The sequence below is a fragment of the Macaca fascicularis genome, chromosome 5 (genome assembly GCF_037993035.2).
Source record: "Macaca fascicularis isolate 582-1 chromosome 5, T2T-MFA8v1.1".
In the NCBI taxonomy this organism is placed as follows: Eukaryota; Metazoa; Chordata; class Mammalia; order Primates; family Cercopithecidae; genus Macaca; species Macaca fascicularis.
The window spans coordinates 65,562,854-65,634,942 of NC_088379.1; the positions used below are offsets into that span (position 1 = coordinate 65,562,854).

General features: G+C 37.5%; 1 protein-coding gene and 1 pseudogene across 2 annotated transcripts; one reads left to right on the forward strand and one right to left on the reverse strand.

Moving 5' to 3' along the window:
* Positions 1 to 2,683: 2,683 nt before the first annotated feature.
* On the reverse strand, positions 2,684 to 37,347 carry LOC123573506 (ferritin light chain pseudogene; annotated as a pseudogene). Its single transcript, XR_012434509.1, has 5 exons — positions 37,257 to 37,347; positions 19,942 to 20,662; positions 19,371 to 19,910; positions 16,998 to 17,121; positions 2,684 to 2,848 (listed from the first exon to the last, which is right to left on the reverse strand). The product of XR_012434509.1 is annotated as a ferritin light chain pseudogene (transcript).
* LOC141410259 (transmembrane protease serine 11B-like protein) lies at positions 5,476 to 18,882 on the forward strand. Its single transcript, XM_074039137.1, is given in 9 exon segments — positions 5,476 to 5,646; positions 5,782 to 5,798; positions 14,306 to 14,466; positions 15,169 to 15,207; positions 15,720 to 15,894; positions 16,648 to 16,907; positions 17,370 to 17,512; positions 18,628 to 18,667; positions 18,670 to 18,882. Coding segments are annotated over 9 exon segments (1,125 nt in total). The 3' UTR covers positions 18,789 to 18,882.
* Positions 37,348 to 72,089: the final 34,742 nt, after the last annotated feature.

The window sequence follows — 72,089 nt, forward strand, 5'->3', positions numbered from 1 at the left end:
AAATTTGTTCATTAACATATCCTTATCCATTATCCATATAGTAAACTAATTACCAAGTTCTTGCATATATTTTACTCCTGTAAACTTTTTTGAATTCCTACTTTCTTTCTAATTATCATCACGCAGAATCCCATCACTCCAGTCCCATGGAATAGAATAGCTTTCTTTGTTGATTTTCTTTTACTTTCTTCCTCCTTTCCACTATTATCACGCATATTACCTGCAATTTCATCTTCCTGAGCACTACAAGCCCTCGTGTTAGTTATTCCACAAGATAAAGTCGAAACTCTTTTGACTAGCTCTGAAGGCTTTGCATAACTTGGGTCCCTCTGATCTTTCCTCCAAAATGTAGTTGCCCTTGATCTCCCTTGCCTTTATTCATTCACTTATTCAACCTTTAATGCTAGGCACTGTGCAATATCCTGGATACAAAAAATAACAAATAATGATATGGTCCCAGATCACAACATGCTTAAAACTAACGGTAAAAAGACTGAAATGTAAACACAAAAAAATACTATGAATGTAGGACATAATATGGTTGACCACAGAAGACGACAATGAAAAGGATATGACAGAGTTGAGTGATAAAGTTTGAGTGCAAGCTCACAGGGTAGACTTGAGGTGAACATTTTAGGTGAAAGAACAGAGTGCAAGGGCATAGAGACAAGCGTCTTATGTGTCCATAGAGCTGTAAATGGTTTGAAATGTCTAGAACATAGGTTATTTGTTGGAGAGTGAGAAGAGATAGTGGAGGGGTTGGCCTAAGACAGGGACACATGCAGTTTATTTATAGAAACTTAAAGAAAAGAGAGTTTGGGGCACAGATGAAGAGAAGTTCAGAAATATGATGATGGAATTGTAAAAATTCTTTAGTGATGTCTTCCATTTTCTCAGTGGAATACTACAGTTATCAACTAGGCGTGAGGATGAGTCAGATGGTGCTGGAAGTTTGAGGAGAAAACTGATATGAAATCATTTTCTAGAAAAATGATAAAACATCAGTAGAGGATGGATTTCAAAAAAGATCTTATATTCCTGAAAGCACCAACCCAATTTATTTTTTCTATGATCCAATGTATCATACACAGTGCACTCAGATGCTACTTTTAATCTGAAAATATATCTGAAAAAAAGCTGACAACATGCCTTCGTAGATTAAAGTCTTTCTATATTTTACCATAAAGATAGTGCATAGTGTAGTGAGAATCTGCATCACCAGGATTATTAAAGTGCAAATTTCCAGGCCCTACTAGGAATTCTATTTCACTTGATCTGGAATAAGATTCCACAATCTGCAGTTTAATCACCTTGGGTGATTCTGATTAAGGCCACTCTCCAATTGCACTTGAAAGAGTCTCAATACAGAAGTCAAAATCTTAACACCCTTGTGTAGTATCAAGGGTAATTCTTGCTCCTACTTCTCTGTTCGTGTCAGGCAGAGTTTTCTAGGAAAACAGAACCAATAGAAGATACAGATATAGAAACACACATATATACAAACATACACACACAGGTTTATTTTAAGGAATTGGTTCATACAACTGTGTGATTTGAAAGTCTGAAATCCATAGAACAGGCTGCCAGGCTGGAACTCAGGAAGGATTTTTATGTTATCATCTCAAGGCAGAATTTTTTCTTCTCCTGGAAACCTTCATTTTTGCTCTTAAGGTCTTCAACTGATTGGATGAGATTCACCCACATTATCAAAGGTAACCTCCTTTACTTAAAGTCAATTGATTATAAATGTTATTACAGCAATGGAATACCTTCACAGCAACATCTAAAGTAGTGTTTGACCAAACAGCTCAGCACCACAGCCTAGCCAAAGGTAACACATAAAATTAGCCATCATACTCTCCAATGTCATCTTTGAATGATTCATGACTCACAGTTTGCCATAACGAAATGGAATTGCTGGTCTTTCTTTAAGCATTGCATGTTGTTCCCTCTTCCTAGATGTCTTCCTATGCCATTTTGTCTAGAAAACTCCCACAGATCCTTATTTCAACTTAGATTGAGGCTCTCAATACCAATTTTTGCCTAAACAAGACATAGTGAAAATACCTGATAGATTCACCACGACATGCTTTTCTACGAAAGAGTTCTTTGAAAGAGAGTAATAAATAAGCTAATAAGATAGGTGGACAGTTCTCTAACACAGTATAGCACTTCATATTTGTGCATGTTCTTTGTATAAAATAAAGACATAATAAATAATATAGGATCATGATCATACTTTAAAAGATTAATATGGGCTTAGACATAAAGAACTTCTAGGACATTTCCCTTCCCTTCCCTACCCCTCTGACCTGACAAGATCTTCACTTACTGATACTCTGTTTCTAATCCTTGATCATGGGAGGGAGCAAGGTGCCAAGTATAGATAACTTGTAACCAACCACTGTACTCCTAAATGTAATCTCATAACAGATTTAGAGAGGTTCAATCAAAAACTTTAACGGAAACTGATTTTTAAAAAAATTTTTGTCTCTTGCTCTCACTCTTCCTCCCTCCCACTCTCCCTTTCTTCCTCCTTTTAAAAATGTCTTTTGTTACTATTGTATCTGAATTATAGAGTTTCTAGGGGCAAGCAGGAGACAAGAAATACAGATTTAAAATGACTGTGGGTTTTTCTAGTAGAGCCTTCAGATTCATATCATCCTTTACTTGCGGACCAGTCATGGCTTCCCGTACATCTGTGTCACTATGGATGATTGCCCTTCTTGTGTTTGGAGTGTTGTTAATCTTTGGAATAACTAATAGTCTCCTGGTTCATTTTCTGGCAATAGGTTGGTAAATAATACATTTTATTTATTTCATTTTATTGTAATCTTTATTTCAATCTCTACAAAAGATAAAAAAATTTGAAACAGTGAATTATCTCCCTTTAAAATGGCACCAGGATCCACAGATTACAGAAATCAGCATTGTTAACATTTGTCAAACACTGTATTGCAGGCATCTTTTTTACTATACACAGGTAAAAGAATGGATATTCATACACAGACATGAATGCACAGATAGGAAGACTTTGGAAAACATAAGAAAAGTTAGAGTCATTTTTTAAAAATGCTATGTTTTAACTTTAGATATTATATCATTTATATCCTACTATGAAAGACAAGAAAATCATGTATTTGTACTTTCATTTTCCTCCTACACTTCTCAGTAGTTTGTTAGCAATGTTATTCTTATTACATTGTGAACATTTGTAACACTTTGTTCTGGTCTGTAATAAATGTTACTACAGTTGTTTGGTTTCGAATATATATTTAGATGGAGCATATACTCACCATCAACACTTTCTTCGTGGTATTGCTACACCTGGGTGTTGTTTTTCTTCCTCCATAGTTGGATATACTCATAAATAATCAAATAGTTACTCAGAGGTTTTTTATGCAAACACAGGCTCTCCTTCACTATCCCTATTTTCCATTTCTCAGACACAAGCACTTTCAATTCTCTGCTTCTTAATACTGCTGTATTCTAATTTTTCAATTGTTGGCATCATCTGTTCACTTTCTACTATGGAAGAATGAAGATTCTGTACACATTAATACTCTGGCGACATAGCAGTCATTTTGGTATTTCCCTTTAGCAGCATTTACCTTCAACTACCTGTTGAGTCTGACACCCTAATACCTGAATTCCATATTTCTTTTTATTACTGTATTCACTCAGTTGTAGTGGAGTATATGCTCCAGGAGCTTTCTGGGAAAGGGTTATGATGGGAAGTGTACATTTTTGACAACTTGTGTGCCTGAAAATGTCTTAAATCTACTATCCCAGCCCGCGGGATAGTCAGAGCAGGCCCTGGAGGAGGGGGTGGGAATTTGGGGAACAAGAGACACGAGAAATGGAGACAAGACAGTGCTCTGATCAAGTCTCGTTTAATGGCGGTAATGCACTGCCTTATATACACTTGGAAGGGAAGAGGTTGGGCTAAGGCGGAAATGATCTCATTGCCGAGGGCGTGGCCAGGTTAGTTTCGGTTTCTCCGGTGGGACGTCATGTTGCGCTTGCGCTATTAAGTAACAATTTTCCCGGGCGCGGGAAAAGTGAGTGAAGAAGAAGCAAGAAGAGCGCCATCTTTAATGAGGTATTAGTACAGGGGAAAAAAGGCAAAGATAGGGAGAAGGTGTGGGGTGGAAATGAATATAGCTCAGGCGTTTAATCCTCAATTATTATTTGCTATGGCCGGGGCGTGCAGCTCCGGACAATCTACCGTTTACCTTAATTAATAATATCGAATTCTAAGTTGAAAACAATTTTTCCTCTTCATTTTGATGCTGATGCTCTGTTGTCTTATTGCCTTCAAAGCTCCTGTCAAGAAGTCTGATTGTGTCTGGAATTGATAGGTTCTTGGTCTTGCTGACTTCAAGAATGAAGCCGCGGATACCCGCAGTGAGTGTTAACAGTTCTTAAAGATGGTATGTCTGGAGTTTGTTCCTTCAGATATTCAGATATGTCTGGAGCTTCTTCCTTCTGGTGGGTTCGTGGTCTCGCTGACAGTGAAGCTGCAGACCTTCGCCATGACTGTTACAGCTCATAAAGGTGGTGTGGACCCAAAGAGTGAGTGGCAGCAAGATTTATTGTAAAGACCAAAAGAACAAAGCTTCCACAGTGGAGAAGGGGACCCGCAGCTTGCTGCTGGCTCAGGCAGCCAGCTTTTATTCCCTTATCTGATCCCTCCCACATCCTACTGTTTGGTCCATTTTACAGAGAGTGGATTTGTCCATTTTACAGAGAGCTGATTGGTCCATTTTGACAGGGTGCTGATTGGTGCATTTACAATCCCTGAGCTAGACACAGAGTGCTGATTGGTGCATTTACAATCATCTAGCTAGACATAAAAGTTCTCCAAGTCCCCACTAGATTAGCTAGACACAGAGCACTGACTGGTGCATTTATAAACCTTGAGCTAGACACAGAGTGCTGATTGGTGTGTTTACAAACCTTGAACTAGACACAGAGAGTGCTGATTGGTGCATTTACAATCCTCTAGCGAGACATAAAAGTTCTCCAAGTCCCCCCCCCACCCAATTCAGGAACCCAGTTGGTTTCCCCTGGTGGGTCCTGCACCAGGGCCTCAGGTGGAGCTGCCCACCAGTCCCGCTGCACAGCCTGCACTCCTCAGTCCTTGGGTGGTCGATGGGACCCGGGACGTGCAGCAGGGGGCGGTGCCTGTCGGGGAGGCTCGGGCAGCACAGGAGCCCACTGTAGGGGAGCTCGGGCATGGGGGTGCTGCAGGTCCCGAGCCCTGTCCTGCAGGGAGGTGGCTGAGGCCCAGCAAGAATTTGAGTACAGCACGGGCAGGCTGGCAGTGCTGGGGGACCCGGTGCCCCCTTCACAGCTGCTGGCCCAGGTGCTAAGCCCCTGACTGCCCGGGGTTGGCAGTGCCGGCTGGCCCCTCCGAGTGTGGGGCCTGTTGAGTCCACGCCCACCTGGAACTCACGCTGGCCTGCGAGCGCCATGCGCAGCTCCGGTTCCCACCTGCACCTCTCCCCCAACACCACCACACAAACAGAGAGAGCCAGCTCTGGCCTCAGTCAGCCCAGAGAGGTGCTCCCACAGTGCAGCAGTGGGCTGAAGGGCTCCTCAAGCACAGCCAGAGAAGACACCGAGGCTGAGGAGGCACTGAGAGTGAGCGAGGGCTGCTAGCACGTTGTAGTCTGTCATGATGGCATTTTGATTCTAGAATTTTTGAGGGAAACTTCTTCTACCCCTGTCCATCATGTTCTGAAACCTCATTGGATTTTTTTTTTTTTCTGTCCACAGTATTTTGAAATTTCATGGTAATGTGACAGAGTGGAGATCTTGTTTTCATCTATTGTGCTGACATTTAGTGGGCTATGACAATCTGAAAATTCATTATACTTCAGTTCCTGGAAATTTTCTTGGATTATGTCTTTGTTGATTTCCTGTCCTTCATGCTCTGTTTCTGAAGCTCCTATTATTTTGACAGTGAGACTCCTAAATGTGACATCTATTTTTTTTAAATCTTTTCCTTTATATTTTCCTTTCTTCATCTTTTTTTTTAAAAAATCACTTTCTTGGCTGGGTGCGGTGGCTCATGCCTGTAATCCTAGCACTTTTGGAGGCCAAGGCGGGTGGATCACGAGGTCAGGAGATCGAGACTATCCTGGCCAACATGATGAAACCCCATCTCTACTAAAAATACAAAAATTAGCTGGGCATGGTAGTGTGTGCCTGTAGTCCCAGCTACTCGGGAGGCTGAGGCAGGAGAGTCACTTGAACCCAGGAGGCAGAGGTTCCAGTGAGCTAAGATCACAACCCTGCACTCCAGACTGGCAACAGAGTGAGACTCAGTCTCAAAAAAAAAAAAAAAAAAAAAAAAAAAAAAAAAATCACTTTCTTGATTTTCTCATTTACTTTCTAAACTTTCTATTGATTTCTTATTTCTGTTATTATATATTTAAATTCCCAGATACTTTTCTAATTATCTAAATGTTCCTTTATATAGCATCTTGATTTTATTTCTTACAAAGACTTTCTCTGAGGATAATAATGTTTAAATTATTTTTTTTGCCTGAATAGTCTTTTTCTTTCAAGGTTTTCTTTGGTTATTTCAGTCATATTTCCTATTACATACTTTTCTCAAATATATGTTGATCCTTTGGTGTCTGCAAATTTTCAAAATTGGGCATCAAAGACCTGACTGAAGGAAGTGCCTATTGGTGATAGTTTTTATTACAGATGTTCTATCTGGTCAGATGTTTTGTTGAGATAATCTAAATTACCAGTATATTTAGGTATTTTCTTTTGAGTTGGTCAGAATTCTTAGATAGGGGAAAATTCCTCCCTTGTTCTGCATGCATATAATATTTGCTGCTACCTTTCTGTAGTCAAGTTGGGAAGAGTCCAGCATAGATGTTTTGAGTGTGGTGCACCTGACCTCAACTGTTTTAATCTCCATGGTATGAAAACCTTAGCAGTTGGGGAAGACACCAGGAGCTAGTTGTTTCAATCAATTTTTCTGGTTTTAATTTCATTTCTTCTATTCCTACTTCCATGAGTACCTGGTACCATTTAAGCTACTCTTTTAAGACAGCACATGCCTTTACTTTTCCCACTACAATATAAGGTTTTAGGTTTCTTAGTCTGTTAGGCGAATTACCACTCACCTGCCTCCAGCTTTCATAATGCTGTTGTTGCCTCCTCTCCCATTATCATTGTCTTTGTGGGTTAACTTCTTTAAAACCCCAAACCACACACTTTTCCTATCATTTTAGCGGGATTTGGGGAAGAAACATGTACAGATGCATTTATTAAATTTATCATCTTTAAGTGAATGTTCTTGATTCTTGAGTTTCTTATTATGACTAATCTCTAGGTTGGTTATCAGTCTTCTTGAAGTCATTCCTTTAAGATTTTGAGCTGCTGAAATTCCTGAGATTTTACATGCATAACAATATATAAGCAAAAACGTATTTGTTTATATTATCTTTTCCTTAGAACTTTGTAAACTATTCCCACTGTATTTTTGTCAATTTAGTGTTGTCAAAGAAAAGATCATGACCATTTCCTATTTGTAAATATAAATGTAAATGATTTTTTGTTGCTTTTTTCTGCCAAATCATCACAAGATTATTTATGCTATAGATTCATCAAATCCAGTCAGTCTTAGTATTGTGTTCATCCTTTAATTTTTCTTTGAACAAATGGGCCCTTTAAAGCTACAGATTTAAATGTCTTTGTTGAGTTCTTTTTTTCAGGGCTGCCAATTTAGCATTTGTTGGACCTCCTTTTCCTTTCATGTTGTTTATTCCTTCAATAATTTTAGTTTCTCTTTTCAATTTTATTTTATTTGTTTTGCTCAAGCCTGTCCTAATGTTACAAGATATTAAAAAATCTGTACCTGTTCTTCTCAATGTGGCTTTTATCTCTGATAGTCTTATTTTCCTCTTCCATTCCTTTACTAAATTCTGCAGCTTACTTGTCTTCTTCACCAAATGGTTGTACATTGTTTAGTTCTTTTGTATACTGCATCTTTGAGACTATTGGAATTAGCTGTTAACACATTTTTGTACCCTTAGTAATTCCTCTTCTAGTTTTTAAAAATATTTTTTCTTCCTTTTGGCTTTTTTCCCTCCAAGATCTACAAAGTTCCTACTGCATTATTTGTAACATTATTTATTCTTTGGGGTTTGGGATAGATGTTTTCTAAAGAATACTGTAAGAAGTGGGCCTAGAGGGTAGATTATAGGCCGAGGGAGTGTTTTTTTTTTTTTTTAATTGACACATAGTAATTGTATGTATTTGTAAGGTTTAGCATGATATTTAGATATATGTATACAATATGTAATGATCAAGTCAGGGTAATTAGCGTATTCATTACCTCAAACATTATCTGTTTATTTTTGTTGAGAACATTCAAAATTTTTTCTTCCAGCTATTTGAAAATATATAATAAATTATTGTTAAATATAGCCATCCTACAGTGCTTTAGAAGAAACGAAATTATTCCTCTTACCTAATAGTAATTTTGTATCTGTTAACACACCTCTTCCTATTCCCCTTCTCCTATACTTTCCAGCTTCTAGTAACCACTATTCTACTCTCTATATCTATGAGATCAAAGTTTTTAGCTTCTACATGTAAGTGTGAACATGTAGTATTTATCTTTCTGTGCCTGCTTGGCTTATTTCATTTAATGTACCCCATTCATGTTGCTGAAAATGACAGGATTCCATTTTTTTTAAATGACAGAATAGTATCTCATGATGTATTTATGCCACATTTTCTTTATCTATTCATCTGTTGATGGACACTTAGGGCTATTGTGAATAGTGCTGCAATAAACATGAGAGCAAAGATTTCTTTTTGACAAACTAATTTTCTTTTCTTTGGATATGTATATACCCAGTAGTAAGATTGCTAGACAATATGGTAGTTCTATTTCTAGCTTTTTGGGAAACTTCATACTGTTTTCCATAATGGCTGTATTAATTAAAAATCTCTACCAATGTTGTGTAAGAGCTCCCTTTTCTCCACATCCTTGCCAGCATTTGTTATTTTTGGTCTTTTTATAATAGCCATTCTAACTGGGGTAAGATTATATTTCATTGTGGTTTTGATATGCATTTCCCTGATGGTTAATGATGTTGAGCATTTTATTTTATTTTATTTCATTTATTTATTTATTTATTTTTTTTTTCTTTTTTTTTTTTTTTTTTTGAGACGGAGTCTCGCTCTGTCACCCAGGCTGGAGTGCTGTGGCCGGATCTCAGCTCACTGCAAGCTCCGCCTCCCGGGTTCACGCCATTCTCCTGCCTCAGCCTCCCGAGTAGCTGGGACTACAGGCGCCCGCCACCTCACCCGGCTAGTTTTTTGTATTTTTTAGTAGAGACGGGGTTTCACCGTGTTAGCCAGGATGGTCTCGATCTCCTGACCTCATGATCCGCCCGTCTCGGCCTCCCAAAGTGCTGAGATTACAGGCTTGAGCCACCGCGCCCGGCCTATTTATTTTTTTTGAGACAAAGTTTCGCTCTTTTGCCCAGGCTGGAGTGAAGTGGCACGATCTTGGCTCACTGCAACCTCCAACCCCCAGATTCAAGTGATTATCCTGCCTCAGCTTCCTGTGTATTTGGGATTATAAGCCCCCATCATCACGCCCAGCTTATTTTTGTATTTTCAGTAGAGACGGGTTTCACCATGTTGGTCAGGTTGGTCTCAAACTCCTGACCTCAGGTAATCCACCCGCCTTGGTCTCCCAAAGTGTGAGGATCACAGGTGTGAGCCACCACACATGGTCAAGCATTTTTAAAAATAGACCTGATGTCCCTTTGTTTGTCTTGTTTTGAAAAATGTCTATTCAGATCAGCTGCCTATTTTTAATTGGATTTCTTTTTCTGTTGAGTTCCTTATATATTCCAGATATTAAATATTAATCCCTTGTTGGATGAATAGTTTCCTTCTATTCTTCAGGTTGTCTGTTTACTCTGTTGATAGTTTCCTTTATTGTGCAGAAGTTTTTTAGTTTGATATAATCCCATTCGTCTATTTTTGTTTTTATTACCTGTGCTTTTGAAGTCTTATTCATAAAACATTTGCCCAGACTAATGTCTTAGGGCATTTTTTCTGTGTTTTCCTCCAGTAATTTTACAGTTCTGTGCCGTACATTTAAGTCTGTATGTCACCCTGATTTGATTTTTATATACGATGTAAGAGAGGGGTCTAGTGTCATTCTTCTGTTTGTGGATATCCAGTTTCCCCAGCACCATTTATTGAAAAGATTGTCCTTTCCCAATGTGTGCTCTTGTTGCTTTTGTCACAAATCAGATAGCTGTAAATATATACCATACTATTAGTGTCACTACAGCTTTGTTGAAGTATATGTTGTATATGTTGAAGTCAGATAGTATGATGCCTCCAGCTTTGTTCTTTGTGCTCAGGATTTCTTTGGCTATTTGGGGTCTTTTGTGGTTCCATATCAATTTTAGGATTGTTTTTTCTATTTCTGTTGAAAAGGTCAATGGTTAAAAAAAGTCATTGGTATTTTGATAGGAGTTGTATTGAATCTGTAGATTGCTATGGATAGTATAGTCATTTTAGCAATATTAATTATTCCATTCCATGAACATGTGATGTCTTTTAATTTTTTTGAGTGTCTTCTATTTCTTTCCTCAGAGTTTTGTAGTTGTGTTTATAGAGATCTTTCACCTCCTTGGTTAAATTCGTTTGTAGCTTTCTCTTTTTCTGTAGCTATTGTAATTGGGATTGTTTTCTTGATTTCTTTTTCAACCAGTTTGTTATTGATGTGTAAAAAGGCTACTGATTTTTATATGTTGAATTTTGATCTTGAAACTTAGTTGAGTTCATTTATCAGTTCTAAGACTGTTTTGGTTACATCTTTAGGTTTTGTTTTAAATAGAAGATTATGTCACCTGTCAACAGGGACAATTTAACTTTCTCCTTTCTAATTATGGATTTTTTCCCCCTTATTGCTCTGTCTCGGACTTCTAGGCTGAAGGAATCTGCAGTTTATATCTTTGTCTATTATCTCAAACATTCTCTTATCTCACTGTTGTTTTCTTTAACCCCAGGGTCCGTTTACTTTCACTTTTTAAGAGTTAAGAAGCTGGGATGGCCCTGAAGAAATCTCTCTAATTATGATATAATAATTTATGACGTCCCTTATTTCTTTTTTTTTTTTTTTTTTTTTTTTTGAGACGGAGTCTCGCTGTGTCGCCCAGGCTGGAGTGCAGTGGCGCGATCTCGGCTCACTGCAAGCTCCACCTCCTGGGTTTACGCCATTCTCCTGCCTCAGCCTCCTGAGTAGCTGGGACTACAGGTGCCCGCCACCGCGCCCGGCTAATTTTTTGTATTTTTAGTAGAGACGGGGTTTCACCGTGGTCTCGATCTCCTGACCTTGTGATCCGCCCGCCTCGGCCTCCCAAAGTGCTGGGATTACAGGCGTGAGCCACCGCGCCCGGCCGACCTCCCTTATTTCTTTTCCCCAGCTTACTTTCAGCAAGTTGCCTTAGCGGGAAGATTGGATCATATACAATAAAAATGTCACAATTGCATGATTTCACTTTTATTATTACTTTTGCCATTATGCAGTGTTAAAATAGGCCTTTACAGAAATCTTCCTGTCTTTTTATAGGCTCTGAAGTCTTTTTTTTTTTTGTTTCTTTTTTTAATTTTAGGGATGGACTCTTACTCTGTTGCCCAGGCTGGAGTGCAGTGGTGTAATCTTGGCTCACTGCAACCTCCCCCTCCTGGGTTGAAGCAATTCTCCTACCTCAGTCTCCCAAGTGGGTGGGATTACAGGCTCCTGCCACTATGCCCAGCTAATTTTTGTATTTTTAGTAGAGACAGGGCTTCATCATGTTGGCCAGGCTGGTCTCCAACTTGCAACCTCAGGTGATCTGCTCACCTCAGCCCCCCAAAGTGTTGAGATAACAGGTGTGAGCCACCACGTCTGGCCAGCTCTCAAGTCTTAATACTCAGTCACTGAGAACTTTTAGAAAAATGTACATCTAGCTTAATTTGTGAGATGTATCTCTGACGTACATAATCTCTCACTTCAGTGTATATTTCACAGTTTGGAGCATATTTGCTTCACATTTTAAAATTTGAAGTTGTAACTGGTAGCTTTATTGTTTGTTTCCTTAGAATGGAGCCCACTATTCTTATCTTTTGTTCTTTTTCTGGGCTTAGGGGTAGGAAAATGTAAAAGTGATTTTGCTCTGTCATCTTTAGATAGAAGTCCTCTCATAATTTATGCTTAAACCTTGATATTGCATCCAGAGCACTCAGGAAAAAAATGTATATGTATATGTGTGTGTTTTAGGTTTTCTTTCTAGAATATGTTTTAATATAATTAAACATACTTAATTATAGGTTTTAAATAATTAAGTAATGGAAAAGTTGTAGAATGATTTCCTTTCTTTTCTGCTCTATTATACATCTTTCTCAATTCATACTGGCATTTAAACTACTTATGTAGATGGAAATGTTAATCGTATGGTACAAGTATGCCTTGTAGACATCCCATTCCTAGAAGTTATTTTCATCTCATTAGGTATCAACTGAGCAGAATGACTGTATTCACAGTGACCTCGGTATAGTTAGTGAGCAATCTCCGTGTCCCATTAAGACTGCTACACAGAATTAAATTAGTAACAGGATATTCAAATGTTGATTTTCTTGTCCTAGGGTATGTTTTCTTTATCCTAATTGCCATAGACATTAAAGATTCAATTTATTCACTCTCTTTGGAAAAGAGCTCCATTCAGTTGTAATCAAACCAATCCATATCCTTCCAATCTTAATTACATTAATTTAATCTTATATTAATTAAGGAATATTCATGGCTGTTGAACATTGTAATAGGTAGAAATAATTAGGAATCCAAATATCTGAATGATGCATTGTGAAAATGGAATTATGAGAGAGAAGTTGCATAGTTTCAAGGTCTAGTTTTTGTTTGCTACTTATAAAAAAAACCTAGTAAACTACTGTTATAAAGCTTTATCAGTTTATCTCTATAGTAAAAGATCTATAACCCACAGAAAAACTAACTGAAATTAACAGTGTTCCTTCATAAATCACTTATAATCAACCCATTTTCAGCATTTTGTTGAGAGCTTTCTGACTTCTTTTTCCATCAACTTTATTATAAAATATTTTCACATTTATAGTTATATTATATTTAATCATATTGTCTCCTTTTCTGCATTCACATAGAACTTGCAATTGAAAAATAAACTTTGCCATTTAATTATATCATATTAATACCACATGTAATGGTTTCATTCATATCATCTCTTCCACAAGATGATCTTCAAAGGCAACAATCATATTGCAAAATAATATTAATATTTATTTAGTTCTTATTATATGCTGGGCACTCTTATGTGGTATCTAGCATATTCCTAAATGTTGAATATGTATCACATTGGAGATAACATGTATCATATGTCAAGTAGCTTAGTATCTATGACAATTTAGGAAGGAAATGTAATAGCTTAAGTATGGGCTTTGGAGTCAGACAAATTGAGTTTTGATCCTTGGCTCTTCTTAGGGGCTATATAATTTTGGGTAAATTACTTAGTCTCTCTGAGACTACACTTCTCCTGAAAGATTAATATATTTCATAAAGTTTTTCTAAAATATCTTCACATAGTAGATGCTTATGTGGTAACTATTTTTATTCATAATCTGACAGTTGATTATTATAGATGAAAATCTCTTTATAGTATATATTCCTGTCTCAACCAATATTTTATTCTGTTTATTTACTTCGTATCTTCATCTACTATCTCAAACATTCTCTTTTCTGTGTTTATGATTGATATATGTATCAGATAAAAATTATATATATAATTTATATATACTATATATTTATATATTTATATGTAGTTATATTTATATTAAATAATATAAATATATAGTATATATTTTATATATATTACAAATTTGCATTTAATAGCCCTAGAATCTTTGGCAATTTACTGTATCACTTTGAGTCGGTTCCTGACCTTGGATGATCTGCCCGCCTCGGCCTCCCAAAGTGTTGGGATTACAGGCGGGAGCCACCACGTCTGGCCTCCCTTTTTTTAGATTTGTGTAACTGCTTGTCCTCCATATTGAATAATACAGTTGCATGCATACTGTCACCAAGCAAATATAAGAGGATGGATAGTCCTGTGCTTAACCTAAAGGTACTCCACAAACCCATAAAGGAGCAGAAGAAACCAAGTTATGAAAGATCAGACAATGAGGAAGAAACTGCTGTTTTCAGCAACATATGAAAACTTTATGTTGTTTCCAGTCCTGATAACAACAGCGTGACAGCACATATACGACTGGTATTCAAGGGTCCCAGATCAATGGAAGAAAACACAGGAAAAGGAATTGAAAGTATCTTCCATTAGATGCTGAAGAACCATTCAGGATCCTTGACTACAGATCTGAATTCTCTGAGGCTTATGGGTAAGCTCATGATGGGAGTGGCGTTACTTTCATCATTTTATCCCTAGCATATATCACAAATATCAGACACAAAACTGACCTTCAGTATTTTTTAATGAACATCATTGTTTTACATCAGAGCAATTATTTGTATTCTTCACTATTAAAAACACAATCAAATCACAATAATACCAAACCTTTGTTTGATTCAGGGGTGAGGGCAGGCTGCTTTTCATTCAAAAGCAGATATTAATACTCTAAACAGTCCTTATAGGTACTGATGTGTCTTGCTAATCTTTTACAAAATCTCCCATAACTTTCAAAAGCAGCATTGGATCCACCACTATAAGACAAGTCACTTTTTAAAAGTTATTTTTTGTATACTGACAGGAATTAGGTTCACTTGTAGGGAATTCCTCTTCTTCTAAGAAAAGACACTCACAGTTTTCCACTTTAGATGATGTGGAATACAATTCTAATTAAATAAGAAAGAAGTCTCGCACGCGGAGCCATGAAGATGGTACCTCCACGTCATACATTCATGTATAGTAAAAGAACAATTCCAATAAGCCAGTGTTCTCTCCTTTGTATTAACACTTTATTTTAAAATTGCAAATTATTTATGGACCCTTCCGCCCTGTTGTACCTATCATCTTAATCCATTGCCCCAAGGTCAGTGGTGCTAGGTTTTAAATTTACTGCGATTTTTTTGTTCTATTTCAGAAATCAGTAAGGTCAATGCTGCGGAAATTATCAACAACCGTAAGTTCAGATACTTTTTAATTAAAGTTTTGAGGTGATCTAAAGCATAGCAGTCATGATTTGTTACTGTTGGTTAGGAACAGTTCTAAGTGTTTCACACATAGAGTAATTAATTTAATCTTTGTAACCATCCTACAGATGGGGATGATTATGATTCCATTTTTGAGACGGGGAAACTGATGCACAAAGAAGTGAAATAATTGCCCAAATTCATCTATCTTGTAAACGATGAGGCCAGAATACAAACTCAGGGAGTCTGATTGCAGAGCATGAACTTAACTATAACTTTATCTGCCTTCCACAGCTCACACATTCTCCAAGTGCTAGTGTCTTGATGACAGTATGCTGGTATGCAGGCAATCCACTGGCTGCTAATGATTCCTGTACAGATTACACTGTAGCTATAAGCACAAGATATTGTCAGATATAACTGTACAAAGCAAACTCAGCTCACTCTCTGCTTTGTAATCGAATGTTATTCTTAATGAAACAAAACTGACTTTTTCTGACAGGCTGTGTGAGATGCGCAAGGATGTCACCTACATTTGTTAGAGTCAGGGTAGGTTCCACTGCTCAGGAAGGAGAATGGCCATGGCAAGCACGCCTTAAAATGAATGGACAACACTACTGTAGGGCATCATTGATCAGTGAAAGATACTTGGTGACTGTGGCTCACTGTTTTAAAGTGTAAGTTCATTATGTTGCCCAAGGCAACAGAAACCAAAGGCTTTGGAGGAAGTTCCAGTTTGTACCTGTTATCCCTGTTTAAATATTAGCAGCACTCCCTTTCATTCTCAAAAGTGTCCTGGTTTGGAAGGAAAAATTATATGGCAAGCCTATCTAAGACTTTCCTACCTTTTCAGTAAAAATGGGAAGAGTCATTCATTCTTGACAGTGCATTTTTTTCTTCACATGATACTTACCTCTCATCACTTTATAATACAGTCATCCTAAACTACTTGTAGTTGCTGAAACACATTCTGTTTCATATGTACCTTCCTCTCCACACATGCCTGCCCCCATCTGCTCATCTTTTAGGCAAATACGACTTAGACCCATAGTCTTATCCAAAATACTATTTTCCCTAAGAAATCTTCCATTCCCTTAAGAATACAGATTTAAGTCTTCCTATTCTGTAGTCTCACTAATTATATACACCACTATTTAACCTATTATAACTGCTAGTGTTTACACCTACCTTTCACTAGATTTAAACTTTTTTATGGCATGGCCACTTATTTTTATTCTATTCCCCCATTGCCTTATATAGTGTATGGTGTAGGAGCTCAAGATTTTTTAAAATGAGTTAAAAATCAGATTATAAATTGCTAATGAACTATAGATCAAGGAAGTATTCATGCCAAGAAGAGTACAGTAGATACAGAATGTATTTCTATTATCTTGAAATAAATACAAAATATATGATTTTTATTTCTTTAGGACAAAAAATCCAAAAAACTATACTGTCAGCTTTGGCATGAAAGTAACTCTACCCTATATGCAACATGATGCTCAACAAATTATTATTCATGAAGACTACATCCAGGATGAACATCATGATGATATTGCACTTATTCTGCTCACTAAAAAGGTTTTATTTAAGAATGATGTACATCGAGTTTTTCTTCCTGAAGCCACATAAATTTTTGCACCTGGTGAAGGAGTTGTTGTTACAGGATGGGGAAGACTTTCATTTAATGGTAAGACCAGGGAAAATGTAACATACCATGTAAGGTACAAAAGCAACAGGAAAATAGTAATCTAGGTGTAGAGTCAAAGGCATCATTTACCTCCAGATGTTGAGTACTCTCAGACAATCTCTTAGGGAATGGTGCATATGGAGTTATGACTTTGCAAACTGCCTGGGTTTCAAACATTCCAAGGAAACCAATTTGGTTGTAGAACCTCCCTAACCTGGAAAAGCCAACTGAGAAAGCTGTGGTCCAAAGATGTAGGAAGAGAGATAAAGAGAGACAGGCAACATTAGAAAGATATTTCAAATTATAATTTGAACATTTCTTTTTTATCAGTTTGAATGAGGAAAGTGAGTGGGCTTTTTCATTCTAAAAGTATGCAACAGTCAAATATGGGTCTTATGTACAGAGGATAAAGCAAGGTCATCCAGTTCTTTCAGCTTGTTTGCGGATATTTAATTCCTTTAGGTAAATATCCAGTGTTCCTTCAGAAAGCATCTGTGAAGATTATTGATACAAACACTTGCAATGCTAAAGAAGCCTATCATGGTATGGTGCAGGATACAATGCTATGTGCTAGGTACATGGAAGGAAATATTGGTGCCTGCCAGGTAATTCTGGCTATTATTTACATTGATCAGTAGTATATAAATAACTGCTCTTACTTTACGAAAATCATCAATATGGAGACAATTCTATACTTCAATTAATTTGCACTTTTCCAATCCTGTCAAAGTTCCTCTCAGCTTTGGCACTAAAGTAATTCTTCCCTACATGCAACATATGTTTTTAAGTGTTTAACAAACATTTATGCTGGACTTATTCTGAGTCAAACACTGTTTTAAGTCCTCTACAAATGTTGATTCATTTAATCTTCATTACACTCTTATGATGTAGATAATACCAGTATTCTCATTTTATGATGAGGAAATAGAGGCAGGTAAATTTTAGTAATTTGCACATCATAGCTGACATACAAGCCTAGGCTGTCTAGCACCACAGTCCAGATTCTTAGCTACATTTCAATAAATAATCATCTCAGAATTTTTTCAATTACTTTCAGCCCATTCTGAAATTCCTCTCACTTTCTTACCCCCTCATGGTTAGAGTTCTGGTATTTTTTCTCAGATATGAAGTCCCGTATTCCAAGTATATTCATATGTCTCCCAAAGCTTTGTCATGGAATTAAAGCTTGTAACTTATTAAATCATACCTTTGGTGCAGTGGCTCATGCCTGAAATCCCAGCACCTTGGGAAACCAAGGCAGGAGGACTGTTTGATATCAGGAGTTCAAGACCAGCCTGGGCATCACAGTGAGACCTCATCTCTACAAAAAACAAAAAAATAGCTAGCTCAGTGTGGTGGCATGCCTGTATTCCTAGCTACTCAGAAAGTTAGGTGGGAGGATTACTTGAGCCCAGGAGTTCCAGGCTGCAGTGAGCTGTGATCATGCCACCGCACTCCAGGCTGGGAGACAGAGTGAGATCCTGTCTTTAAAATATAAATAAATTTAAAAAATAAATCACACCTTTCAGTTTTAGGTAAACTCCAGAGTCCTAGGCAAGGTATTCTGGTCAGTCACAGTTGAAGTTAATGGTGACACAGGGATTTACACTGTAGGTAAAATGCTAATGACTCACAAACTTTATCTGGAGTTATCATTTAGTGTAAATGAAGTATCCGAAAGGAAATTCTCACAACGATATATATTCTTTGTTTTATTCAGGGTGACTCTGGGGGACCATTAGTTCATCCTAATTCTCAAAATAATACCTTGTTGGAGTAGTGAGCTGGCGAAGGAATGAATGTGGTGCAATCAATAGTCCAGGGGTCTACACACGAGTGACCACCTACGACAACTGGATTGCCTCTAAGACTGGTGTCTAACAGAAAATCATCTCCTAGCAACTATTGTAGGTTGATTTTGCCCGTTACTCCTAAGCCTTACTTAACATGCATTTTAAATTAGTGTGTACAATGGCTGTTTTGAAAGAACTGTCATCCCAAGGGAATATCTGTGGACTTCTAAGCTAACTCAATAAAACAAGACATCTCAGGTTTGGTCCAGAAAAACCAAAGCAAAGACAGTGTTCACATCAAAAACAGACTATTATAATACGAATTATTTTTCTGTTTCATATAACTCACATCATGGCTATCTCATCACAGCATAAACTCTTGGTTTTTGTCATTCAGACTTTCTAGAATTGTGAAAGTGTGTCCTTGTCCATGGCAAATTAATCACTGTAACTGGAATCAATACTTTATGCAGACTGGGTTGGAATATGCTATATCTGCCTTCATATCATAGTGTTTGTGGAAGGTGTGTGGTTGTGATCTAAATCTAGTCTGAATGTAGGCACTGAGTTACACTCTTTTATTTGTATGAGGTCTTGATCAATTCTTGCAATCATTGTGAAAGAATTTCACATCAGCAAAACCAGGCAAAACAGCACATTTTAGACTTACAGAGACCAGGCAGAGTAGTAGTTCTTCACTGTTGTTACAAGTTTCTGTGGAAATTCTTTATTTGTAACATATTTTGAAAAGTATGCACCCTGAAAATATGTAATGTATTTTAATTAAAACAAATTTAAAAGCAAACTGTTCAATGACAGTTTTCTTTTTGGTTTTTGTTTGCTTTGAGAATTCGTGCGTGGGTTTTCCTTTCTAACTTCTTTTTCCATAAAAAGAAGGGTTGCCTGTACTTGGACCATGGCTTGCGGGAGGACACAGGGTGGTTAAAAAGTATCTTGAGGGCCGGGCCTGGTGGCTCATGTCTGTAATCCCAGCACTTTGGGAGGCCGAGGCAGGCAGATCACTTGAGGTCTGGAGTTTGGGACCAGCCTGGCCAACATGGTGAAACCTCGTCTAATTAGCTGGGGGGTGGTGGCTGGCGCCAGTAATCTCAGCTACTCGGGAGGCTAAGGTAGGAGAATCACTTGAACCGGGGAGGCGGAGGTTGCAGTGAGGAGAAATCACCACTACACTCCAGGCAGGGAGACTCTTCTAAACAAAACAAAACAAAACAAAACAAAACAAAACAAAACAAAACAAAAACAGTATCTTGAGGCTGAAGGGAGCAGCTCCGGTGGACGCTGCCCCAGGTCTGACAGAGGAATGGGGCCGGCGGGCCTCTTGAAGGCCTCCGGGAGCCGCAGGCTCCTTGTTGCGCCAGAGGAAGAGGCCTGGCCAGCGCGGGTTGGGCCCCTCCAGCCCGCTGAGTCTGGTCAGGTGGTTGCCAATCTTCCGGATGAGTTTTCATTCGCGGCCTAGAAAGTCGTTCTCCAGGAAGCCACAGACGTGAGGGTCTGCATGCTTTGCGCCCAGGGTGTGCAGATTCAGCAGGGCCTGGTTCAGGCTCATCTCCAGGGCCAACGCGGCTTGCAGGGCGCCCAAGCTGCTGTCCTGTTCATCCCAGGACGGCTTCTGGGTGGCATCGCAGAGGGCTCCGCGGTGGTTTTGCGTCTTCCACAGACTCTGGGCGTCCTGTCGCTTCTTCTGGGCCAGCTCTCGGAAGAAGTGGCCCATGCCCTCCAGGGCCACGTCGTCGCGGTGGAAATGGAGGAAGACAGAGAGGTAGGTAACGGACGCCAGCAGCTGCGGGTTGACCAGGCTGCGGTCGGCGGCCTCCACTTCGGCGCAGTAATTCTGGCTCACGGTTCTTTGGAAAGGAGCTAAATAGACACGCGCACAAAAGAAAGGCTGAATCGGTCTTGGGCTGGGGGATGATGGGAAGGCCAAGAAGATGGTTCTGGAAGCTGCAGAGGGAGTGGGGGTCTGGGGAGGAAGTTAAGGAGGAGTCAGAGGCTGGAGGCGGGAAAGAAGGGAGTTCAAGAAGGAGGTAAGCACGGTATGTCTGCAGGTGGGTTTTTTGTGTGACATAAATGTTAATTTCTGGCCATGGTCCCAGTCCCACAGTCCCTAGAAGCTTGCGTAGAGCCCTGTTTTATGAACCACACAATCTCCACGCATTAAGTAACTACAGTCTGTAATACTCACTTTTAAAAAATTAAAATTTTTATTGGTATTTACTGAAAATTTGACTTAGTGTCTTGATAAGTCCTTATACAATATTTAAATTTTACTTGAGCGTCCATGACCTAGATTAGATAGATGAGAAAATCTTTTACTTACTGAGTTTTCTTCTTCCAGAAAGTGTGGATTTTATACTATCTACTGATAACCATTTTGCATTTGCCAAAGATCTCAAATAAGTATATATGTAATAATAGTTGTCCTAAAATTTTATTAAATCACTTTTAAATGGCATTTTTAGTTCCTTTATGTCATACATAAACTCAGTTTCTTAAAACATTGAAATACCAAAGATCTTTTAAAGTAGTCTCAGCGTATTAAATTTCAGTTATTAATGATATTGATATTTAATTCCCTTGGTGGTAATTAACATTACACATTGTATTCATTATCATCATCATAATTGAAGCAGTAATGCTTAACGTTTACTGAGTTCTTACTATGTGTCAGGCACAATTCTAATGACTTTGTATGTATTATCCCAATTGATCCTTCTGTCTATTCCATGAGGAGTACTATTATTATTTTAACTTTATAGATGAATAAACAGATACCAAGAGGTTAACAACCTTGTCCAAGAATGCAGAACAACACCCACTTTACACAATCCTGCCTTTTAGTCATAGAAGTCCAGGATAAGGAAGTGATTTTTTTTTTTTTTTTTTTGAGACAGAGTCTGGCTCTGTGGCCCAGCCTGGAGTGCAGTGAGGCTATCTTGGCTCACTGCAAGCTCTGCCTCCTGGATTCACGCCATTCTCCTGCCTCAGCCTCCCGAGTAGCTGGGGCTACAGGCGTCCACCACCACGCCCGGCTAATTTTTTGTATTTTTTTTTAGTAGAGACGGGGTTTCACCGTCTTAGCCAGGATGGTCTTGATCTCCTGACCTCGTGATCCGCCCGCCCTGGCCTCCCAAAGTGCTGGGATTACAGGCGTGGGCCACCGTGCCCAAAGCTGTTGATAATTTACATTTTTGTGGGAGTTTTTGTTTGTTGGTGTTATGTGTTTGTGTGTTTGCTTGCTTGCTTTTCCTGAAAAAGGTGAAAACTTCTTACAGCTTTGGGTAATACCTAACACAGTAAGAAGTCCATGCTGGGAAATGAAATCAGGATTACTTTCACAAAAGTATTTATATTTATAGGGTATTGTATATTTCTCATTTGAGCCTATATGAAAATGCCCTCTGAATCATGGTCTGGCAAATTTGGCTCCCATTCAGGTGGATCCTGGATGCCGACTCCTCTAGAAGGGGCAGAGGAGATTAAAGGATCTAGTCTTGAGGTGGGGGTAGGAGTAGAGATTATGGAAAGTGATACTAGTGACTGCTAATATTCTAATTAATCTTGTAATTTTATGTTTTTAAGCCTTCAGATGCAACTTGAATACTAGTGTAATTGTTTTATGTGAATCCATGCCAGAACTCTGTCTGGGAGTTGGCATCTTTTTTGCTTCCGTCTGCCTCTGAGAGCCAGAGTTTATTAATTTGTAGCACAAATAAGTTTACCGAAATTCTAATTTTCTTAATAAATCTCATATTTCATAATTAGCAACAGTCACTTTCCTTATAAGAAGCTTACTTTATCAAGAAAATATCTGCCACATGCAGATTCTAAATATATTAAATAATTACTGATTCTGATTCTAATAGGTTTTCAGTCACTCTTAGCAGATAAAATGTTGTTCCATGACAAAAATGATGCGTTCAGCTTGCAAATCATAAAATTACTTCAGTGCTTTTACTCAAGATTGCCATTCAATTCAATTATGCAGCAACCATCTTATGTCTACTTCTCATTTTGTCATTCATAATATAACCAAGATATGTATGCACTCAACTTCAAAATGTAATACAATTTGTAATCTTTAATGTTTCATCCAGAGCATTCTTAAATAAAGTTGGATTTTTTTACTGCAAATGCATGGCAGTGAAAAATACAATGATCCAATAACTCCTGGTATAGTTTGGTGCTTTTACCTTGATTTGCTAAAAGTCCCAGTTTTTTGTCACTAATCTATTTTCACTGTTAGTTTGATTTTACAGACTTCCTGAAAAAGTCTCAGAGACCCTTAGGGGTCTGCAGAAAACACTTTGAAAACTGCTGATCTATTCTAATTGTTTTAATAAGTATTCTAAAGGAAATTTTATATAACCAATATCTACAAAATAATTTCATCAATCCATAAATATCCAAGAACTGTTCATTTATATACTTATGGTGCTACAGAAGCAGGTGGGACAGACAACTAATCCAGAATGAGGGATGGGGGCAATCAAAGGTTTATCAAGTTAATGCCCCTGAGATGAGCCCTGTAGGATGAATAAGAGGAAGCCCAAGAAAAACTTCTTGGTGAAAGGGTGGAGGTGCTTGGGAAGGGCACCCAAAGTAGAGAAAACAACATTGTCAAACACTGTGACTGAATATACTATCATGCATTAGTCAGGATAGGCTAGATGTTATTGTGGTTCCACATACTTAAATCTCCATAGCTTAGCACACCAAAATATACTTCTCACTCATAGGCTATTGACAGTAGGATGACTCTCCTAGGCTGCCAGATTAGCAAACCAGGCTGCTTTCATCTTGTGGCTATGCCGTGTGAACATTGCCTTCACAATCCTAATCACAGAGCAAGAGAATGCTGCTAATAGACCCACTAACAGAATGAAAATATATCCACTAATGCTCCTAGATCATTTGTCAAAACTTATTAAATGGCCCCTTTTAACTTTAAGGGGACTGAGAAACGTGAGACAGGACATATATATTTGGAGACACAGAAATTTCTCTGGTCTAAACTAATTTGTTGAAAAAGACTGCTGGCACTAATTTCTACTGTAGCAAAGAAGAAATAGTTTTCACAGAGTAAACAGTAGAGGGCTCTGGGAATAAACTAGAATGTTGACTAGTAGGCAGCAGTGCAGTTGCAGATCAAAGAGGAGTAGAAGTAGAGCCTGGAAGGCTCTGACAAGCAAGAGATTCTTTCCGGTATAATGATCAAAAGCTCTGTGCTAGTATTGGGGAGCTTTTATCTTTAATTGGGTAGAAAAGGGAAAAGGAAAGAAGTACAATGTTGGGATGAGAATTCTTTAAAATTGCACAGACTTATAAGTCGTAACGCAAAGAAAAAAGTTACATAAAACTACTCTCTAGTTTGTCTCTGCTATATAAAACACGAGTAGAAAAAAAGACTAGAAAAAATACAGGAGACCAGAGGGTTTTTTTTGTTTGTTTAACAGAGTTTATTCTAGTGATTTTATGAATGATTTCTAGAGTCTGTCTTATATTTTCCATAATGAGCATGGTTACTTTATAACCAAAAGGAAAAAAAAATTCATTAACCTTTGTTTAAATAAATTTCAATTTAAATAGTGTATTTTCAATAAATCGTTAGTCATTAAATATTGATGAGATATTTATGAATATGGTGAATATATTTTCCCAGCCTAAATTGGGACATTTGGCTTGATAGAAATGAATTGAAAATTTTGCATTGAACAGTCTTGGAAAATCATATGGTTGCATAGTCACAAATAACTGAAATTCTATAATTATGTTTCTTTAAGCTCAAATGGGACATAACGGCATATGATAGATTTATCATTTATTTTTGTTTTCCATAAATGTGTTAATGAACTTTATGTTAAGCTAGTTTTTATAAACGGAATTGCATTTTAAATTACCAGAATAACTTGGTATTTAAATATATGCACTATTTTGAGTTTTTTTAATGTAAAATAGATATGCACATATATGTTTGATTAAAGGATAAAAAGCCTTTAATTACTGTCTCTGACATCTGAACTTCTATTTTTTTCTTTTGCACAAGAAGACACCGATGTTCTATCACTTTTCCCAGCAGAGGGCACTACAACCCAAGTATCGGGCTTCACATATTTCCCATAAATGTCAAACTTAACATTGTTAACTTGAGAACGCTCATAAATGAGCAAAGTACAATCCCAGCAGGAGGCAGAAGAATAGACAAAGTGAAAACTTACACCCCCCCAATCCCTATTTCTGGCAAATAAAAATATAAACCGTGATTCCATTAAAAAGAAAACTCATTCTTGCATAGGGCAGTAAGAATTTCCATGATAAATAAAGATGTATTTAAGTAATACTTTCTGCTCTAAAAGCCACATAACCTAGTGGAAAGTACCAGTATACAGCAAATACAAATGCAGGATAACTGTAATAACTGCCAGGTTTAGAACACTACACTCTGTTTTATACTTCCAGTTACCTACTTGACCACTCCAAATAATGCAAGACCCCCAAAAGTTAATATGTGCACCCCATTTTATCATTTGACTTACATATATGTTCCTCTTTATGTGTTCACCCATTTATTTAATGGCATTACTGTTCTTGAAAATTTATTATCACCTCTAATCTCTCCTTTTCTGTCATCTTTTCCCGAGTCCTAACTCCTGATGGTTTCCTAACTAGTCTTGCAAGTCTTTGGTGATTTACTAATAGGTGAAGCATAAATTTTTATCTTTTTTTTTTTTGAGGCAGAGTCTCACTCTGTTGCACAGGCTGGAGTGCAATGGTGTGATCTCGGCTCACTGCAACCTCTGCCTCCTGGGTTCAGGCGATTTTCTTGCCTCAGCCTCCCAAGTAGCTGGGACTATAGGCATGCGCCACCACGCCCCGCTAAGAAGCATAACTTTTAAAATTTGATTTTCAAGTCCTTCATAATCTAAATGGTATCTAAATTCCCAGTCCTGCCTATGGGTTCCTCCCTTTAGCAACACAACATGCCAATTAAAACTCTGATTTCCTTCAGAGCTCAGCTCAAATTCCATGTAAAAAAGACTTGCTAGCAAAAATTATTCTCTCCTCTTCTGTTCTCTGATCTCATATCATTTGTATTTTTATTAGAACACCATATTAGTCGTTTTCACACTGTTGATAAAGACATACCTGATTTGGGGCAATTTATAAAACAAAGAGGTTTCATTGGACTTAAAGTTCCATGTGGCTGGGGAAGCCTCACAATCACAGTGGAGAACAAGGAAGAGCAAGTCACATCTTACATGGATGGCAGCTGGCAAAGAGAGTTTGTGCAGAGAAACTTCCCTTTTTTAAAACCGTCAGCTCTTGTGAGACTTACTTGCTATCATGAGAACAGCATGGGAAAGATCTGCCCCTGTGATTCAATTACCTCTTACCAAGTCCCTCCCACAGCACGTGGGGATTCAAGATGAGATTGGGCAAGGACACAATCAAACCATATTCCATGCTGGCCCCTTACAAATCTCATGCCCTTACATTTTAAAACCAATCATGCCTTCCCAACAGTCCCCCAAAGTCTTAACTCATTTCAGCATCAACTCAAACATCCATAGTCCAAAGTCTCATCTGAGACAAAGCAAGCCCCTTCCACCTATGAGCCTGGAAAATCAAAAGCAGGTTAGTTAGATACAAAGGAGGTACAGGCATTGGGTGAATACAGCTGTTCCAAATGGGAGAAATTGATCAAAACAAAGCGGCTACAGGCCCCATGCAAGTCCAAAATCCAATGGGGCAGTCAAATCTTAAAGCTCAAACATGATCTCCTTTGACTCCATGTCTCTCATCCAGGTTATGCTGATATTAAGCGGTGGGTTCCCATGGTCTTGAGCAGCTCCACCTTTGTGGCTTGGTGGGGTACAGCCTCCCTCCCAGCTGCTTTCATGGGCTGGTGTTGAGTGTCTGCAACTTTTCCAGGCACACAGTGCAAGCTGTCAGTGGATGTAACATTCTGGGGTTGGGAGTATGGTGGCCCTCTTCTCACAGCTCCACTAGGTGGTCCCCCAGTAGGGACTCTGTGTGGGAGTTCCAACACCTCATTTCCCTTCTGTCCTGCCCTAGCAGAGGTTCTCCATGAGAGCCCTACCCCTGCAGTAAACTTCTGCCTGGACATCCAGGCATTTCCATGCATTCTCTGACATCTAGGCCAAGGTTCCCAAACTCCAATCCTTGACTTGTGTGTACTTGCAGGCTCAACACCACATGGCAGCTGCCAAGGCTTGAGGCTTGCACCCTCTGAAGCCACAGCCGAGCTCTACATTGCCCTCTTTCAGCCACTGCTAGAGTGGCTGGGATGCAGGGCACCAAGTCTCTAGGTTGCACACAGCATGGGGACCTTGGGCCTGGCCCACAAAACCACTTTTTTCTTCTAGGCCTCTGGACCTGTGATGGGAAGGGCTGCTGAGAAGACCTCTGACATGCCCTAGAGACATTTTCCCCATTATTTTGAAGATTAACATTCAGCTCCTCATTACTTATACAGATTTTTTCAGCCAGCTTGAATTTCTCCTCAGAAGATGGGATTTTTCTTTTCTGTCACATTGTTAGCCTGAACATTTTCTGAACTTTTGCCTCTCTTTTGCCTCTGCTTTGCCTCTCTTATAAAACTGAATTTCTTTAACAGCACCCAAGTCACCTCTTGATTGCTTTGAGGCTTAGAAGTTTCTTCCACCAGATACCCTAAGTCATCATCTCTCTCCAGTTCAAAGTTTCTTTTCTTTTCTTTTTTTTTTTGTGAGATGGAGTTTCACTCTTGTTGCTCAGGCTGGAGTGCACTGGTGCAATCTTGGCTCACTGCAACCTCTGCCTCCTGGGTTCAAGCAATTCGCCTACCTCAGCCTCCCTAGTAGCTGGGAATACAGGTGCCTGTCACAATGCCTGGCTAATTTTTTTGTATTTTTAGTAGAGGTGGGGTTTCACCATGTTGACTAGTCTGTTCTCAAACTCCTGACCTCAAGTGATCCACCCACCTTGGCCTCCCAAAGTTTCACAAATCTCTAGGGCAGGGGCAAGATGCTGCTAGTCTCTTTGCCAAAACATAACAAGGGTCACCTTTGCTCCAGTTCCCAAGAAGTTCCTCATCTCCATCTGAGACCACCTCCACCTGGATTTCATTGTCCGTGTCATCAACATTTTGGTAAAAGTCACTCAACAAGTCTCTGGGGAGTTCCAAATTTTTCCACATTTTCCTGTCTTCTTCTGAGCCCTCCAAACTGTTCCAACCTCTGCCTGTTACCCAGTTCCAAAGTTGCTTCCACATTTTTGGGTATCTTTTCAGCAACACCCCACTCTACAGATGCCGATTTACTGTATTAGTCTGTTTTCATGCTGCTGATAAAGACATACCCTGCATTGGGCAGTTTACAAAAGAAAAAGGCTTAATTGGACTTAAAGTTCCATGTGGCTGGGGAAGCCTCATAATGATGCAGGAAGGCAAGGAGGAGCAAGTCACGTCTTACCTGGATGGCAGCAGGCAAAGAGAGATTGTGCAGGGAAACTCCCCTTTTAAAAACCATCAGATCTCATGAGACTTATTTGCTATCATGAGAACAGCATGGGAAAGAACTGCCCCCATGATTCAGTTGCCTTCTACCCAGTCCCTCCCATAACACATGGAAATTCCGGATGAGATTTGGGTGTGGACACAGCCAAACCATGTCAAACACTAGTCAGAGTCTGTTTAAAATAATGTGCCTATGTATCTTTTCTCTGTGCCATTTTTAAAATTATTATTACTATACTTAAGTTCTAGGGTACATGTGCACAATGTGCAGGTTCGTTACATATGTATACATGTGCCATGTTAGTGTGCTGCACCCATTAACTCGTCATTTACATTAGGTATATCTCCTAATGCTATCCCTCCCCCCTCCCCACTCCCCACAATAGGCCCCGCTGTGTGATGTTCTCCTTCCCGTGTCCAAGTGATCTCATTGTTCAGCTCCCAACTATGGGTGAGAACATGAGGTGTTTGGTTTTCTGTTCTTGCGATAGTTTGCTGAGAATGATGGTTTCCAGCTTCATCCATGTCCATACAAAGGACACAAACTCATCCTTTTTTATGGCTGCAGAGTATTCCATGGTGTATATGTGCCACATTTTCTTAATCCAGTCTGTCACTGATGGACATTTGGGTTGATTCCAAGTCTTTGCTTTAGTGAATAGTGCCGCAATAAACATACATGTGCATGTGTCTTTATAGCAGCATGATTTATAATCCTTTGGGTATATGCCCAGTAATGGGATGGCTGGGTCAAATGGTATTTCTAGTTCTAGATCCTTGAGGAATTGCCACACTGTTTTCCACAATGGTTGAACTAGTTTACAGTCCCACCAACAGTGTAAAAGTGTTCCTATTTCTCCACATCCTCTCCAGCACCTGTTGTTTCCTGACTTTTTAATGATTGCCATTCTAACTGGTGTGGGATGGTATCTCATTGTGGTTTTGATTCGCATTTCTCTGATGGCGAGTGATGATGAGCATTTTTTCATGTGTCTGTTGGCTGTATGGATGTCTTCTTTTGAGAAGTGTCTGTTCATATCCTTTGCCCACTTTTTGATGGGGTTGTTTGTTTTTTTCTTGTAAATTTGTTTGAGTTCTTTATAGGTTCTGGATATTAGCCCTTCGTCAGATGAGTAGATTGCAAAATTTTTCTCCCATTCTGTAGGTTGCCTGTTTACTCTGATGGTAGTTTCTTTTGCTGTGCAGAAGCTCTTTAGTTTAATTAGATCCCATTTGTCAATTTTGGCTTTTGTTGCCGTTACTTTTGGTGTTTTAGACATGAAGTTCTTGCCCATGCTTATGTCCTGAATGGTATTACCTAGGTTTTCTTCTAGGATTTTTATGGTTTTCGGTGTAACATTTAAGTCTCTAATCCATCTTGAATTATTTTTCGTATAAGGAGTAAGGAAAGGATCCAGTTTCAGCTTTCTACTTATGGCTAGCCAATTTTCCCAGCACCATTTATTAAATAGGGAATCCTTTCCCCATTTCTTGTTTTTGTCAGGTTTGTCAAAGATCAGATGGCTGTAGATGTGTGGTATTATTTCTGAGGGCTCTGTTCTGTTCCATTGGTCTATATCTCTGTTTTGGTACCAGTACCATGCTGTTTTGGTTACTGTAGCCTTGTAGTATAGTTTGAAGTCAGGTAGTGTGATGCCTCCAGCTTTGTTCTTTTTGCTTAGGATTGTCTTGGCAATGCAGGCTCTTTTTTGGTTCCATATGAACTTTAAAGCAGTTTTTTTTCCAATTCTGTGAAGAAAGTCATTGGTAGCTTAATGGGGATGGCATTGAATCTTTAAATTACCTTGGGCAGTATGGCCATTTTCACAATATTGGTTCTTCCTATCCATGAGCATGGTATGTTCTTCCATTTGTTTGTGTCCTCTTTTATTTCACTGAGCAGTGGTTTGTAGTTTTCCTTGAAGAGGTCCTTCACATCCCTTGTAAGTTGGACTTCTAGGTATTTTATTCTCTTTGAAGCAATTGTGAATGGGAGTTCATTCGTGATTTGGCTCTCTGTTTGTCTGTTACTGATGTATAAGAATGCTTGTGATTTTTGCACATTAATTTTGTATCCTGAGACTTTGCCGAAGTTGCTTATCAGCTTAAGGAGATTTTGGGCTGAGACGATGGGGTTTTCTAAATATACAATCATGTCATCTGCAAAGAGGGACAATTTGACTTCTTCTTTTCCTAACTGAATACCCTTGATTTCTTTCTCTTGCCTGATTGCCCTAGCCAGAACTTCCAACACTATGTTGAATAGGAGTGGTGAGAGGGGGCATCCCTGTCTTGTGCCAGTTTTCAAAGGGAATTTTTCCAGTTTTTGCCCATTCAAGATGATATTGGCTGTGGGTTTGTCATAAATAGCTCTTATTATTTTGAGATACATTCCATCAATACCGAATTTATTGAGCGTTTTTAGCATGAAGGGCTGTTGAATTTTGTCAAAGGCTTTTTCTTCATCTATTGAGATAATCATGTGGTTTTTGTCTTTGGTTCTGTTTATATGCTGGATTACATTTATTGATATCCGTCTGTTGAAGCAGTCTTGCATCCCAGGGATGAAGCCCACTTGATCATGGTGGATAAGCTTTTTGATGTGCTGCTGGATTCAGTTTGCCAGTATTTTATTGAGAATTTTTGCATCGATATTCATCAGGAATATTGGTCTAAATTTCTCTTTTTTTTGTTGTGTCTCTGCCAGGCTTTGGTATCAGGATGATGTTGGCCTCATAAAATGAGTTAGGGAAGATTCCCTCTTTTTCTATTGATTGGAATAGTTTTAGAAGGAATGGTACCAGCTCCTCCTTGTATCTCTGGTAAAATTCGGCTGTGAATCCATCTGGTCCTGGACTTATTTTGATTGGTAGGCTATTAATTATTGCCTCAATTTCAGAGCCTGCTATTGGTCTATTCTGGGATTCAACTTCTTCCTGGTTTAGTCTTGGGAGAGTGTAAGTGTCCAGGAAATGATCCATTTCTTCTAGGTTTTCTAGTTTATTTGCATAGAGGTGTTTATAGTATTCTCTGATGGTAGTTTGTATTTCTGTGGGGTCGGTGATGATATCTCCTTTATCATTTTTTTTTTTTGCGTCTATTGGATTCTTCTCTCTTTTCTTCTTTTTAGTCTTGCTAGCGGTCTATCAATTTTGTTGATCTTTTCAAAAAAACCAACTCCTGGATTCATTGATTTTTTGGAGGGTTTTTTGTGTCTCTATCTCCTTCACTTCTGCTCTGATCTTAGTTATTTTTTGCCTTCTGCTAGCTTTTGAATGTGTTTGCTCTTGCTTCTCTAGTTCTTTTAATTGTGATATTAGGGTGTCAATTTTAGATCTTTCCTGCTTTCTCTTGTGGGCAATTAGTGCTATAAATTTCCCTCTACACACTGCTTTAAATGTGTCCCAGAGATTCTGGTATGTTGTATCTTTGTTCTCATTGGTTTCAAAGAACATCTTTATTTCTGCCTTCATTTCATTATGTATCCAGTAGTCATTCAGGAGCAGGTTGTTCAGTTTCCATGTAGTTGAGCAGTTTTGATTGAGTTTCTTAGTCCTGAGTTCTAGTTTGATTGCACTGTGGTCTGAGAGACAGTTTGTTATAATTTCTGTTCCTTTACATTTGCTGAGGAGTGCTTTACTTCCAACTATGTGGTCAATTTTGGAATAAGTGCGTTGTGGTGCTGAGAAGAATGTATAGTTTGTTGATTTGTGGTGGAGAGTTCTGTAGATGTCTATTAGGTCTGGTTGGTGCAGAGTTGAGTTCAATTCCTGAATATCCTTGTTAACTTTCTGTCTCGTTGATCTGTCTAATGTTGACAGTGGGGTGTTAAAGTCTCCCATTATTATTGTATAGAAGTCTAAGTCTCTTTGTAAGTCCTCTGTGCCATTTTTATAAAGTTAGGAGACATACAGCCTACTGAACACAGCAGAATCTTAATATTCTGAATCAAGTGGCACACTGATAGTACTATGATTAAATTACCTCCTCCTGGTCCCTCCCACAACACGTGGAAATTCCAGAGAAGTTTTGAGTCAGGACACCAAAGCCATATCAAACGCTAACCAGAGTCTGTTTAAAATAATGTGTCGATGTCTCTTTTCTCTGTGCCATTTTTATAAAATTATGAGACAAACAGCCTACTGAACACAGTAGAAGCTGAATATGCTGAATCAAGTGGTACACTGACAGTACAAGTTGGGGCTCTTTATACTTATATACTTGTTCATTTGTGCTATGCACTACTTATATCCACTTCCTCATGAGAACTGCACTGGAAGAGCTCAGGTTTATATGTTAAAAATATTTAAAGATTTATACAAATCTTAAGGTTTTGTCCAATGATGGGCTTCAGTAAAAGTATTGTCTTCTAATAATATTTGCCAGGATAAGGTTTGTTAAGGAACAATAAAACACATGAGTGAGTGAAATTCTTCTCAGTGAATGCTAATAAAAAGCACTTTTCAAAAATTTTATTGCTTAAAGACTTTTTCTGGATTTCAAAAATAAGATTTTCAGATTATCTCTTCTTTAAAAGTAAAACTGAAGGAATAAAAAAACCCTTCACCTCTAAAAGTAGCTTTTTCTTCTTGGTTCTGTCATATTTTCTCTGACTAAATATTAGCTCTGGACTAATAAAATACTTTCATGGGACATCTTATCTGAAGGGCTCCTGAGCGTTTTATACCACAGAGGAAAATACTAACTGAAATACTGACATAGGGATTAATTACAAAGAGACATTAGTGCTTGTATGTAATATAGTCTTGTAAACAATTCAAAAATACTACCAGGTCATAAAAATTCTACTTAACTTTTTTGTAAGCATATTATATTTATGAACACCTCTAGGATGCTTATGACTCACCCACCTCTTCTTTTTATGGAACCTTGCTGCAAAAGCATAGATATCCAAATCATAGATTTCTACATGTGAGGTCACTAAATCCAACTTCTCACCCAGTTGAGAGAATCACTCTTTCTTTGCTTGAACACCACTGAGAACAGGGATCTCCTCACTTTTGAGGCTGTTCATTTGATTTTGGCTAATAAAAATTATTAAAATGAACCAGCATTTGTATAGCTCTTATTTGTGTAATTTTTAGTGAAATTTCCTAATGTGGTTTTCTTTTAATCAGCAATTCTGATGATAAACATTCTAGGGCAAGATCATACCAAGATAGAATAGTTGTACTAGAATGGTCTAGGAAGGCACACTAGAATAATAATTTAAAATGTGACCATCACAAACATAGAAAGACAAGTATCACTTGTTCTGTCACTCATATGTGGGAACTGAAAAAGTAGATCTCATGAAGATAGAGTAAATTGGTCTTTACCAGGGAAGGGTAAAAGGAAAGGGAGAGATGAAGAGAGGTTGATTAGTGGGTACAGAAAATACACTTTGATAAAATAATTTTTTTAAAATCAATTTTCCATCAAAAAGTAAAGAAAAATTGTAGGCATTCCCTGACATTGCCAAGCTATATGAACTTAAACAGGTTTCTTAAACTCCCCAAGTTTCCATGTCCTTGTCTGCAAAGTAGGAATCACAATAGTTGCTACCTATATTTGTACATAAATATAATAAACATAAAGCATTTTGCATAGCGCCTAGCACATAGTAAATGTTTAAAAAAGTAGTGCTCTATTATTACAGAAGAAAGAATTTGATGGGAAGAGAGAATTTGAATCGGTAGACAGTTGAGAAAAGGCTGGCATTTCAGGTGAGGGGAATAATAGTCAAAGGGCTGAGCATGGCGCAAGTGGAAGCACTAGGAAATAAATGCCCATTAAAGAGAATAGGGATAGGTTGGGCACATGGGATGGATCTAAAGGAGCAGTTCCCTAGGGGCAGTAGTGGGTTGTGGAGTTATCACAAGAAATCCTCAAATCCGTTAGTACGCCAACCCATGCCTTAAACTGAATGTATATTACATACCACTTCCAAATATGAAGACGGGTTGCAATTCTTAAAATACAAATTCATTTAAAAGAGCCAATGAATAAATAGATATTTTGATTTTTTTTCTTTGAGATAGAGTCTCACACTGTCTGCCAGGCTGGAGTTCAGTGGCATGATCTCAGCTCACTGTAATTTCTGCCTCCCGGGTCAAGTGATCCTCACCTCAGCTTCCCAAGTAGTTGGGACCACAGGTATGCACCACCATGCCTGGCTAATTTTTGTATTTTTTGTAGACATGAGGATTCACTATGTTGACCAGCCTGGTTTCAAACTCCTGGGTTCAAGGGATCTGCCTGCCTCAGCCTCCCAAAGTGCTGGGATTAAAGACGTGCACCACCACACCCTGCAATATTTTGATTTTTATCAGTTTTTATCTTCTTCAGGTCTCTACTTGAATCTTACATCTTCAGAGAGGTTTTCTCTGGCTTTACTATCTAATGTAGTCTCCAAGTTCTTTTCACTCTCCAGTCCCTTATTCTGTTTCAGTTTCCTTCACAGCCCTAAAGGCAACCCGACATTGTATTATGTATCTACTTGTTTACTACCTGTCTCTTCTCTTTAAATATAAATGACCACAAAGGCAAGGGCTTTGTTGTATCACCGTCGTCACTCCAGCATCTAGAACACTGCCTACACATGGTGAACCTTCAGTAAATATTTGCTAAGTAAATAAACAGGTTCACAAAATAGTAGTTTCAAATGCGTAGTACAAGGCAAATTAATTAGGTTATATGTAGCCCTTTTCATCTTCTCAGTAAAGAATTCAAATTAAAATAGCATCAGAAGACTCTTTTCTTCTTCTTTATAGTCATCATTGAGTCTTTGCCTGAAATAAGAACTTCTTGTTAATAAATGAAATGCCATAGAATTGGCCCAATTACAATCAGATACCTAAGAGGGAAATGAAAGTCTTTTTTCTAAAAGGCTGCAACTTAAACATATTAAAGAACATTGCTTTTGAGATACAAGTAGAAGACATAAATATTCATTTCATTGCTCAAATGATAAGACATTAACCAAAGCTTCCTGTAACCCCAATCGAGTTAAACCTCTAACGTATTATTTTAAATTAGATAGTGCGTGTTGCCACTTGGATGCCTACTCATCCACTACCAACACATTTTGAACTCGTACAACCTCAACCTCCACAAAAGAACACGTCATGAGATTACTTAATATGTAATCAAAACAAAATCTGTTTCATACGTTCATTAGGTCAACAAAAGATATATTTAACATTTCATAAGACATTAATGTGACCTAAACTATTCACTATATAGTATTCTGTCTGAAGACATCTCAATTTTTACTGTCAGTGTCACATTGTCATGTTTATTGGGTTCCTTGCCTTTTATTCTGACATCTGCAGAACCAAATCGGTTAGATTGCCACTGATTGTAGGACAAATATTCATAGCCCCCAAATTAGATAGAGTTGTTTTCACTTCATTCTCTTCCCTTGAGAGGAGTGGAAACAGTGGTCCTGTTGTGTTCCTTTCTTTCCCCAAATCTGGCTGCAATTCTTTAAACACAATACATTAGCACATTTGCTCTGGATATTTGGTAAAGAATGCATACTATGCATCAATATAAATCCCAATAGTGCGCAAGCAAACAATTACCTGCGGGATAACCTGTTTATATATTCTGCTGTTGCTACATCAGAATTACTTCTGACATGTCTGTCTCTAAAAATTCCTAAGCATCACCTCTTGCAATCAAGATATTTTCAGTGCTAGTGATTTGAATAGTTGCGTGTGTAACTCCCGTCCACCCACCATGCCATCTGTTACCTACGAAGTATAGAAGTTGGAGTCAGGAAATTTAGCACAGTTCTCCAAGTGGGGCAACCTCCTCTACCTTCTTGGAGCCTGGCAAATAAGGTTCCCTCTTCTGTTCCTCTTTCGTCTCTCAATCAAACAATTATAAATAAACCCCTAAATGGTTTTATTAACTATTGAATAATGGTAGTGATCATAGGATGGCAAATTGTTTTTAGTCTGGATTTGTTTTTGGAAGATAGAGCCCAAGGCATTTCTAGGGATATGCAATTCTAGGGAAGAAGGACTGAGGGAAAGGGATCAATGGAGAAAGAAGGGATGGAGATGGAAAGCAAATGTAAGAGGTACATTATCAATTGGGCTAGAGTTTTATATCAAGCTAGTGGGATATCTTTGGAGAGTCTATATGAGCCACTGCGTTTCTGAATGATCTGTCTAGGGACAGGAAGGGAGAAGAATTCACCTTCTTGTATCTACCACTGGAAAAAATTCATCCCATGACACATCAACTGTGATACACTTTTAGGTTGTACCACCTGGCCCTCTAGCAGCTATGAGGAAGCAAGATCACAAAACAGCAGTGACGACATCCACAGTGCCAGCCACACTGCATGAAGTAAGCTAGTGAGTGGAAGCAAGTCAGTGACACTTGCCACTGTCCATGTATAGTTTGCAACGTCACAAACAAAACTGGGCAAATCAGTGTACCTCCACAGTGTCTCAGAGGCAATAGAAGAACCTCACGTGAGAAACAAGAAATGCAGTGTAAACAGTGAGGCAATATGCTGTCAGATTTTGTTTGAGAACCCTAGGAGGGACTGGGAACAGGCAGCTCAATGGAACTGGCTGGCCGAGCAGGTGTAGTACCATGAAAACATGACCCCAATGTGAAAACGTCAACAAACTTTCCTCCAAGAAAGTCTGAAAGCCCTTTTCTATGGTATAATCTACTGTGGTAGATGCCAGACAGTCTTCTGAAGTATCATTAGGAGCATTCTAGAGAAAACTACAATCTGGAATCCAAGAAATTCCAAAACTAGGTTTAGCCAGTAACCCTATAGAGCTGAAAGAGTGAGATAATGATAATGGATTGTAGTTGTAAAAAAGAACTATTTCTGGAAGTTGAGCTTGTAAAAGATACATGAGAATGAATCATTCTTAATTCTGACCTGTTTAAAATAAGTTCTTGAGTTTACAATAAGCTCTTTAGAGGTATCCAACCATTTTACAGTATTCACCAAAGTGAGGAAATTTTGACAAAGCAAATAAATAGTACCTGCCTGCACTGTGATAAGAGGCACTGTGAGGTAATGAAAACTACTTGGAATTAATAAAAACTGGGTTTCAATCTCAATCTTGTTACTCATATTGTGACCTTGTGAGCTGAGAAGTTGATTCAAGCTCCCTGATCTCAGTTTGCTCTCCAGTTTAATGGGAATAAAGTGTGTACTTCATAGCATTTGTAATAATTAAGGAAGTGAAGTATTAAAAAGTGCCCAGTGCAATAATAGGAAATCAGCAAATTTAAATCAGAAACTACTCTTAAATCCTACCTCTTCACTCATTTTTTCTCAGATATTTTATTTCACATGCAAATATGTATGCACATCTCTTCCATCAGCTATGTAACACCAGTTCGATATAAAGTGATTTTGGATGAAGTAGTTAAAAGTTCAACTGAGGTGTTAAAAACATTCTATGAAGAATAATTCTTCTTGAGAATTAATAACTGGTTACTAACTGTAGCTCACTAATAATAGCATTTATTAAGCACTTTCCTATGTGGTGATGAGGTAAGTATAACATTGATTATCTTATTTGTCTATTTATTTATTTATTTATTTATTTATTTATTTATTTATTTATTGAGACGGAGTCTCGCTACTGCCCAGGCTGGAGTGCAGTGGCCGGATCTCAGCTCACTGCAAGCTCCGCCTCCCGGGTTTACGCCATTCTCCTGCCTCAGCCTCCCGAGCAGTTGGGACTACAGGCGCCTGCCACCGCGCCCGGCTAGTTTTTTGTATTTTTTTAGTAGAGACGGGGTTTCACCGTGTTAACCAGGATGGTCTCGATCTCCTGACCTCGTGATCCGCCCGTCTCGGCCTCCCAAAGTGCTGGGACTACAGGCTTGAGCCACCGCGCCCGGCCTGTCTATTTATTATTATAGTAAAGGGACAGGTTCTTTTTATGTTGCCCAGGCTAGACTTCAACTCTTGGGCTCAAGAATCCTATCACCTCAGCTTCCAAGAAGCTCGGACTATAGGCATACATCTCTGCAACTGACTGGGTGCTAAGTAATAATTTTCAAGTGGTAGTGAAAAATGAAAATGCAATGCTCCTTAAACTTTTAACTTCAAAAATATTTTATCACCTATAAAACATAATAGGGATGAAAATGGTATGTGGATAACAATATAAACTAATAAATTGCAAAAATACAATTTTTGGTGTTCTAATTTTAGATCATAAAAGAAATAATACTTTATAATGTGTAATCTTGATTTCTCATAAATTTTTTTCCTGCTTTTCTGGAAACTCATTTGTTAGTTTATCAAAATTTATTCTTTTTAAACTTCAGTTGATATAATTGAAATTAATGCCAGTTGCTCTTGGTAAGATCACAGTTTGTTTTTTTACTTTTTATAAAGATGAACTTTTCATTTTAGAACAGTTTTAGATTTACAAAAAAGTTAAGATGGTAGGGAAAGTTTCTATATATTTCACAGTTTCCCCTGTTGCTGCCATCCAAAGTATGGTACATTCGTTACAATTAATGAACTGATATTGGTACATGATTATTATGAAAACCCATACTGAATTCATATTTCCTTAGTTTTTATTTAATGGCCCCTTTCTGTGCCAGGATCCCATTTAGGATACTACATTACATTTAGCCATCATGTCTCCTTAGGATCCTTTTAGCTATAATAGTTTCTCAGATTTCCTTTGCTTTTGATGATCTTAAGAGTTTTGAGAAATACTTGTCAAGTATTTTATAGAATGCTCCTCAATTAGGATTTCTCTGATGTTATTCACATAATTGGATTTGGAGTCATGGGTTTTTAGGAGAAGATCACAGAGGTAAAGTGCCATTTTAATCATATCGTATCACTGGTTTATACTATCAGTATAACTTATCTCTGTTGATATTACTTTGATCATCTAGCTTAGGTAGTGTTTGTCAGGATTCTCCACCATAAAGTTACATTTCCCCACTTTCCATTTGTACTGTTTGGAAGGAAATCACCGTTTAGAGATGACATGTAATGAGTGGGGAGTTATGACCCACCTCACTGAGGGTGGAATATCTACATAAATTATTTGGAATTTTTCTGCATGGGATATTTGTCTCTTCTCTCTCATTTATTTATTCAATCATGTATTTGTACCACTGTGGACTCTTGGATACTTATTTTATAGTTTAGATTAAAATCCAATACTAGTTCACTAATTTTATTGTTCAAATTGTTCCAGGTTTGGCCATGGTAACAATCTGTGTCTGTATTAAGCTGAGTTTATACTGGTGAGTATGATGATTTCATACTGATGTCTCCAAGTGTAATCTATTGATTACAGAAAGCTTGGTTGCTTTTTCAAAATGTATTTTATTTTGTTGTTGTTGTGTGTGTTCCAATTCCATTATTTTATTTTATTGTTTAACTTTTAGTTTTAGGGATACATGTGCAAGTTTCTTTCTTTCTTTCTTTCTTTCTTTCTTTCTTTCTTTCTTTCTTTCTTTCTTTCTTTCTTTCTTTCTTTCTTTCTCTCTCTCTCTCTCTCTCTCTCTCTCTCTCTTTCTTTCTTTCTTTCTTTCTTTCTTTCTTTCTTTCTTACTTTCTTTCTTTCTTTCTTTCTTTTGAGCTGAAGTCTCGCTCTGTCACCCAGGCTGGAGTGCAATGGCATGATCTCGGCTTACTGCCACCTCTACCTCCCAGTTTTAAGCTATTCTCTGGCTCAGCCTCCTGAGTAGCTGAGACTACAGGTGCACACCACCACACCCGGCTAATTTTTGTATTTTTAGTAGAGACGGGGTTTCACCATGTTGGCCAGGACGGTCTTGATCTCCTGACCTCGTAATCCATCTGCCTTGGCCTCCCAAAGTGCTAGGATTACAGGTATGAGCCACCACACAAGGCAGCAAGTTTCTTATATAAGTAAAGTGCATGTCATGGGGGTTTGGTGTACAGATTATTTCCTCACTTAGATGATATGCATACTACCTCATAGGTAGTTTTTTTGATCCTCCCCTTCCTCCCACCCTGCACCCTCAAGTAGGCCCCTGTGTCTGTTGTTCCTTTCTTTGTGTCCATGTGTACTCAATATTTAGCTCTCATTTACAAGTGAGAACATATGGTATTTGGTTTTCTGTACTTGCCTTAGTTTGCTTAGGATAATGACTTCCAGCTGCATCCATGCTGCTGCAAAAGACATGACCTAATTCTTTTTTATGGCTCTATAGTATTCCACAGTGTACATGTACCACATTTTCTGTATCCAGACTACCACTAATAGGCATCTACATTGATTTCATGTCTTTGCTATTGTGAATAGTGCTGTGATGAACATGCAAGTAATGCAAGTAAATGTGTCTTTCTAGTAGAAGGATTTATATTCTTTGGGGGTATATTCCCAATACTGGGATTGCTGGGTTGAATGGTAATTTTAAGTTCTTTGAGAAATCACAAAACTGCTTTTCATAATAGCTGAACTAATTTACATTCCCACTAGCAGTGTATGTTTCCTTTTTCTGCAACCTTGCCAACGTTATTTTTTGACTTAAAAAAAAAAGCCATTCTGATTGATATGAGCTGGTATCCCATTGTGGTTTTGATTTGCATTTCTCTAATGATTAGTGATGTTGAATGTTTTTTCATATGCCTGCTGGTCACGTGTATATCTTTTGAAAAGTGTCTGTTCATGTACTTTGCCCACTTTTTAATGGTGTTGCTTGTAAATTTAAATTCCTTATGATTCTGGATATAAGACCTTTTTCAGATGCATAGATTGCAAATATTTTCTCCTATTCGGTGGGTTATCTGTTAACTCTATTGGTAGTTTTTTTTTGCTGTGCAGAAACTCTTTAGTTTAATTAGGTCCAATTTGTCAATTTTTGCTATTGTTGCAGTTGCTTTTGGCATATTTGTCGTGAAATATTTGCCATGGCCTGTGTCCAGAATGGTTTTCCTAGGTTTTCTTTCAAGGATTTTCATAATTTCAGGTTTTACAGTTAAGTCTTTAATCCATCTTGAGTAAATTTGTGTATATGGCATAAAAAAAGGGTCAAGTTTCAATCTTCTGGATGTGACTAGCCAGTTATACCAGCACCATTTATTGAATAGCAGGTCTTTTCCTTATTGCTTGTTTTTGTTGACTTTGGTGATTATCAGGTGGTTGCAGGTGTACCACTTTATTTCAGGGCTCTGCATTCTGTTCCATTGGTCTATATGTCTGTTTTTGTACCAGTACCCTGCTGTTTTGGTTACTGTTGCCTTGTAGTAGGTACTGTTTCTTCAGATTCCTTGGATTAGGTTTTCATTTTCTCTTCCATCTTAATGATCTTCATTTCTATCCATATTTTAAGTCATATGTCTGAGATTGTAGCCATTTCAACTTGGTTAAGAAGCATTGCTGGGGAACTAGTGCAGTCATTTGGAGATGAGGACACTTTGGCTTTTTGAGTTGCTAGCATTCTTGTGCTGGTTCTTTTTCATCTGTGTGGGGTGATATTCCATCAGTCTTTGAAGTTGATTTCCTTTTTGCTTTTATCTTCTTTTATGCCCTTGGGGTTTTGATTATGGTATAAAGTGGGTTCTATAGACTGACTTTGATTCTTGGAAGATTTTAGGGTGCCAGCTGCTCGAGTCAGCACTCCTGGGCTGCATATTCTAACTCTGGGACTCTGGTACCCAGCCCCCTTTACTTTGTTCTCTGGCTCCTAAATATTTGGAACTTGCTGTGCTGGAGGGGCTGAGACATTCCTGGGCTGCTGGCCACAACACTCTGATGGGAGGTGCTGGCCAAAGTGCTTCTCATGGCAGTGGGAGTTGAATCCATGTTCGCTCACGTGTGCCAGTAGCCACAGTATCGCAGCAGGGTGCACGTGCATTAGCTGGGATAGGGTGCTGGAGGCAGGTAGCCTTTGCCTTAGTTTCCACAGATTCTGTATAATGGCAAGAATATTTTGATGGTGTATTGTGGGCTGTGATCCAATAGGTGGCGCCTGAGAGCGTTAGCCAGCACTTAGATGGCTAACACTTTCTTTTTTTTTTTTTTTTTTTTTTTTTTTTTTTTTTTTTTTTTGAGACGGAGTCTCACTCTGTCGCCCGGGCTGGAGTGCAGTGGCCAGATCTCAGCTCACTGCAAGCTCCGCCTCCCGGGTTTACGTCATTCTCCTGCCTCAGCCTCCCGAGTAGCTGGGACTACAGGCGCCCGCCACTTGTGCCACCTACTGGATAGGTCTTTTGTATTTTGGCTCAGTTGGCAGCAGTGTTCTGTGATGAGGGGCTGAGATAAGACTCCCTCACCTAATTCACCCCTGGGTCAAAATTTAAATACAACTTTTATGACAACTAATACTGGAACTGTTAAGTGTGTTTTTTAGACTCTGACAACATTGAGATAAATTAATGATAAAGTATTTCAAAACTTAAGTTTCAGTACATCTACAGCTGATAATTTTTACAGAAAAACTTTTCTAAAAACATATAACTCTTCATATAAATCAGTTTTCTGTTAGTCTGAAATCAATTTTACATATATATTTACACAGTGGCGTTTTAATGTTTCTTCTGACATCTCCTGAAACTTATGGAAATAATATAAGAAAATGAAAGAGGCCTCGTGATTTGTATATAATTTAAAGTACCTGTACAATAAAAAAATTAAATTTGAAATTATTTCTCCTTAATAATTGGTTCATCTAAAGCCTCATATGAAAATAGTGTTATTTTCCATTAAATGTGATCATGAGGGAGAACGCTAAGATAGCCAACTAGAGATAGTTAGGAAGAACTTCTCCAACCCAGACAGACCAGAATATTGAGTAAACTGGAATATTCTGAAAAGACCATCTGAGAGAATACACTGAGAGAAGTTAGAGTTGACTAAGATGCCAGACTGAATGAAGAGGAAGCTGAGAACCCTTCATAGGGTTGTTGAGCACTAGGACATGTTCCAGGCCCTGAACAATTCCTAAGGAAGGGGTACCTTCTGCTTCTGGTGCTCCCCACCATCCCCTGTGGAGTGCTTTTCTCAGCTGTCTGAGAGCACCTCAGCCCCTCCAGCCCAGCCAAGGCTTGACCTAAAGGGACCACAGTCCATGAGTGCAGAGCTGAGCCTTCCCCTTAAAAGCATCCAGAAATGAAGATATTCAACTATATCCAACTGGCACCGCTATTAAAACCTCAAGGGCAATAAAGATCTTTAAAAACAAAAAGTCCCATCCAGAGCACAACAACTTCAAAGGAAAAAGGAACCTCAGCCTTCACAGATGAGAAAGAAAGAGCACAAGAACTCTGGTACCTCTAAAATCCAGAATGTCTTCTTATCTCCAAATGATCACAGTAGCTCCCTAGCAATGGATCCTAATCAGATTGAAATGGTTGAGATATCAGACATAGAATTCAGAATCAGGATGGCAAGGAAGCTCATTGAGATACAAGAGAAGGTTGAAACACAATCCAAGGAAAAACCTTAAAATAATCCAAGAGTTGAAAGACAGCATAACGATTTTAAGAAAGAACCCAAATGAACTTCTAGAAGTGAAAAATTCACTATAGGAATTTCAGAATTTGGAATCACTAACAGCAGAATAGACCAAGCTGAGAAAATATCTCAGAACTTAAAGATCACCACTTTGAAGCAACACGGGGAGACAAAAATAAAGAAAAAGATTTTTTAGAACTGAACAAAACCTCTGAAAAAAAGATTTTGTAAAGGGACCAAACCCACGAATTGTTGACATGCCAGAAAGAGGAGAGAGACATCAAGCAACTTAGAAAACATATTCGAGCATATAGTCCATGAAAATTTTCCCAGTCTCACTAGGGAGGTCAACATGCAAATTCAGGAAATTCAGAGAACTCCTGTGAGATACTAATGCAAGATGACCATTCTCATGACACACAGTCATTATATTCTTCAAGGTCAACATGAAAGAAAAAAATATTAAAGGCAGCTAGAGAGAAAGAGTAGGTCACTTGAAAAGGGAATGTTATTGGGCTTAACAATAGACCTTTCAGCAGAAACCATACAAGCCAGAAGAGATTGGGGGCCAAACTTCATTATCCTTTAGTAAAAGAAATTCCAACTGAGAATTTCATACCCTGATGAACTAAAGTTCAGAAGAGAAGGAGAAAGCCTTTTCAGAAAAAGGCTTATTGAATTTATTACCAGATACGTAAGGTCCGTCTTACAAAGGTGCCTACGGGGAGCACTAAACATGGAAATTCAAGAATGATACCTGCCACCATAAAAACACACTTAAGCACATACCTCATAGACATTACAAAGCAACTATACAATCAAATCTACATAACAATAAGCTAATAGTACAATGACAATATTGACCCTAATTGTAAATAAGCTAAGTGCCCCACTTAAAAGGCATAGAGTGGCAAGTTAGATTAAGACTCAAGACCCAACTGTCTTCTGTCTTCAGTAGAGCCATCTTAAGAGTAATGACATCCATAAGCTCAGAACAAAGAACTGGAGAAAGATCTATTCAGGCAAATGGAAAACTAAAAACAGCAGAAGTAGTTATGCTTATACCAGTTCAAAGAGACTTTAAACTAACAATGATCAAAAAGAACAAAAAGGGGTGTTACATGATGATAATAGATCAATATAGCAAGAATACTTAACTATCTTAAATATGTACATACCCATCACTGGAGCATGTGGATTCATAAAGCAAGTTTTTAGATATCTATGAAGAGATTTAGACAACCACATAATACTGGGGGCCTTCAACTCTCCTCTGATAGTAATAGATCAATCACTGAGGCTGAGAACTAACAGATATCATGGTCTTAACTAACACTTGACCAATTAAACCTCATAAATATGTAGAGAATACTCCATCCAGTGATGACAGAATACACATTTTTCTCATCTGCACATGGCACATAGTCTAAGATCAACTACATGCTTGGCCATAAAGCTCATCTCAACAAATTAAACAAAAATAGAAATCATACCTACCACACTCTCAGACTGTAGGGCAAAAAATTAGACATGGTGCCAAGAAGATCTATCAAAACCATCCGATGGCATGGAAGTTAAACAATGTGCTCTTAAATGACTTTAGAGTAAATAATGAAATTTGGGCAGAAATAAAAAAAAATTCTTTGAAACTAATAAAAATGGAGACACAATATACCAAAATCACACAGATAAAGCAGTTTTAAGATGAAAGTTTATAGCACTGAATGCCTACATCAACAAGTTAGTAAAATCTCAAATTAACATTCTAATGTCATGCCTAGAGGAACTAGAAGAACAAGAGCAAACCAACCCCAAAGCAATCAGAAGAAAAGAAATAACTGAAATCGGAGCTGAATGGAATGAAATTGGGATGCAAAAACCCATGCAAAAGACAAATGAAGCCGAAAGTTTGTTTTTCAAAAGATTAAACAAGATTGATATACCGCTAGCTGTATTAGTTAAAAAAAAAAAAAAAAAGGAGAGAGAGGATCCAAATAAATACAATTAGAAATGGCAAAGGTGATATGACAACCAACCCCACAGAAATACAAAAAATCCTGAGAGACTATGGTGAACACCTCTATGCACACAAACTAGAAAACCTAGAAGAAATGGATACATTCCTGGAAACACAAGCCTCTGAAGACTGAACCAGGGAGAAATTAAAATCTTGAGCACACCAGTAACAAATTCTGAAATGGACTTGTTAATAAAAAGCCTACCAACTAAAAAAAGTCCTGGACCAGATGGATTTATAGCCACATTCTACCAGATGTATAAAGAACTGGTCTCACTCCTATTGGAATTATTTCAAAAATCTAGGAGGAGGGACTCCTCCATAACTCATTCTACAAAGTCAGTATTATTCTGACACCAAAGCCTGGCAGAGATACAATGAAAAATGATAACTTTAGGCCAATATCTCTGAGAACATAACAGCAAAAATCGTCAACAAAATACCAGCAAACTGAATCCAGCAACACATCAAAAAGTTAATTCACTATATTGAGATGGGCTTTATTTCTGGGATGCAAGGTTGGTTTAACATATGCAAATCAATAAATGTCATTTGCTACATAAACAGAATTAACAATAAAATGACATGATCATCCAATAGACACAGAAAAAGTCTCTGACAAAATTAAGTGTCCCTTCCTGTTAAAAATCCTCAACAAATTAGGCGTCAAGTGTACCTAAAAGTAAGAGCCATCTATGACAAACCGACAGCCAACATCATATTGAATGGGCAAGAACTGGAAGCATTTCTCTTGAGAATTTGAATAAGACAGGTAAATTCACTCTTGTCACTCCTCTTCAACATAGTACTGAAAGTCCTATGCAGAGCAATTAGGGAAGAGAAGGAAATAAAAGGCATCCAAATCGGAAGTCAAACTATCTCTGTTTGCAGAAAGTATGATTCTGTACCTAGAAAATCCTATAGTCTCTGCCAGAAGGCATCTAGAAGTGAAAAATGACTTCAGTAAAGTTTGAGGATACAAAATCAATGTAGAAAAGTTGGCATTTCTATACACCAATAACATCCAATCTCAGAGCCAAATCACAAATGTAATTTCACTTACAATTGCCACAAAAAGTATAAAATACCAAAGAATACAGCTTATCAAGGAGGTAAAAGATCTCTGCAATGGGAATTACAAAACATGGCTGAAGAAAGTCAGAGATAACACAAACAATAAAAAACATTCCATGCTCATGGATAGGAGGAATCAGTATTGTTAAAATGGCCATACTGCTCAAAGCAATTTACAGATTTAATGCTATTCTAATTGTTATAGGAGTTATTAAGAAACTATTTTAGGCAGATAGGACAAGGAGTCTTTGGGAAGTTATTTTATTTATGTATTTATTTTTAAAGCAGTTCCAGAAAATTTTCTTGTACAACAGAAAAGCCCGGGCTGGGCCAGCAAGCTTCCATATGCAAAGGCCCACCATTAGAAGCTGGGTACACCCAAACATGGCGATTCCGGCCAATTCTTCAGGTCCCCACCTGTGCCTGGCGATATGGCTGCCCCCACATATCCCCACGTGTGTAGAACATCATGGCGCCCTGTATTTGCATGTTAAAAGGCCAGGGTTGGAGGGCCAGTTTTTTTGCCACTGCTACTTGAATGACATAGCTGGTCAAACCAATCCCCTGGGTCCTATGCAAATCAGACATTGCCTCCTCATATAACTGACTGTTTTCTGCCACACTTGGGGTTTCCTCTTTTGGGTTGGAGGTCCCCACCCTCTGTCTCTTTACGGGGGTTGCCTCTTCCTTCTTTCTTGCCTATTATGTTGCCTCTACTCAAATGCACGTTCAAATATAAAATTGTTAAGAATTTAAAGATGGCAAGAATAAAACTTTAAATCTAGCAAGGGCCATTCTAGTGGGTGGTGCTCTATAAGACTACACAAGTTGCACTCTCCTGAAGCTATCCCTGGGGTAAGTATTCTTACTTTCTCTATCAAAAAATTTGCAAATTAAGGTTGAAATATCACATCCACAATGTTATGTAACTAGTAAACAGCAGAGCTGAAAAATCCAAATATATCTAATTCAGTTGTGATGCTCTGCCATATGGAAAAATTCACTTCTAAAAGTTTTCTTAAACTTCCAATCAGTCACAGGAACTGCTAATGACTTATTCATTCTATTGAAGAAGTAGCTTAATTTTTCTATGGGAAATATCTTGTTCCTAGCTCCAAAGCCAAAAAAACAAAAAACAAAAAACAAAAAAAAAAGAGGTCTGTGGTTTTGACATTGTTAGTAGGTTAAATGTTATAATGAATGAATGAATGAATGAATGAATGAATGAATGAGTGAATGAGTGAATAGCTCCAAATAAAGTTCAGTCTCTGAATTATAGATTGGGCATGGTCTTTCAGCCCACACTCCAGAGCATTACTGCTCAGATTTGAATCCCAGCTGGGACACTTATTTACTGAGTAATTTTGGGAATGTTGCTTAATTTCTTTGTGCCTTATTCATTGTTCTCTCATTGGTAAAACAGTAGTGACAAGAATAGGGGATTCTCACTGAGATTATAATGAATTAATCCACATAAAGCTCTTAATACAGTGCCTGGCATATATTAAGTCTGCAATAAATGTTAGTATTTATGTAGCTCTTAACATTTCATAACAGTTTTGTATTTGTGGATATGAGGAATAAAGAGTTAAGAAAACCCAAAATTTTAACAGTGATTATCTCCAGGTGATGGAATTATGAATGTTATAACTTTATATTCTTATTTGTTTTCTAAATTTTGTATATACTAATACAATAAAAGTATTTTAGTAATGTGAAGAATATATTTGTTATCCCTCATCCAAAGTCATCTAAATTTTCTCTCTCTGTCTGTCTCTCTCTCAGTCTCTCTTCCACCCCCATCACCCCCATACACATGGACACATACGCATACAAACACACACGCTGAGAAGCATGATAATAAAAATTTAGAAAAATATATGCATCGATCAATCATGTACTTTGGAATAAAGTTGCCAGATTTTATAATAAAAATACAAGGCACCCAGTTAAATTTGAATTTTAGTAAACAACAATGATTTTTAGAATACATATGTCCTAAATATTGCTTGTCCTAGAAAATAAGTGGCAACCTTAAGACCTGAGCAGTACAGTTCTGGGGTGTAGGAGTATGTAAACTATTGCACGCACCGTACACTACAAAATTTATTTTTATCTGAAATTCAAATTCAGTTGGGCATCTTGTATTGTAGCTGGTGACTCTACTTTTTATCTCTGTTGGCAGATTAATGCCAATTTCCCCTGTCCCTATTTCTAGCCTGATCTATATATAACAAATAAAGGAATTGACATACAAAAAAGCTGTATGTATTTAATGTATGCATCTTGATGAGTTTGAAGATAAGTATACACCCATGAAACCATTACCATAGACAATGCCATAGATTTAGACATTGATATCTCAGTACTCCTCCACAAAACAAAATGCTTAAAACACTCAAGCATGTAATTTTTGCTCCCCTCCGAAGTTCTTGTTCTATTACACACACGCACACACACACACAGCCACACATGCAGGAACATATCTTCTCTTTTCTCTAACACATCCTCCTTCTTGCTGTCATAATGACCCACTGTCTCCATTCCTGTTGTCTATAACATTTTTTTTAAGGGAGTGAGACAGCAGAACTAAAAAATTATACTAAGGGGGTAAGGTAAAATAGTTTGAATCAGAGTAACATATCCTGTTCTTGTCCCCTCATATCTGGGATGTGTCTTTCCAGTCACTGTGTGAGTCATGAGTCATGGTCCTTCCTTTGCTGTGTTGAATCACAGGTAGTCTTTGTGAAAATGCTCTGGTATCAGTTCTTATAGTGACAAAGGACTTTTTTTTTTTTAGAGATAAATTAGCCTTAGCTGAATCATCCATTCGTCTGCTGCTTGCTTCTTTGCTTACTATTTTCTTTGGTTTCTTTTTAGCTGAGGGCTTAGCTTTTTGGAGGTATCAGGGATTGTGTCTGGCTCCTGCTGTCTATTTATCTTGGTTGTATTTCCTTTTAGGTTGCTCAATAGATATTTGACATTTGGGCTTCTACTCTGACTCTTTCTTAATCCCATCTCTCTGTGATATCACCTCTTTTCAGACAAGAGAGTCATTTGAATTTTTAAAAATCACCTTTCAGAAAAAGATAGTGAGGCCAAGAATGAGTTAACTCTGTCAGGAAGTCAGTCATATAGATCCTAAGAGGCCTCATATCCATTGTCTGGGATTCAACAGCCCATACATTTGTGGAATTAGAGAAAGAGGTGAGAGATATTGGCAGTTACTGTTAATTCACAGCCTTTGCTTAAATTTTAGAGAGCAGGCATGCAGAAAATTTTAGTACAGAGAAGAGACCGACATATATCAACATTTTCCCTTAGATTAATAGCTGACGTAGTGTAGTAGAAAAAGTCAATCTCTGCAAGCTAAAATCTTGGCCCTACTCCTTACAAGCTGTGTGACTTAGAATGTGGTCATTAACCTCTCTGAGTATTGATTCCTTCATATGTTAAAGGGGGATAGTAATACCTCAAGTGCTCTAATGTGGATTAAACATGATATGATGAGGCATATGGCACATGATAGAAAATCAGTGGTTTTTATCTCGATTGCTATGCTTTCATAATTGGAAATTTAAGGTTGAAAATCATTAAAATATCTTTGTATATAAGTAAAGATACCATTGCATCTATGAATTTCAACTTTCCTCATGATTTGAATATGTATATCATAGTTGTTCTGTGAAAAAATGAGAGGAACAATGTGCCCTTTAGCTATTTCTGATTGGACTGTAAGTCATAGACAATTTCAACACAAGAGAACTCCTTAAAAAACACACCCAAGAAACTTGAGATCCTAGTTAGGGAAAAACCCAAAGGTATTATAAATGTCAACCTTGCTTTGTTTTCTTATCCTATTGTTACCTGTAGCCTAACAAAGACACACATTAAACACATTCATATTATGATCCACATCTCATACTGTAATTGTTTAAAGACACTTTCTATGTACATGGTTTTGAATGGGTATATATTTTTATAAATCTAATAATGTATTCTACATTATTGCTTTTAAGAGAGAAAAGCAAAGGAGAGTTAATGATTTAAGAAAAAATCCTGAGAGTTCCAGAATGCAAGATCTTTATACTGGGATACTCTGCTTCCTATAAATTTCTTAACTGGAAGTTCCCTATAACTATACTGATATGTTAAAGGATAAACCACAGTTAAATATGGAAGCCTAAATTCACACAAGTCAAAAGGGGAGATGTTCAGCTGAAGTTCTACATGGAGTAGGGAAAATTTAAAAAAAAAAGAGAAGAAAATGAGTGACTAGAATAGTGGGTTCCATACTTAAGGAAAAATGGGAGATAGTATTACTGTCAGAAGATTCTATTCATTATGTTCTTTATGAAAAGTACAGTATTGTGGGAAATAAAGGATGACAAGTATATGTAATAAGGTAATATTTTAAAAATTACATCATTGTGCTTTTCTCTTTTGCATTTTTTCATGCATGAACAACCCCTCATCATGCCGAGTATATCCATTTGCCTTGGGTTAGGAATTTTACAATGAATATTTTGTAAGAGAATGATAAAACTTTTGAAATCCAAAGTAAAATTTATTCGTAGTTGAGGGAAAGCCATAATTTGAAAGCTAAGCTTTGTCATGAAAAAAAAAAAAGTATTTTCTAAATCCTGCTAGCTCCAATGATCATTTTTAGAGCCAAGCCAGGACAAGATTGTTAACATTCCTTCCATAGTGTAGAAAGGATATTCCTTCCTTATTTAAAACTAAATTCTGAGGATTACTGCCTCAGGGAAGAAAGTTATGATAAGGTAGGTCCATTCTGGAGAAAAAAAAAAAAAAGAACTTTTCTTATTGGGTAAATTATGAAGAGAATGAAAAAGACTTGGGGAAAGGAGGTTAGATGCACATTTACTCATGCTCCCACTTGAAGTGGAACTCCAGGGGGTGGAGAGGCAAGTAAAAATAGAATCCACTGCTGCCAGTGGATGGGGGAGGGATGGCATCCGTGATTCAAGACTGTCTTGTCTGCCCTCTTCTAGTGCTTCTTTCAGTGATACGAAGTTAAAACCAGGTACTATGAATAGTCACCTGATTTTTGGTTCTTATGAAGGTTATTTTTTTGGTGTAGATGGTTGTTAACTTGGTGTCCTTGTTGGGTGACAATCAGTGGAGCCTTCTATTTGACAATTGTGTTCTGTCCCTCTCTTGCTGCCATTTAAACTGCAGCCTCTGCGAGATCGTAGATAAAAAAAATTTGAAGAGCCATGACCAGAGAACATTCTAAAATTTATACCTAAAGGAACATTTTAATATTGTAATCCCCAGAATTTCCTATGTTCTCTTCTCACTTTCTTTCTTTTATTTGTTTTACTGTTTGCCACCCATTTTTTTCTCTATCTTGCTGAAAACCTCTACTTGTTCCCTTCTCTACTCTTCCACATCCTGATACCTAATATGAAATTTCATACTTAAAACTGTTACACTTTTTAAACAATTTTATATTGCCAGTGTTTATATATAAAAATCACATTTTGTATTGTAAAAATATTTTTTTTTGTAATATTTTTCTGCATATCTTTGTAGTATCTTTAAAATGCATGCTATTGAGGGAGAGGCCAAGATGGCTGACTAGGAACAGCTGTGGTCAGAGGTTCCCACCGAGAAGAATGAAAATGGTGAGTGAATCCTGCACCAACTACTGAGGTATCCAGGTTCTCTCACTGGGACTCTAGGAATTTGGCATGACCCACAGAGAGCAAGGAAAAGCAGGGTGGTGTGACGGCCCACCTGCGAGCCACATGGGGCAAGGGGAGCTCCCATACCCAGTCAAAGGAGGCAGTGAGTGATCGTGCTACCCTGCCTGGGAAACCATGCTCTTTCCATGGATCTGTGTAACCTGCAGATCAGGAGATCCCTCTTTTGAGCCCATACCACTGAGGCTTTGGGTGCCAAGCACAAAACTGTGCAGATTCTCAGCGGCCACTCGACTGGAGACCACCTAAAACTATAGAGTTCCCCAGGGAAAGGGGCAGCCATCTTCACTCTTTTTGCCTGCTGCCTAAGACACCTGAACTCCCAGGGGGAGGGGAGGCCACCATCACTGTGGCTGCCTGCTGCCTAAGATGACTGAGCTCCCAGTGGTAGGGGCAGCTGCTATCACTGCAGCTCCAGTCTGTGGTTTTTCCCCCTGCCAATGCTGGGGATGAAACAGGAGTTAAAAGAAATTAAAGAATGTCTAAGCAAAAACTCAGCTGTATGTAAGAAAATCCAATTATCCCAGAGGAAGAGAAAGAGCCAAAGTCCATTAAAAATTAACTGCCTGTTTTTCTGTGGCTGGTGAGCCTTGTCTCTCCCCTTCCAAGGCATCATGAAGACTCTGTTTCTCTAGCTGTGCAGCTGCAAGGTCACTAGACAGATAATCTCAAGTTGTAAAACATGTTTTTCCTTGAAAAATAAGAAATGATGTAACGCATGTCTCAGTTGAATAACTGTCTTTGTTTCTTGCTTCTGTAATATGCTTCCCCCTGCACAGATCTCCCCCTGCCCCACAAAATGGTTAAAAGGTAACCAGACTCTATGTTTGGAACTCAGTCTTTTTGGATGTTAATCTGACTGGGCTGGTGCACCTAAATAATTAATAATAAGTATCCTCCTCAACCCCTCGATCTCTCTGATTCCTAAATTATCCCACTGCAGGGAGACTGGATGGTTTGGGCCCAGGAGGAATTCTCCACAGCACAGCACAGTGGCTGTGGCAGATGGTGGCCAGACTTTCTCTTTAGGCCAGACCCTGACCTATCCCTCCTTACTGGATGGGGCCTCCCTGCAGGAACTCCCTGCAACTCCAGCTAGGGGTTTAGGGACAGAACTCTGATCTCCCTGGGACTGAGCCCCTGGGGAGAGTGGTGTCCATGGTCTCCGTGGATCGGCAGACTTAGTCTTTCTCTCTGCTGGCTCTGGGGAATCTGGGCAGTCCAGACAAGTGGGACTCCCCCCAGCACAGCACACCCCCTCTGCCAAGGGGCAGCCAGAGTGCTTCATTAAGTGGGTACCAGATCCCATGCCTCCTGACTGGGTAACAGCCCCCTCCAACAGGGGTTGCCAGACACCTTATACAGGAGTATTTCTGCTGGCATCAGGCTGGTGCCCCTCTGGGACAGAGATCCCAGAGGAAGGAGCAGGCAGCCATCTTTGCTGTTTTGCAACCTCCACTGGTGACAATCCAGGTGTAGGAGGGACCCAGGCAAATAGTTTCTGGAGTGGACCCCCAGCAAACTGCAGCAGCCCTACAGAGATAGGCCTCAGGATTAAAAGAAAAACAAACAGAAAGCAACAACAACAGCAGCATCAAGAAAAAGTCCCATGTAAACTCCATCCAAAGTTCAGCAACCTCAAAGATTGAAGTTAGATAAACTCACAAGATAAGAAAGGATCAATGAAAAAAATGCCAAAAACTCAAAAAGCCAGAGTGCCTCTTCTCCCCCACTTGATTGCAACACCTCTCCAGCAAAGGCATAGATCTGGGCAGAGCATGAGGTGGATGAATTGACAGAAGTAGACTTCAGAAGGTGGGTAATAACGAACTTCACTGAGCTAAAGGAGCATGTTCTAACCCAATGCAAAGTCACTAAGAATCATGATAAAACACTACAGGAGCTGTTAACCAGAATAACCAGTTTAGAGAGGAATATAAATGACCTGATGGAGCTGAAAAACACAACATGAGAACTTCACAATGCAACACAAGTATCAGTAACCGAATAGATCAAGCAAGGAAAGAATTTTAGAGCTTGAAGACTATCTTGCTGAAATAAGACAGGCAGACAAGATTAGAGAAAAAAGAATGAAAAGAAACAAAGCCTTTGAGAACTGTGAGATTATGTAAAAAGACTGAACCTGTGACTGAACCTATACCTAAAATGGGGATAATGTAACCAAGTTGGAAAACATACTTCAGGATATCATCCATGAGAACTTCTCCAACCTAACAAGACAGGCCAACATTCAAATTCAAGAAATCCAGAGAACCCCAGTAAGAAACATAGTCATCAGATTCTCCAAGGTTGAAATGAAAATGTTAAGGGCAACCAGAGACAAAGGCCAGGTAACCCACAAAGGAAAGCCCATTAGACTAACAGTGGGCCTCTCAGCAGAAACCATAGAAGCCAAAAGAGATTGGGGACCAATATTCAACATTCTTAAAGAAAATAATTTCTAATCCAGAATTTTATATCCAGCCAAACTAAGCTTCATAAGTGAAGGGGAAATAAGGTATTTTTCAGATGCTGAGCAAATGCTGAGGGAATTTGTCACCACCAGAGCTCCTGACGGAAGCAATAAATATAGAAAGGAAAAAATGTTACTAGCCACTGCAAAAACACACTTATATCCTTAATAAGGATACTTATTAAGTACAAAGACCAATGACAAAATGAAATAACTACATCAACAAGTCTGCAAAATAATGAGCTAGCATCATGATGACTGGATCAGATTCACACATAATAATATTAACCTTAAATGTAAATGGGTTAAATGCCCCAATTAAGAGATGCAGAATGGCAAGCTGGATAAAAAGTCAAAAGCCATTGGTGTGCTCGATTCAAGAGACCCATCTCATGTGCAGGAGACATAGGCTCAAAATACAGGGATAGAGGAAAATTTTCCAGGCAAACGGAAATCATATAAAACAGGGGTTGCAATCCTAGTTTCTGACAAAACAGACTTTAAACCAACAAAGATGAAAAAAGACAAAGAAGGGCATTACATAATGGTAAAGAAATCAATTCAGCAAGAAGAGCTAACTATCCTAAATATATGTTCACTTATTACAAGAACACCCACATTCATAAAACAAACTCTTAGAGATCTACAAAGAGACTTAGATTCTCATAATAGTGGGAGACTATAACACCCCACTGTCAATATTAGACAAATTATTGAGACAGAAAGTTAACAAGAATATTCAGGACTTGAACTCAGCTCTCAATCAAGTGGACCTGACAGATATCTACAGAACTCTCCACCCAGAAAAATAGAATATACATTTTTTTTGGCACCACATGGCACTTACTCTAAAACTGATCACATAATTGGGAGTAAAACAATCCTCAGCAAATGCAAAATAACTGAACTCATAACAAGCCGTCTCTTGGAACACAGCACAATCAAATTGGAACTCAGGATTAAGAAACTCACTCAGAACTATACAACTACATGAAAATTGAACAATCTGCTCCCAAATGACTCCTGGGTAAATAATGAAATTAAAGCAGAAATCAGGAAGTTCTTTAAAACCAGTGAGAACAAAGAGATCATACCAGGATCTCTGGGACGCAGGGAAAGCAGTGTTAAAAGGGACATTTATAGCATGAAATACCCACATCACAACGCTAGAAATGTCTCAGATCAACACCCTAACATCACAACCAAAAGAACTAGAGAAACTAGAGCAAACAAACCTAAAAGCTAGCAGAAGACAGGAAATAACCAAGATCAGAGCAGAACTGAAGGAGACAGAGACAAAAAACCCTTTTAAAAAATCAGTGAATTCAGGAGCTGCTTTTTTTTTTTTTTTTTTTTTGAAAAAATTGGTAAAATAGATAGACCAGTAGCTAGACTAATAAATAAGAAAAGAGAGAAGAATCAAATAGATGCAATAAAAAATGTTAAGGGGATATGACCACTGACCCCACAGATATACAAACAACCATCAGAGAATATTATAAACACCTCTATGCAAATAAACTAGAAAATCTAGAAGAAATGATTGAATTCCGGGAACACATACACCCTCCCATGACTGAACCAGGAAGAAGTTGAATCCCTGAATAGACTTATAACGAGTTCTGAAATTGAAGCAGTAATAAACTACCAACCAAAAAAAGCCCAGGACCAGACAGATTTACAGCTGAATTCTTCCAGAGATACAAAGAAGAGCTGGCACCATTTCTTCTGAAACTGTTCCAAACAATTGAAAAGGAGACACTGCTCTCTAACTCACTTTATGAGGCCAGCATCATCCTGATATTGAAACCCAGTAGAGATACAGCCAAAAATGAAAATTTCAGGACAATATCCCTGATGAGCATTGATGAAAAAGTCCTCAATAAAATACTATCAAAACAAATCCAGCAGCCCATCAAAAAGCTTATATACCACAATTAAGTCAGCTTCATCCCTGGGATTCAATGCTGGTCCAACGTATGCAGATCAATTTAATTCATCCCGTAAACAGAACTAATGACCAAAACCACATGATTATCTCAATAGACACACAAAAAGCCTTTGATAAAATTCAACATCCCTTCCTGTTAAAAACTCTCAATAGACTAGGTATTGATGGAACATGCCTCAAAATAATAAGAACCATTTATAACAAACCCACAGCCAATATCATATTGAATGGGCAAAACCTGGAAGCAGTCCCCTTGAAAACTGGCACAAAACAAGGATGCTCTCTCTCACCACTTCTATTCAACATAGTGTTGGTAATTCTGGCCAAGGCAATGAGGCAAGAGAGGGAAGTAAAGGTTATTCACATAGGGAGAGAGGAAGTCAAATTATCTTGTTTGCAGATAACATGATCCTATGTCTTGAAAACCCCATCATCTCAGCCCAAAAGCTCCTTAAGCTGATAAGCAACTTTGGCAAAGTCTCAGGATACAAAATCAACGTGCAAAAATCACAAGCATTCCTGTACACCAGCAGTAGACGAGCAGAGCCAAATCATGCATGAACTACCATTCACAATTGCTACAAAGAGAATAAAATACCTAGGAATACAGCTAACAAGGGAAGTGAAGGAACTCTTCAAGAACTACAAACCACTCTCCAAGGAAATCAGAGAGGACACAAACAAATGGGAAAACATTCCATGCTCATGGATAGGAAGAATCAATATTGTAAAAATGGCCATACTACCCAAAGTAATTTATAAATTCAATGTTATTCCCATTAAACTACCATTGATATTCTTCACAGAATTAGAAAAAATTACTGTAAAATTCATATGGAATCAGAAAACAGCCCCATAGCCAAGGCAATCCTAAACAAAAAGAATAAAACTGGAAACATCATACTACCTGACTCCAAACGATACTAGAAGGCTGCAGTAACCAAAACAGCATGGTACTGGTACAAAAACAGACACATAGACCAATGGAACAGAATAGAGAACTCAGAAATAAGACCGCACATATGCAACCGTCTGATCTTTGACAGACCTGACAAAAAACAAGCAATGGGGAAAGGATTCCGTATTTAATAAATGGTGCTGGGAGAACTGGCTAGCCATATGTGGAAAATTGAAACTGGACCCCTTCCTTACACCTTATACAAAAATTTACTCAAGATAGATTAAACACTTAAATGTAAAACCCAAAACTATAAAAAATGTAGAAGAAAATTTAGGCAATACCATTCAGGACATAGGCACTGGCAAAGATTTCATGATGAAAATGTCAAAGCAATTACAATAAAAGCAAAAATTGACAAATGGGATGTAATTAAACTAAAGAGCTTCTGCACGGCAAAATAAACTATCATCAGATTTAACAGACAGCCTACAGAATGGGAGAAAATTTTTTCAATCTATCCACCTGACAAAGGTCTAATATCCAGAGTCTATGAGAAACTGAAACAAATTTGCAAGAAAAATACAAACGATCTCATTAAAAATTGGGCAAAGGACATGAGTAGATACTTCTCAAAAGAAGACATTTACATGCCCAAGAAATATATGAAATAAAGCTCAACCTCACTGATCATTAGAGAAATGCAAATCCAAACCACAATGAAACAGCATCTCATGCCAGTCAGAATGGCAATTATTAAAAAGTCAAGAAACCACAGATGCTGGCAAGGCTGTGGAGAAATAGGAACACTTTTATACTATTGGTAGGAATGTAAATTAGCTCAACCATTGTGGAACACAGTGTGGTGATTCCTCAAAGACCTAGAACCAGAAATACCATTTGACCCTGCAATCCCATTACTGGGCATATGCCCAAAGGGATATAAATCATTCTGTTACAAAGATTCATGCATGCATATGTTCATTGGAGCACTATTCACAATAGCAAAGACATGGAGTCAACACCAATGCACATCGATAGAGTGGATAAAGAAAATGTGGTACATATACAACACGGAATACTATGTAAGTATAAAAAAGAATGAGATTATGTCATTTTTAGGGACGTGTGTGGAGCTGGAAGCCATTATCCTCAGCAAACTAACACAGGAACAGAAAACCAAATACCACATGTTCTCACTTATAAGTGGGAACTGAACAATGAGAACACATGGACATGTGAAGGTGAAAAACACACACTGGAGCCTGTCAGGGAGCGTGGGGGGAGCGAGAGCATCAGGATAAATAGCTAATGCATGTGGGACTTAATACCTAGGTGATGGGTTGATAGATGCAGCAAACCACCATGGCACACGTTTACCTGTGTAAGAAACCTGCACATCCTGCTCATGTATCCCAGAACATAAAATAAATTTAAGTTAAGTTTTAAAAATGTATATAACTTTTTTTACATGAGTTCTCCACATTTTAAAAGGTTATTATTATATTGTATGATTTTTGGTCTTGTGAATGAAATGATTTTTAAATTATTTACAGTTGGCTTATAAAGTTACTTAATTTGGTATATTTATTTTTTGTATTAAGTTACTGTCAAATTCTTTGTTAGTTCAGTTTTCCTCTTAATTAGCTTGGAATTTCTATGTAGAAAATCACATTTTTGCAAATAGTGTTTTTACCTGCAAGGTGTTAAATGTTCTTGTATAATTTCCTGCTATATTATATTATCATGAGCATAGAGAGAACTGTTGATAGTATTTATAACCTTAATTTTTAACAATTAGAGAAACCGTAGCTTAGAGGAAATAAAAGCCCATATTAACACTAGCTAGTCAATGAAAGTATGCATATTAATCTATAATGAATCCCTACAATCCCTACTGAAACAGATTTAGGTCATCTTTGTAGTTGATGTGAAGTAACTGTATGGCTATTCGTGTAGAACTAAGAATACATCATCCTCTTTTCAATATTTACCAAGGGCTTTTCGATAAAGTTTTCATTGTTTAAATACACTTCTGGAAATTGTATAATAATGATTAAGTCTCTGTTTACAACTGTTCTCTTTCCTAAACCAAAGAGTAGGTAAGAAGGAGTAATTTATAATATTTGAAATGTGTCATTAAGCCTAAACTTCTCATCTTACTGTTAATTAGGCTTCTAACTATAGCTTTCATGAGGAAATCCTGACCAGCCAATATTGCATCATGACTGGTTTCATTCATGAATTACGGGCATAAAGTAATTTCTCCAGTGACAGGTACTTGATTTATGGATAGATAGTGAGAGAGATAACTAATGAGTTAGTACGCTCACTGGAGATGAATGAAACAAAACACATGGTCTAGAAAGGCATGGACATTGATGAGCTTCAGTGTTCTGTGAATTTGGAATGGAATACAAATTTGGCTAGAATTCAGTAAGAGTAATAAGCATATTTTAGATGAGGAATAGAAATGGAGGAGAAATTGAGAGATGGTTAGGGCCACACTTGGGAATAAAAATTCCAAAGAGCAAAGTTGGGGAGTCCGTCATACTCACCCCTGAGCCTGGGGATTAGCTTTGGTATACAGTTATCTCTTGTTTATGCCTATTAGTATACAGGGCCCAAGAAAATAAGTTAACTCTTTTATTTCTGTTTTTTACCCCTCAGTATCAGAAGTCTAGTTTGTTTCAGTGTTGAAATATATCTAGTTCACAGAACCCCAGGGAAACTACCTAAATTCATTTTAGAAAAGATTCTTGGTAGCTCTAATTTGGATTGCTAAGGATCAAATTAAAGCAATATTTTTTTTCAAAATCAGTGCCATGACCTTTTAGTAGTCACATGACTCCTGTGAAACATGTATGTGTATCTATGTGTGTACTGTGCTGTAATTTAAAATATATTTTTACTCTGGAACATAGTAAAAATTTTGAAAAATAATGCTGCACTCAGAAGTGTCAGAAACCCCAATATTGACCAGGAAAAAATCTAATTCCTGGAAGGGTAGTGTTAGAGCAGTGATTTAGGAGGAAGAGTGGGGGTAGGGTGTCAGTGGGTAGTAGTCTCTACCCCCAGCAAGGAGGTATATTTTATCAGTGATGTTGTTGAAAATTGTTGGTGAGAGGTGATCATCATAATAACCACACCAACTTTGTTTTAAAATTCTTCATAGATAATGTACTCGCTTATTTCCTATCTGCAGAATAGATTGCTTCTGTTAACACTGGACTCCAGCTTTGGTTTGTCATTGCTTTGTAACAGCAATGAAAGTTCCAATAGCCGACACTGGAAGACATCTAAGAAACAAAAGATTGAGTTTTTAGAGTCTTTAGGATTTTTAATGTACTTGAAGAGACAAAACTAGAGTAATACATATGATAATAGCAAATAACACAAACCCACATATAATTAAGGGCTAAATTGTATGTCATGGATTATAAGTGATAGAAATCTATCACTTATAGAGGAGAGGCTAAGATTTATGGAATAGTATGCTACTGTCACTAAACTGTTGTTGTTGTTGACGATGATGTAATATTTATTAAGTGATTCCTTTTTCTTTTTTTTTCTTTTTCTTTTTGAGATGGACTCCCACTCTGTTGCCCAGGCTGGAGTGCAGTGGCGTGATCTCGGTTCACTGCAGACTCCACCTCCCGGGTTCAAGCAATTCTCTGTCTCAGCCTCCCGAGTAGCTGGGATTACAAGCGCCCACCAACATGCCCGGCTAATTTTTGTATTTTCAGTAGAGACAGGGTTTCACCATCTTGACCAGGATGGTCTTGAACTCCTGACCTCGTGATCCACCCACCTCGGCCTCCTAAAGTGCTGGGATTACAGGCATGAGTCACCGTGCCTGACTTATTAAGTGATTTCTTACATAGTGTTCCAAGAAATCTATCACTTATAGAGTACAGGCTAAGAGTTAATGGAATAGTATGCTACTACTACTAAACTGTTGTCATTGTTGATAATGATGTAATACTTATTTAGTGATTTATTAGCATTCCAATTCATCTACATTCATTATTTCATTTACTACTCAGAACTATTCTAAAAGATAAATGCTACTTTCATCTTTCTTTTGCAGATGAAGAAATGGAGGCACAGAAAAAGTGATTTAACCAAAGTCAAAAAGTTCTTAGCAGAACAAACCTTTGAGTCCAAGCAGTCTATATACAGGAACTGCACTTTAAACTGCTGTCCTAATCTCACAGAGATTTCGTTAAGGAGGTGGTAATTAGACTGAGCTTTTTCAAAGTGTCATATTTAAGTGAGAGAAAAGAATGCAGAGAATACTCCAATGGGAAGGAGGCTGTGATAATAGAAGATAAATTACAAAGTTAGAATGAGAATTACATGTTTTAAAAATGACAAAGCTTAGTTAGACTTAAAGTTCATAATGTGACCTATTATGAGAAATGAAGTTGGGATAGATTTAATTCTTAGAAAATTTTGAAGGTCAAGTATATTCTTGATGAGGTAGAAAACAGAGAGCCAAAAGATTTTTTAAAAATAGTCATATGATGAAAATGCTTTTTATGGGTAATTACAGTCTTTAGCGAGCATGAATGTGTGTTGGAAGGAGAAAGAAACAAATGATGGAGTTCAGCTAGAAATCTATTGGAAAATAGAAACCCCCAAAACTATGAAGAGACCAAAGAATGCTGTGTTAAGTCAGTTCCTGCAGTTTCACTGTACTGTTTAAAACTGATAAAATTGTTTTAGGTACTATTACACATACTTATCAGCAAGGACACCATTTCACACTTGACCTTTGAGTGATAATAGAGTATGTATACCTTTGAATATGGTTATAATGAAGTAATTAAGTTATATATTGATAATTCAAATGTGACCTTTTTCTCTTAGGTGTAAAATATATGTTTTGCTTAAAAATAAAGTTTTCTAAAATAAACAAGATCTGATGAAAAATTATTGACTTGAACATTGATGTGTTCCAAGACACATTTTTTGAGTTAAAATGCACATATATTGTTTCTCTCAGTTCCAGAATTTAATGAGCAAATGGAAGTGATTCATAGAAATGAATAGATTTTATCATGAGTTTCTCCAATTTTTATTGTCTTAGTTTTTTGAGACAAATCATATCAATTCTTATAATAAAGGCCACCCAATTTGGTCTGCCTTTCCTCAGGCCTATGATTCATTCATTCTAACTCCTGGGACTCTCTGTCGCTGTTAAAGGTGGCCTCTTCTTTCCAAGATTGCATCTTCTGGATGCTCATCTTTTGGATCTGATTGCTCATACATGGAAAGGTGTGATTCTGCACTAAATTCCCTTATGTTCTTTCTTCAGTGGAAAAAATAGTACATTGATTGCATCACAAGTACAAGGCAAAACTTAAGGCCAACCTTTAGGTTATTAGTAGGTATAAATTAAATTATTTGCTGATGACTCATTTATTAAGTTAAACATTTAATTAATTTATTTTAAAGTCAAAAATTATAGGGAAGGGCACAGAATCCTTTTAGAAAGCCTATTCTAAATGTTGGGGTTTTAAAAAAAAATTCTTTGATTTTGAAGAAACATGATCAATTTGGCAGTATCTTAACTCTCCCCTTGACATCCTGGTGTAATGTCATTTTATCATTGACTTTTCCTTATTGATGTATTGCATCAAACATGCATTGTCTTTTGACTGATAATAAATCATTCAACAGTGCAGCAATAGAAACCAGTGTGGGCTGGGCGTGGTGGCTCATACCTGTAATCCCAGAACTTTGGGAAGCCGAGGCCAGCGGATCACTTGAGGTCAGGAATTCGTGACCAGTCTGGCCAATAAGGTGAAACCCCATCTCTACTAAAGATACAAAAATTAGCTCGGTGTGGTGGTGCCCACCTGTAATCCCAGCTACTGGAAGGACTGAGGCATGAGAATCGCTTGAACCCAGAAGGCAGAGGTAGCAGTGAGGCAAGACCATGCCACTGCACTCCAGCCTGGGTGACAGAGTGAGAATCTGTCTCGAAAAAAAACCGAAAACCAAAAAACAACAACAATAAAAAAACACAGTGTGGTATTGGCCCACATGTGGCAATATGTGTCTAACTAAGGGTGCTGAATGCTAATGAAAGAAAATTCATGTGTAGTAATTTCACTTTTATAGTATAAATTACTAATGCCTGTCAACCCTCAGAATTTGTTTTATGAAGGCTTGTAAAGCTGTATGAAGATCACTCTTTTTAAAATCTTCATATGCTACATGAACTAGGACCTAATAGTTCAATGTTTTAATCATTTATCACATTTTTGTTTTTAATATATTGTATTCTTTCAGAGTGATTTTAAGTTTATCATGAAATTGAACAGAAGGTTCAAGGAATTCCCATGTACCCTCCTCACCCCTCCCACACACAAACTGTTACCCTGCTTTTTGTAGATAAATAATATTTTACATATTTATGCGATACATATGAGCGCTTTCTACATGCATAGAACGTGTAATGATTACATCAAGGTATTTGGGAATATCCATCAACTTGAGTATTATCATTTCTATGTGTTGGTAACGTTTCAAGTCTTCTAGCTACCTTGAAATATACAATATGTTGTTGACAACTATAGTTGCCCTAGTCTACTATCGAATATTATAATTCATTTCTTCTATCTAAGTTTGTACCCATTCACCAACCTCTCTTCATTGGCCCTTCTTACACTCACTCCCTTCACACCCGTGGGTATCTATCACTTTATTCTCTATCTGTGTGGGAACATGTGGAATTTGTCTTTCTCCTCCTGGCTTATTTAATTTAACACAGTGACCTCCAGTTCCTTCCATGTTGCTGCAAATGATATAACTATTCTTTTTTATGACCTAATAGTATTCCACTGCTTATATATGCCACATTTTCTTTATCCATTTGTCTGTTCATGAACACTTAGCTTGACTCAATACCTTTACCGTTGTGAACAGCGCTGCAATAAACATGCAAGTGCAGGTGTCCTTTTGATACACTTATTTTCTTTTGTATAGACACCTAGTAGTGGGATTATTGGGTTGTGTGGCAGTTCTACTTTTAGTTTTTTGAGAACTTTTCATACTGTATTCCATAGTGGTTATACTAACTTACATTCCCACTCCCAGTGTATAAGAGTTCCATTTTCTCCATATCCTCTCTAGCATCTGTTATTTATTTATTTTTAAATAACAGCCATTCTAACTGGGGTAAGATGACATCTCAGTGTGATTTTTATTTGCATTTCCCGGATGCTTAGCAATGTTGAGGATTTTTAAATATACCTGTTTGCCTTTTATATATTTTCTTTTTCTTTCTTTCTTTCTCTTTCTTTCTTTCTTTCTTTCTTTCTTTCTTTCTTTCTTTCTTTCTTTCTTTCTTTCTTTCTTCTTTCTCTTTCTTTCTTTCTTTCTTTCTTTCTTTCTTTCTTTCTTTCTTTCTTTCTTTCTTTCTTTCTTTCTTTCTTTCTTTCTTTCTCTCTCTCTCTCTCTCTCTCTCTCTCTCCTTCCTTCCTTCCTTCCTTCCTTCCTTCCTTCCTTCCTTCCTTCCTTCCTTCCTTCCTTCCTTCCTTCCTTCCTTCCTTCCTTCCTCTCTCTCTCTCTCTCTCTCTCTCTCTCTCTCTCTCTCTCTCTCTCTCATGGAGTTTTGCTCTTGTTTTCCAAGCTGGAGTGTAGTGGCATGATCTTGGCTCACTGAAACCTCCGCCTTCTGGTTTCAAGCGATTCTACTGCCTCAGCCTCCCAAGTAGCTGGGATTATAGATGCCGGCCATTATGCCTGGCTAATTTTTGTGTTTTTAGTAGTGACAGAGCCAGGCTGGTCTCAAACTCCTGACCTCATCATCCACCTGCCTCAGCCTCCCAAAGTACTGGGATTACAGGTGTGAGCCACCACACCCAACCCATATATCTTCTTTTGAGAATTACCTGTTCATATCCTTTGCTCCATTTTTTTTTTCTTTTTTTGGTTACTGTTTTTGTTTTTCTTAGAGACAGGATCTCACTCTGTCACCCAGGCTGGAGTGCAGTGGCACAATCAAAGCTCACTGTAACCTCAAACTCCTGGGCTGAGACAACCCCATTGCCTCAGACCCCCAAGTAGCTGCGACTACAGGCATGTGCTACCACACCCAGCTAACTTTTACTTTATTTTATTTTTTGTAGAGATGGGGTATCACTATGCTGCCCAAGCTGGTCTTGAACTCCTGCCTTTGCCCACTTTTCAATGTGCTTATTTGTTGTTGTTCAGTTGTTCGAGTTCCTTGTGAATTCTGCATATTAGTCTCTTGTCAGATGAATATTTTGCACATATTTTGTCCCATTTAACAGGTTGCCTCCTCACTGTAATGATGGTTTCCTTTGCAGTACAGAGGCTTTTTAATCTAATATATTCCCAGGTGTCTATTTCTGTTTTAGTTCTCAATGCTTTTAAGGTCTTACCCATAAAGTTTGTTTCCAGATCGATGTCACAAAATGTTTTCCCAATGTTTTCTTTTGGTAGTTTTATAGTTTTGGGTTTTATGTTTAAGTCTTTAATCCATTATGAGTTAATTTTTGTATATGGTGAAGGATGGCGTCCAGTTATTCTTTTGCATATGGATATCTAATTTTTCCAGCACCATTTATTGAAGAGGGTGACCTTTCACCAGTGTATGTTCTTGGCACCATTTTTGAAAATCAATTGGCTCTAAATATGTGGTTTTATTTCTGTGTGCTCTATTCTGTTCCGTTGGCGTGTCTGTTTTCATACCAACGTTACGCTATTTTGGTTAATATAGCCTTGTAATATGTTTTGATGTCAGGTTGTGTCATTCCTCTAGCTTGCTCTTTATATTCAGGATTGCTTTGTCTATTCAGGCTCTTATTTGTTCCATAACATTTTAGGATTCTTTTTTTCTATTTCTGTGAAAAATGATGTTAGTATTTTGATAGAGATCATATTGAATCTGTAGCTTGCTTTAGGCAGTATGGTCATTTTAAAGATATTAATTCTTCCAGTCTGTGAGAATAGAATGTCTTTCGGTTTGTGTCCTCTTTGAGTTCTCTCATCAGTATTTTGTAGTTTTTCTTATAAAGATCTTTCCATTCCTCAGTTAAATTTATTTCTATGTATTCTATTTTCTTGTAGTTATTGTAAATTGGATTGTGTTCTTCTTTTCTTTTTTGGCTCTTTCATTATTGTTGTATAGAAACACTTCTGATTTTGGTATGTTGACTTTGTATCCTGCAACTTCATTGAATTTGCATGTCAAATCTAAGAGTTTTTTGGTAAAGACTTTTGTTTTTTCTAAATATAAGATCATGTCATCTGCAATGAGGGACAATTTGACTTCCTCTTTTCCAATTTGAATATCTTTTCTTTCTTTCTTTTTTCTGATTGCTCTGGCTAGGACTTCCATTACTGTGCTGAATAGGAGCAGTAAAAGTGGACCCTCTTGTCTTATTTGAGTTCTCAGAGGAAAGACTTTCAACTTTTTTTCCATTCAATATAATGTTAGCTGTCAGCTTGTCATATATGGCCTTTATTATTTTGAGGTATGTTCCTTTTAAGCCTAGTTTGTTGAGCGCTTTTATCATGAAGGGGTGTTGAATGGTATCAAATGCTTTTACTGTGTCTATTGAGACTGATAATATGGTTTTGGTTTTTGTTCTTCTGTTGATGTGATGAATCTGTTTATTTTCTGTTGATGTGATATATTATATTTATTGATTTATGTGTTTTAAACCATTCTTGCATCCCTTGGATAAATCCCACTTTATGAATATGGGTGCTCCAGTGTTGGGCACATATATATTTAGAATTGCTAAATCCTCTCCCTGGATTTAGCATTTTATCGGTTTGTCAGAGGTAGAGTGTGTTTCTTATAAGCAGCATGTATTTGGGTCATGGTTTTTTATCTGTTGTCTGTATCTTTGAAAATTTAATTTATTTATTTACATTCAAGGCTATCATTGATATGTCTGCTTTTGTTTAAGTCATCGTGTTAATTGTTTTCAGGTTGTTTTGTGTATTTTTTATTCCTCTCTTTTTCTCCTACTGTCCTTTTAATACCTTTGGAGAGCATTATAATGAAAGTGTTACAATTAGATGCACCTTGCATTTTTAGCATTTTAGATGAAGATATTCCATACAATGAAAATACAAATTTATCATTTTTCTTTAATATCTTTTGACTCTGAGCCTTAGTAGCTCTTAAAATTGTAATTTCTATTTTGTAACTTTTCTAATCTTTATAAGAAGTTCATGTATTTATTTATCTACAGATACATGAAAGTATTTAAAAGGATGGTTTGTAAATACTGGGGAATTCATACCACTAAGATGGACAAAGTTATTCCTAATAATAAGAAAGAAGAAAATACATTTTTGCTTTTGTTATTTACCTTCCTTTTGGGTAAATGAATTGTTTCAATACATTTTATTATATTTAGAGCTAAAATGGACAGTATTAAGAAAAGCTAATACAGTCCTGCCATTTTCCTCAGGAGGAAAGTAAGTCCCAATAAGCTGAATAATGGCTGAGACAGGTGCCCTGGTTCATAACGTAGGTCTTCTCCGCTCCACTACACCTTGTTATTCCCTCAAAGGGAAGAGACAGAACATTTCTAATGAACAAATAAGTGCTATCAGTGTGCTCTAGTGTGCTTTGTTTTGTCGGTTTTTTTTTTTTTGGAAAGCAAACTGGGGCCACACCTCAATGCTTATCATACTTCCCCAACTGGAAAAGTGTGGTCTTCTGAATCATCACAAGTTGCACATTCTGAGCCCTCTACTACTTGGAGCTTCTCTATGCGGATACTGACAATTACTTCCCTGTGTGGAGCCAGCTGGCACAAAATTGATCATGTTCTTGTTCTTATCAGGCTAGAAGACTGCATACTTCACTCAGTAAACCTGTCAAACTTGTTTCCTTTCTTGTTGCCAGTGACTGTCATTATTTTGCAGCCTCCCAGTCCTAACCTGCTGATACAGATCAGATGGTGACTGAATAGAAGCTGCCCTAGTCCTGGGTTCATGATGTACGCGTAAGTATTCAGCTTTTCTCAGTAAAGCTTATCAGTGGGGACAGAGGTTTACAATTCCTGAGACATGTAGTACAAATGTTGGCTGGTGGAGATTGATTTAAACATTAGAGTTTTAATGTGTGTTATTGTATTTATACTAAAGTTATATTGTTGTTGTTTTTAAATATCAGAATTTTTTTGAACAACAGAGGCCAGTGTGGTGTTTTTTTGTTTCTAAATAAAAGAAATGGAAGTGATATGAGGTAATAAGTTAACTATATTAATATTTAAAACATTTAGAAAAACCTATACTTCAAAGAATAAAGTGTTTAATATAGCCCATTTAGTTACTTTTCCATGTTCCATAGCATAATATACATTTTTATCATATGTTGCTTATTGAAGTATATTCTGGGAAAATTAAATACAAATTTAAGAGGAGAGTCTATTAAAATTTTTATTTGTTTAACTCTATTAGAAAGTATGATAGCAGTGAGGTTATTGTATATATCATGAGTGAAATGATTACAATTAAAATACTCATATGTAAAAAGTTATCAAATTAACAAAATCTAGACTCTGTGTCATAATTGAACTCCAAAATAATAGATCAATTATTGAATTTAAGGTAAATAAATTTGTATTATATATTTATGTTAGGTAATATTCAGGCTATAGTTTTATAGACTTCAAAAGGAATAATTGGTATTTGATGAAGGATTTCATTCAAACTGTGCTAAGTCTAGCCTTGTTTCTTAAAAAGGTTCTTGATCTTTCTACAGACACAGATTTCCTACGTGTTCTGCACTGACTGATGTTTCCAACTTAATCATGATTTTGTGATAATTTTAATCGTTCAGTCATTTGATTTTGTCTTCAATTAACCTAAATACTTAAAGCCTGTAGGCTCTGGCACTCTTAAATGATGAGTGTTCCTGCCCTCCCTAATTTACTTTCAAATGACATCATGAGCCTGAGGAAGATTGTCCATTTCATGCATAAATCTCCCATATAGACCCCGTCATGATAGCATAATATAGCATATTATCTGTACTTCTTACTAAATACAACAAAGAATATTTCTTATTTATCAAGATAAAGACAGAATAAGATAAATTTTACAGTAGAAAAACTTTTATATTTAACTATCATTCATATAAATATGATATGCTCAAAATTTCTGTAAAAAATTAGCAAACATTTTGAAGTTCTCTTATTTTAAGTTATTTCAGAATTCTTCAGTATGTGTTTTCTATCAGCCTGGTTCTCCTCTTCCCAACTTATGGCATCATCTCTAAACACTCACTTTTCCACCCTGAAAATATCATTACAACATGAAATTTCTATATTGAAGCCTCATCAGCTTTGATCCAGAGTTTATTAGAGTTCTGAGGATTTTTTTGTTTTATTTTTAAGTTGACATATAATAATTCTACATATTTATGGGCTACAGTATAGTGCTATTTCAATACCTGTAATACATAGTAATCAGATCAGAGCAATTAGCGTATTCATCATCTCAAACATTTATTATTCTGAGGCTTTAAAATATTCTTGCTAAATTAGATTTTAAATCAGAACTGCTTTTAAAACAAATATTCTGTCAAAAAATATAGATTGTGTATAAAGATAAGAAGCTTAGACAGTGGGTTTATTGAATTCATTAGTAAAGGTATTTTGCCCAAGGGATCTAGTCTCAAAGAATGAATTAGTCAGATAGACTATAGCTTCTTAGCAAAAGCCCTGTCTTTCTCATTTTGGTGAAGTAGAAAGAGTACCAGCGTTTAGATGTGTTCAAGATCCAACTTTGGACTCACTTGTCTGGTACTTCTCAATCTGTGAAATGTGGGGAAGGTTTATAAATAAATGAATGAGGGGAGGGATTGTCACCATTAATGGGCCTTGAAGTAATATTTGTGGATAGCTAAAAGCAATTTTTGGTTTATTGGTTTATTCTTTGGTTTATTTTGGTATTATTCATTTGTTGTTGGTATATTTAAACTGTAATAAAATGAGATTTGTATTAATTTTGTTATTTTTTTCTATATCTTAAGTATTCGTATAAATATTATATTATGGATATATGATTCAGATTCAGATTCAGATATATGAGTATGTGCACCAGGCCATGATGTTGAAGATTTCTAACTGTGGGTTATGGTCAAAAATATTTTTTAAAACACTGCGTTAGATAGCCCTGGAGTCTTTTTGAATGCTTAATTCTATGATTTCAAAGAGTTAATAGCTAGTTAATATGGAGAACATATTAGCATTCTTAAGGCGCTAGAGAACTGTTTAAATTATCCCACATTGTAGGTTATTTAAGTGTTTTTCACGGGTCCCTGTGTTTGGTGCCCTCTGCAAGTGAGGCAGAGATAAGAGAGATGCTTATCTTTGTGATGAGGCAAATCAATAAGCCACATTCTGATGGCACATTGTGATCAATGGGAAAAAACAAATACTGACATGCTGCTATAGGGGTGCACATTCAATTTCATAAAAGCTTCTTTGAATACGTAATAACCGTGTTTAGTTTTTGAAAGCAAGCAGAATTAGTAGTAGGAGAAAGATGGTATTCTGAGTTGAGAGAACATAGCCCTTGCAAGGGTCATGAGACTTGAGATACACTCACAAACAGATGTTGGAAGTTGTTAGATAAAGCTGAAGTGATCATTCTGACTATGAAGGGCCTTTTGCACCAGGTTAAATTTCCATACTACAAAATAAAAGTTGATTTAAGCAAGAGGAAAAAATGATAATGCAATTTAGAACCATTGGAGTATACCAGGGCAGCTTGGTGGTGCTATTGTCACTTTTTGCAGAACTAAATGAAGGGCGTGGCAGAGAGACTGCCTATGTATTTGTTGTTTCCTCTGCCTAAAATGAATGTTCTTCCTGACATTTAGTGAGACCCCATGGTCTTCCTTCAAGATATAACAAAGTTGCTGTGAAATTTTTCTCCTACCTTCACATCTTAATTGTTCCTGAAGTACAGCTGCCCTGTCTTCAAACATATGTAACGCATTGTGTATACTTCTGTTGGCACTCCTCTATTTGTATGCTAATTTGTTTTCATTTATATGTCTCTGCTTAAACAGAGAGCTCCATCCCTTTTTTGTTAGTGCCAAACACATTGCCTGTCACACTGTAAACTCTCAACATTTGTACATTGACTTATGATTACATATGGCTGAAACCAAAGAACAGATACTGAGGAAAGAGGAAAGGTTAGGAGTAAATGAAAATTTCAAGGTTTACTGCTTATTATGTGTCTATGTATG